This window comes from Mytilus californianus, unplaced genomic scaffold (assembly GCF_021869535.1).
Source record: "Mytilus californianus isolate M0D057914Y unplaced genomic scaffold, xbMytCali1.0.p SCAF_10, whole genome shotgun sequence".
Taxonomy (NCBI): Eukaryota; Metazoa; Mollusca; class Bivalvia; order Mytilida; family Mytilidae; genus Mytilus; species Mytilus californianus.
Genome location: NW_026262582.1, coordinates 22410363 through 22482451, shown reverse-complemented (window position 1 = coordinate 22482451; position 72089 = coordinate 22410363). Strand labels below are relative to the sequence as shown.

Below are 72089 nucleotides of genomic sequence, written 5' to 3'. Positions count from 1 at the left end.
AAGTTACGAAAGGCCCCGAAATGACAAATGTAAAACAATTTAAACAAGAAAACTAACTACCTGGTTTATGTAAAAAAAAATTAATGAAGTATCATGAATAAGAAGTTTACAAAACTTTGAACATTTCGAAATACTACTGATTTTCTACCCTAGGAATATAGATTACCCTAGCTGTATTTGGCCAAACCTTTAGGGATATTCGGTCTTCGATGCTATTCATACATCGTACTCTATTTGATTTTTTGATATTTTTTTGTTAATTCCGGTGTCACTGATGAGTCTTTTGAATATGAGAACAGCATCTGGCATTCAAAATTTAAATCGTTGCTTTTTCGTTTGTCATAATTATTTTTGTTTTATTGTTTAAGAATAGATATGGCTGTCGAATTTCTGTTCTAAATTAGTTCACATGTTGTCATCTAAGTGTCTTGTGTAGCGTGTTACAATTCAGGGGCGGATCCACAATTTTTGAAAGGGGGCGTACTTGCCGAAAATGCCACATTTACCGGCGACTGTAGCGAGGCAAGAAAAAAGATGATTTATCTCAAAAACCTGAATCCGCCATGACAATCCTCTATATTGAAGACCAATACGGTAATAAGGTGATCTGTAGTTGTTTAAACTATTGTCATTTGGTCTTTGGTAAATTGTTTCTCCTTGGTTGATCACACATCATTTCCTTATACTTACTCTTAACACAAAACACAAGTACTATATATACCATGCTTCTTACGAGTTAACATATTTAAACAAACGAATCCGAAGGACAGCTTGAACTAATATTAGATACTGATCACCTTACCGAATTATTAAATGAGATGGCGGCTCGCGCAAGTCAGTATTGCATTTGACTTATAACAGTGGTCTGGCACATATGCAGATTTGTAACAAGCAGATGCGGATACAAGATTTTGATAAAAAGGGGGTGGGCAAACAAGGCAACACTAGGAGTTGAACATGTAAAAATTAAATGCATTAACCTTATATGTATCTCCATAAAGGAGGAGCCCCCCATCCGCCGCTGACAAGGATATTAAACATATCTAATTTATTCAAATGGCGGTATTAGAGTTTTGTTTCATTGTTGATTTTCAAGGTATTGTACAAATATTTGTATTCTACAGGTTGTTCATTTCATTTGAAAATTTACCTTTTAGCTTTTCGTACAAACGTCTCCATTATTTAATTTTCCCTCAACACACTTTTTAATCAAATTATTTCATTAAAACATCAACGGAAAAAATGCAATTTATATTACAAATAAGAAAAAAATTACATCAACATACTATCATGTGAACTTCGGCGGATCTACATGACGATGTAGATGGGGGTTTACAGAATAGAGAATTATGGAAAAAAATAAAAAGAATAGAGAAAAATTGACCAAAAAATAAATTATAGGGAATAATGAGGTGCTAAAATATAAAGAATAGAGATTAACGGGCAAAAAGTATAAAGAATAGAGAAAAATGGCCTAAAAAATTAAAGAATACAGAAATGAAGGACCCCCTCTCCCCCATCCAGACACTCCTACATTTTATGTAAAAATCTTCAAATCACCAATTTAAATACGAGTTGAAGAATCTACCGAAGGACACATAATTAGACCAAAGTACACATTGAGATGGTAGCAAACCAACAGTCGAGTCGAATAAACAACTTATTCCTATCACATTAGTTTCTTTAAAAAAAAACCAGGTACACATGCATGCACGCTGTCTTGAACGAAATCATATTTTGATATGAAGTATTTTTGAAGTAATAGCGAAGACTAAGTTAACAATATTATTGGAATAACATTGCTTTTTTATCAAGAGTAATTGAACTACTATTAAAACATTATACAATACCTATAGAATATTGAATCACGTATATTCTATTAATAAAACCATGTGTGAACTGTACTTCTTTTAGGACAATAAGTCAGGCATTTGTAAATCGTCGTGTGAATCTTATAATGATGTATTTCCCATTTGGTCATTTGGTATTCCTATTTGGTAATTTGGCAAAAAAAGAAAATCTGTACCGCAATATTATAAATATTGGACTGAGACACAAAACGTTGGAATCGAATTTACGTACACGAAGAGCTACTCTTTGTTTAATTGATTTTTTAATAGACAAGTAACTTAGATAAATAAAGCATCCCCTTTTCTGGAGATAGAACAATAAGATATTTAATTTATCATGCTTCGTAATTTGATTGAAAACTGAACCAAGCGTGAATATCAATAACTTTGATGATTTTTATCTTGCACTTAACTTAAGATTTATTTGTAATTGGGATAGATTCGACGAAACATAAGAGGAAGTTCAACTGAACTAGATATTGGTCGTGACACAGATTATGAACAAAGAAACAACAGCCTCAGAACAGGGCGGGCACACAAATTTTAAATAAGTAATAAAAAATTATAAAAAGAACGTTTTATATAAAAAAAAAATTGTTATTTTTTTTGTCTTTTTTTAATTCTAATTATTTTCGCGTTTTCTTTGTTATATAGTAACATATATATAGAGTCTACCACTGCATCGAGTGTAATACGAAATTTATCCACTCGAGACAGTTAAATTTTCAAATTTAAAACGCGAGGCTCGCCGAGAGTTTTAAATATTTCAAATTTAACTGTCGAGAGTGCATAAATATAGTATTGCACGAGATTTGGGATGGAATCTGTTTCTCTAATGATTATTAGACGACATGCAGACAATCTTAATCCTTCTTTTTAAACGACCTGTGCAAAAACGATGTGTTCTTTGTATGTGACGTCACCAGGCATGGTCGCCTTTTTTCATGACGTCACAATAGGAATTTTAGAGGAAAACAAGAAAACTTGACGTCATAATCGAATTTTGACCAATGAAGAATTGAGATCAAACGAACCACACGTTGATTAAATAAAAATAATCAACAGGTTAGGAAAAGTATAAATCGAGTAAGAATTACATAAATATAAATATACAAGAAATACCATGCCTTAAATATTTACTATCAGTTCATAAATAACTATTCACAGCGGTGTCTGATAATATATGTGGACTGTTCTGTTCCCAAGAACCCTATGAGTTCTTAATATAATAAACATGATTTGAATAGGAAAAAACTTAAACCATATGAAAATATTATAAACAGAGAGAGAGAGAGAGAGAGAGAGAGAGAGAGAGAGAGAGAGAGAGAGAGAGAGAGAGAGAGAGAGAGAGAGAACCTTTGTTTCTAGATAAGTCTTGTGCTCATATCTGTATCCTATCTCCGGCGCAGAGCTCACACCCACTTCGTACTTACTTCGTATCACTACACTGATATGACCTCTGCCACACGTTGCGTGGAATTTCAACCTCCGGCGCAGAGCTCACATTCGCACCCTACTTACTTTGTATCACTACACTGAATTGCAGTGTAGTGTGCTGAGTATATTATTGTGGTGCTGAACACCAATATATAGTACTGAACCAGTCCATGTTTTATATGTAACTCAGTCATCATGAACCGATGACGTAATATACATTATTACACAGATTATCTATCACCACTTAACAACCACATGTATTGATTGTATATTAATAACATTTGATTGTTTATTTATTACTGTACTTTGTGTATTATTGCTGTATCACATGAATTAACCCTGGTGAGTGACCATATATACTGTTCATATATTGTTATTTCATGCTCGGATTCCACGACATTACTTCTGTTTGCAATATAAAATCATCTAAAAGATGACCAAAATCTGTATTGATTATTTTTCTTACTAATAACATTAAATTACCAACCATGTTATGATTTTGGATTTTGCAGCATAATACAATGCATTATCATTCATCAGTATACAGCGTTAAAATCCGAGGTATTATGGGGAAGGGCGGGGGGTAGGTGTATGTGGTGTGGTTGAAATCAAAGAGAACAGTCGGCGAGCTTCAAACAGGCCGTGTCGCAAAAACCCCAATGGATTCGAGTGGATGTTTGCTTAAGGTAATATCGAGTTTCGGCCATCAATCCTTTCAGACAAACTTCTTTGCCATGGTTTAACGTCTAACAAAGAATTAATCTGTAATTTATGCTGCATTTCGTTTTATTTTTAAAAGTTTGAATTCAGATACAGCTTAAACAAGGAAAATAGCGCGCGGTCATTCTTCCTTAGGGTGACCATTTGATATGGGGTAGGGATTAACCATTCAGTTTCATTTGTTGCTAGGTATGCTTATTTTGTTTCGCGGCATCGCCACATGAATACTTAATTTCTCTTTCGTACACCATTGTTTTCCTGCATTTTGTGTTGCAGAATATTCATTTTTATCCTGCCTGGTGCAGAGTATTTTTATTCACCTCTTATCTGGCCAGGATATCCATGTTCAAATCCTCCTGATCCCCGCCCCATCCCCAAAATTCAAATATTCGTCCCCTTATTGTTTGAATAATACTTATGATTAACAAGTTATCGTGATGTGATATATGAACCATGTGTATATGAATTGTAATGTGTTTTATCCTTTTATTTGTTTTATTATCTACATGTAGATCATTGCACATAACTTATGTTGTTAATATATGTGGTAGCGTAAATTGCATAGATCTTCAAATCTTAAAGTTAGATGACCCTTCTTTATCCGAACCACGGAATAGAAGGAGATTCATGCTCTTATATAAATCCGTCTCCCTAAATTCAAAAACAAAATTACGTAACTATGTTTACATGCTGAATAGCAAACGAATATGTACGTAACAAAATACAGTCAATGAATACAATACTATAAAGAAAGTTCATTATTAATTGTTATCTATACTATTAAATCTATACTATTAAATGAGAAGACCTAATTTTCTTTGTCGCTTCTCTTCCTTCCACAATAAATTAATCATCATGCCTTTGTGTCCTATAGGTACCATGCATAGTCGCATTTGTCATCCTCGCTTATGATTATTCCGTTTGGGTTATTTTGGGACGAAAACGAAAATAAAGGCGTCCGGATATTGTTTCCGTCATCGGACGGACTTTTAAGTCATAGTGCACAAGACTTCGTTTAGGACTGTTTGAAATTACACATAATTTTCATAGGTACTTGGGGACAGGACAATTATTTTCGCTTTTTCTGTATACTATGAACAAACATATACTATAAATAAAGTGTATTTGCTGTTTACTATCAACGGCGGTCATATAGTATATAGAGATTATAGTATATGTCTGTTCTTAGTATACAGAAAAATGCGAAAATTATTGAAATTAATAGAAAACAAAAAAATAACGGATTTTGAAAAAAAGGAAGAGGGCTAAAAAAGTTGTCCTGTCCCCAGTTACCTATGACTTTTGATATATTTCCTGAAATTCTCCAGTCATAAAATCTTTTACAAAAATTCATAGTTTGAGTATAATGTTGTTCTTGTTGCAATAGGTTGAAAAGCAATTATATTTATGTATATTACAGAACCGCTCAGGTAAAATATTATTAAGATAAGTTGGAGTTATATTGTTAGTCATTTTGTACAAATATGTAAGTCTGTGGGACTCTCGTCTATCCTTTAGTTTTTCCCATCCTGTTTCGTTATATAGTAAATTAATAGATGTTAACCGTGTTCCTCCAGTCACAATCCTTGCTGCCTCTATTTGGACGCTTTCTATTTCATGAATTAAAATTAATGTAGATGTATCCCACACTGCATCGGCATATTCGAGAACTGGACTTATATAAGAAAAATAAAGTTGTTCTAAAGTTTTTCTGTTTAAAATGAATTTAAATTTTCTAAGTATATCTAAACGGGAATAAGCTTTCTTAACTATCACATCGATATGCTTGTGCCAATTACCGTCGTTTGACAGTATCACTCCAAGATGTTTGTGTTCATTTACAGAGTATAAAGGGAAATTATTCATGAAAAGCTGTGGATGAATTGTTTTTTCAAGTTTCCGGGATATGGTCATGCTCTCAGTTTTATTAGAATTAACATTAACCAACCACTTCTCAGACCAATAGTGAATTTTCTTTAAATCTTCATTAAGTTTTAATGCATCATTTACTGGATTGTCCACTATAAGATACAGACTTGTGTCATCTGCAAAAAGTTTTATTTCTGACTGAATTTCAGTTACAATATAATTTATAAATATTAAAAAGAAGAGAGGACCAATGATTGATCCTTGTGGAACACCGGCATTAATGTCTGGCCATCCTGACGTTTTATTGTTAATAAACACTTGTTGTTTCCTGCCACTTAGAAAGTCTTTGACCCAGCGAAGTAACTGACCTGTTATACCAATAGCTTCTAATTTACGAACTAACCCTTTATGCCAAACTCTATCAAAAGCGTTACTTATATCACAAAATATAACCCGAATTTCCTTACCCTCGTCCAAAGCCCTCCCAAATTCGTTTGACAAATATAGTAATTGATTGATAGCCGAGTCACCAGGTGTAAATCCTGACTGGTTGTCTGTCAAAATCTTATTTTCAAGTAAGTAGTTGTAAATATGCTTTATACACATCTTTCCATAACTTTACCGAGAACACTTATTAAGGAAATCGGTCTATAATTTGATACGTCCGTAGGAGAATTTTTTTTTGAAAACAGGAATAACATTGGCAAGTTCAAGTTCCAGTCACTGGGAAACCTGCCAACATAAATAGACATGTTAAACAATTTACAAAAAGGACGTTTAACAATATTACTCGCTTCTTTTAATAACCGAGGACTTACACAATCGGGCCCAATAGCTTTCGACGTATCTAAATCTAACAATATGTCCTCAACATCTTTTTCTGTAAATTCTATTGTGGATAATTCTGAAGTAATTTTTTTCATATCTGGCAGATGGGCGTTAGAATCATCGATATTCGACCGATCACTAAAATATATGTTAAAAATATTAGCCATTTTTTCACGATCGTCTATTATTTCGTCATTTACTTTTAGTAAAGGAATTTCTTTGTGTTGCCTTCCAAATAAAGATTTAACCATTTTAGACCAGTTTTTACCTATTAACGGGTTCGTTCATAATTTTATCAGATAATTTTTTATAGTAATCAGCTTTGGCGTTTTCAACAGCTGTATTACTTTTATTTCTTACTTTTCTAAACTTTTCCCACTGATAGGGAGTGTTCATTCGTTTGACTTTCTTATGGGACCTATTTTTTCTTTATAATTATTTTCAACCTTGTAGTTACCCAAGGGGGGTCGCCTTTTTTTACATTTATAAATCGGTTAGGGATCACTTGCTCTGCGATTTCGAGAATAACTTTTGTAATGTTAATGGTAGTTTTTTCCACATCATCTGTGACGAACAAAGAGTCCCAATTTATATCTGAAAGGCGTTGTCTGTATGATTCATAGTCACCACGGTCGTACAGGTAAATTTTTCACCTACTGGGATGATCATTCTTTTTTATATAATTAATCATACCTATAACTGGCAAATGATAACGCGTTTTTTCAAGTAGTGGTGGACCGACATCAGAGTAAATAATACTATTTGGATTGCTTACAATGATTAAATCTAAAATTGACGATCTATTTTCAGTGAAATAGGTGTTTTCTTCAATTATCTGATAAAGATTATATTGAGTAAATAAGTTGTAATTTTGTCATTGGGATTTTTATTATTATGGTTAATATTAAAATCGCCTGTAAGAATTATGTCTTTATTTGCAGAAATCGCAAGGTCAACGGATTAATGATAAAAATTATCCCAAGTTTGTTGTGAACTATTTGGTGGTATGTAAAATGTTCCATATAAATAGGATTTGTTTGTTTATTTTATTTCTAACTAGACGCATTCTAAGCTACCTATTTGTAAGTCGGTTCTATGGACGCAGTTAATATTTTCTTTTATATACACTACCACGCCGCCGCCGACGCGATTCGTTCTAGCGTTACGAAACATGTTATATGATGGTATTGAAATGTCGGTATCATTTACAGATGGATTAAGCCAGCTCTCAGTAAATGACATCAAATCATATTCAGTATATTCTATTGATAATCTATTTAGCTTAGGGACTATGCTTTGAACGTTTAAGTGAATAAAGGTTATGTTATTTTCAATCAGTGTAGTGAGATCAAACGAGTTTCCACTAAAGGTACTATTAGTATCTTCGACTAAACGGTTGGGTCCGGGATTTAATTCAACACCTCCGATAATCAATAATATGTTAATAAGTAGAAACGTTAAAATTAATATATATACTGACCTATAGTCGTCGATTTTTCGGATCCACAAAAGCATGCAAAGGGTGATACAAACATGAAATTTTGTCAGAACATGCCTTAAGGTGTATTTAATTATATTAAGGGGGTAGCCACGAAAAAAATCTATCCGATCACGGCGGCCATCTTTGATTTTCAAAAATGGCGTCCATCCAGGTAAAACACATCAAATGTATGTTCCTTTTTGCATACATATTGCTTGTATTTCACACAAAATGTTACTAGGTTGAGTGAATGAAGGTTTATTTGTCTTATTGTAGTGATAAAACATCACTTCCGGTCAAATATCGGTCGATAACTCACTTCCAGTTTTATAAATATCTTACATTTGACCCAAACTACCACACGCCAATGTTTAAATCATAGTACTTTGTATATCTTTGAATCATCGTTTGGGATTCGTCTTCGGACCTTATTTATAATTAATTCTAAATGTTTAGTTTTTACTTGACATCCTTAACCATTGCTGGGCATCCGTCCATTGTGATGTTGCTTGACTTTGTCAAATGTCATTCATTACCAGTCATTACGTAATGTTCATCACTTATCACTAGAAGTCTGTCAGAGAGTGATTTATTTGCACTACCAGGGCACACTGGTATAAATCACTGTCGGTAATCTCGGCATGGGGTCAGTATCAGCTTTATAAGATTAAAGTGCTCCCAAATACTCCATGATTGCCCCAATTATTAAGTCATGGAGTCGTACCTGAATCGACAGGATGTGCTAACGCGGGAAATCCGAGCCAAGGAGGAGGGGCTTATTCCTCTGGATTGTGTACAGATTGCACGAGGGTTAAATGGTACTGGATAAACGATCGGGCTGAATGAAGGCAAACTTTTAAATGGGTTATCCGAATTCAGTTCTATCCCATACAACAAAATACTTAACAGGTGGTAAAAGGATAACCCCTCGGCATGAATATCAGAAGTGTTAAGATGTTTTACGCAGACAATATTTGCGTTATTGTTCCATCGTTACATTTTTGATCACTTTAGTTTATTTATATTATAGTTGATTTTTGAAATGGCGAAACGAATTCGCTTGTCAGCTTCCTCAACAGATAGTTGGGAAACAGATTGGACAAAATGTTGTGTGTGTCAGGAAGACAGAACGTACCCTATGAAATTGTCAGATGAAGGATATAAAATGTTGGGCAAAAATATCCCTCTTTTTCATGAAGTTAATGCATTACCTATCCCTCTAGATATTCGGCGATTAGAAAGGGTATAGAAAGCACAATGAAAAAGAAAAATGCTAAGTACCATAATTTATGCAGAATAAAGTTTAACCATACAAATCTTGAGAGGGCCCAGAAACGCCATATGTCACCAATACCATCTGGAAGTTTGAGTGAATGTAAATCCCCTAAACTTCTTAGAAGTACTCCTCGTTCGAAAGACCAACAACCAGATCCCGTTGAAAATGTGTACGATTGCCTATAATTGCTTACATCCACTTCATTTGAACTTTGGTGGATAGGTGTCTCATTGGCATTCTTACCACATCTCCTTATTTTCATATAAATGTTTCATTTATGATAAAGAGTCGCCTTTATACGCTTAAAGAGAGACAATGACAATGAAACTGAACAAACAATTAGTGGAATGTACAACAGTGCTACAGGATCGATAAACAGTTGTTGGCAAAACTAAGTAGTGGTTATGTCATAGCACAAGAAGTGAAGTATCACCCGTCTTGTCTCGCAGCTGTATACCCCAGAGAAAGAGCAAAGAAGAGTCAAACAGAGGCCGAAAGCAATTGTACTCAGGATTAAAATATGATGAAAGAAACTGCATTAGCTGAACTGGTAACATACATCTTTAAAACTCAAAGAAATTCTGAAGAGTCAGTGGTGTTTCGATAAGCAGACCTGCCAAACCTATACGAAGAAAGATTGACAGAACTTGGTTCTTCTTCTGCACAGGTACATTCTACGCGCCTGAAGGATAAGCTTTTGCAGAAGATGCCAGAACTAGAAGCACACACAAAAGGCAGAGATGTCCTTTTGATGTTAGAAAAAGATATAGGACCAGCTATTGCGTTTCTTGTGATTACATTGACAATATGCATATGGAAAAGATGGCCGAAATGATTCGCTGCCAGTTAGCTACTAAGAAGACAACATTTTCTGGATCCTTGGTCTCTGAAGATATCGATGACAGCTTACCATCTCCTTTGATATAGTTGGTGAAAATGATAGAGCATGGACCTGATATTAAATCGCAGTTCAACAACGTTTCTACAAAGTCCGACTCTGGCCCAACTATTAATGTTTAATAACCTTTCAAACACCCAGAAGGTTCCTGTCCAACACAGACATTCAGCTTATCGTGAGACACCATTTTGTGCATTACTTGGACTATTACTCTTTGCAAAAACCAGGAAGAGACAGCTTATAGATACATTATTTCAACATGGGTAATGCATCTCGTATGATCGGGTACTGGAAATATCAACTCAACTAGGTGAAGCTGTAGTTGAACGTTATTTGAATGAGGGTGTGGTTTGTCCGCTTTTATTAAAGGGCGAAGTGTTTACTACAGCTGCGGTCGACAACATAGACCACAACCCAAGCTCATCAACATCGAAATCACCTTTTCAACATCTAATAAAAGAAAATGTTGAATTTAGAAGGGATCAGATAATATTACCTACAAGTAAACCAAAATCTAAAAAAGGCACCTGAACTCCCTGATGCTTACATGAATATAAAACCTGCATATCTTAAAACAACACCAGAACCCATTATTCTACCCGAGAATGTAACTGGCATTCTAAACCATGACTATCTATTCATGAGTTTACAGAATGAGTATGAGTAATTAAATACGGTTAGGTTGTCGGATGAAGATATTACATCAGAAAATATTTCATGGTCATTATTTTATTCTTCAGAGAAGCCAGGACCGACTGTTGAAGTGAGTCTTACCTTCTTAATGCTATTATTTCAGGAACAGGCTCACTCAGTTGCTACCATAAAACATTCGATGGATAAGTTCAGACATGTTGTGTCAACAGTAGGACTCCAAAAGCTTGGTCGAGATTCCTTAGAGTGGACGAACACAAGGCGGGATTGTTTTATTTCCTTGCCGATAAAATTTGCTCGATTCCATCTGACAAAATGATTTTTGTGACAAAAGGCAAAAATGTTATGACAAATTCTTATGATGACCATGATGGTCTCAGTCCTTGTAATCACGAGGAAGCAGACACAAGGATATTTGTTCAAAAGTACAGCTGAAATGGGATGTCTCTTTTAAAGACACTACAAGTAGAAAAACTTAGGGTTGCATTTGGAAATTGATCATGTTCTTGGTCCTAAATCACAGGCTTTGCCATTTTTTCATGCTTTCACTGGATGTGACACTGTCTGCGCTTTTCATGGAAAGGGAAAGAAGTCGACATAGCAGACGTGGAAAATATTTGATGACGTAACCGAGGTGTTTTGGGCGATTGAGTAAGAAACCTGCATTGGTCAGTGAAGCTGATATGGAGTTGATAGAGGCATTTGTTGTAGTTATGTATGAAAGAACTACAACAACATTTGACATCAATGAATCCAGGCTTGAATTGTTTGCACGCAAACAAAGACAGTATGACACAATTCAGCTCACCAGAGTTGCACTACTTCAGCATACCAAACGAGCTGCATATCAAGGTGGTCATGTATGGGGACAGGCAGTCACACATGAACAGCATCTACCTAGTCCGGGCGATTAGGGATGGATTAAGGAGACCGCAGATGGATTGTGGATTCCCAATTGGACACAATTAGCAGCCATTGCAGTATCTTGCCAGGAGTTACACAAATGTGGATGCAAGAAAACTTGTTCTGGTAGATGCAAGTGTAATAAAGCTGGTTTGACCTGTATAACATTGTGTTCCTGTAGCTGTTAGTACGAAAAACATCGGCAAATATTGTATAATAATACATTAATCGACCTTCCTGCATATCTTAAATAATTACCTAAATATCAAACGGATATTTTTGTCGAATATCCTAGGCCTTACCCCTATTATGTCACTCGATTGTATGAACTTTTACCACCTTAACCTGAAGTGGTGATTTTTTCTTACAAGTCTTGTCTGTTTGACTTATTTTCAGGTAATTTTGTTGTATTTCAAATAGTTTTCATCACCTATATCACGTTAAAAAAGGTGTGGATTTGTTTTCAATCTCCACTATTGAGTAAAATGATTACAATTTTTAATTCAAGATGGACGCCTCGAAAAAAATCAAAAATATGTTGGCTTCCCCTCTAATATGCTAAAGTACACCCTAAAGAACGAATGTGCCAAATCCTATGTTTGTATCACCATTATCACGATTTTGTTTACATTTAGTTAATTTAGCTGATAAGAGGACAATTGTTTATATTAAGTTCTTTGACGGTATTTAACATATCATACTTATGGAAAGAAAAGAAAAATACATGGATTATGTCTCATACTAATTAATTAATTAAATGCAATCAATCTTGATAAATATGATATGTAGGTTCTTCGCCGGTACTTAAGAAACTATAATTATAGAAGAGGGGAAAAGTACATGGTGAGTCTCATGAATAATAAGTCACATTAATTAACTATTTAACTAGCCAAATTTTAATTGACTAAATCTCAAAAACAAGGACACTGACCGGTCATTTCTCTTCCTTTTTAAGTTCCGTTATTTATATACTATCAATTTATATTTTGAAACAGAGGAGCGAACATCCTTAATGAAGTTTGGGTTGATATACAGTTATCTACATATATTTTCATATGCACATAAATAGATATGTAACAACGTGCATACATATGGCTTGCTGTAATAAAAGAAAAACACATGCATGTAAAATGTGTTAACGTTAAGATACTACGTGAATGAAGTAAAATTGAGAATGGAAACGGGGAATGTGTCAAAGAGACAACAACCCGACCAAACAGCAGAAAATAGCGAAGGCCACCAATGGGTCTTCAACACAGCGAGAAAATCCCACAACCGGAGGCGGGCTTCAGTTGGCCCTTTAAAAAAAATGTATACTAGTTCAGCGAAAATGATGAACCTCACACTTAACTCCGAAACATATAAATGAACCAAAATTAAAAAAACAAATCATAGGTCTACGGAACTACTTGGTTCTTTCTCATGTTAACAAAAAAAAAAAGTAATTTCAGAGTTTTAGATTGCAACATATATTTCTGGAGTACAGGACTATGGTGTAGTTGTGAAGCTCGATGGTGATGTTTATCGTTGTAATTCAGTGATCTTGTTTGCGCTCATTCTAGTTCTTGTGGCAGTGTTCTGGCAATGAAAGCTCGAACACAATAAAAACAAACGAACGAACAAACAAACGAACAAACAAACCAAACTAACGAAGAATAAATTCAAAAAAGTAAATTAATTACAACGATTGAAATTGGAACAAAATAACAATAGTTTATTGTGGCCTACAGATTTGTAAAAATTTGAAATTTAATAGAAATTACCAATGCATGAATTTCAAATTTACAAAAAATTATTAATACTTAATTTAGTGAATTAGAAATTTATTAAAATAATTACATTCGTAAACTTATAATTTAATTCACAGTAAAATGTTATAATCAGAAAATCAAAAAAAAAAATATGCTTAAACTTAATCTTTTTCAATTTTCCGTATATCAAAATTTTACATTTGAACAAATTTAAAGATTAATTCAAATCGGGTTTAAATTGGTTAGATTAAATCTAGAATGTAGTGTAAATTAGATAATTATAAATTGTTCAATTCAAATCAAAATGTGTATTGCCATATAAACTTTAAACAATAAGTTTGTGACACGTGTAAAATATATATAGTAAATCGTCATTTCTGTTTACAATATAAAATCATTTAAAAGTTGACCAAAATCTATACTGATTATTTATCTTAATATCAAATCACAACCCGTTTAATGAGTTTGTAGCAAAAAGCTTAATATCGGCGTGACCTCGAAGATTCATATATATATAAATATATACCAGTACTAGAGAATAAATTACATTCACATCTTGTGCAACACAAACCAAACTGTATTGAACACTTTTTAGGACTACATGGCAACGTAAGTTTACTAAATATATTTAATTAAATAGTACAAGGGAAAAAAATTTATAAATTTTTAAAATAACACAATCATATAGATCTGGAAGAAATGATTGTGAGTTGATATATTAATCAATATGAGGTTTATTTTGAATAAATAAAAAGAAAATAAAAATGTTAGCACTTCGGTCAGTTTTGAAATTGAAAAAAATAATATTTATCAAAAAAATGTTAAAGAACACCCTCAACCGAAATTCTATCGGATATAATATATGTATTGCCTGTCAGATGCACATGATTTCACTCAATGCAAAACTTTACAAAAGCATATAAAAATGGCAAAATGTCTTTCTTTGTTATGTTATTGTAATTGTGTAAATATAATAAATCAGGCTGTTAGCTTTCTCTTTTGAATAGTATTACATTAATATTGTCATTTTGTGGCCTTTATATAGCTGACTATACGGTATGGGTTTTACTCATTGTTGAAGAGCGTACAGTGCCATATAGTTGATAATTTCTGTGTCTCTTGGTCTCATTTAGAGAGTTCTCCTATTGACAATCACACTACATCTTCTTATTTTTATAAGTACAAATGTATATTGAATACTGTAAAAGTAGACTCATTAAAATTAAATTTTCTAAAGATTTTATCAAATTTGTGAGTTTTGAATCTGTGGGTTTAACAAATACAGAGAAAATTGGACTTATCTGAATTCTAATAGGTATAATCGAACAATAATTATTGATTGAATATTGGACTTAAATTAATTGATTGCTGTTTGCTTTACGTCCAGTGACAAATATTTCATGAACGCTCGAAACGATCAAACTTTAATCACTTTCTTATCGATTTTGTGGGTTTTTTTTCCATTTCATTTCTTCCCACAATTTGTATTTACAAATAATTCTTTGAAAAACGAAACAAAATAATGTTTCCACTGACTATTAATTCAGAGTTTATTTATATCAAATGGTCTAAGTGAACAGATCATATAACTATGTGTTTAACACATGTAAACAAATTCGTAAACTAATTCGTTCATTGTGTGTTAATTTACGTTTTTTGATTGAGTTAAGCCTTGCAATTGATAGTTTATAGTGTGTCTTTCTATGTTGTGATGTTATACTATTGTTTCAGAAAAGGGAAAAGGTTTTGCACCAATTAAAACGTTTAATCTCGCTGCAAATGTTTGCACCCGTCCTAAGTCAGGAATCTGATGTACAGTAGTTGTCGTCTGTTTATGTAGTTCATACGTGTTTCTCCTTTCTCGTTTTTATATAGATTAGACCGTTGGTTTTCCCGTTTGAATGGTTTTACACTAGTAATTTTTTGGGGCCCTTTATAGCTTGCTGTTCGGTGTGAGTCAATGCTCCGTGTTGAAGGCCGTACCTTGACCTATAATGGTTTACTTTTATAAATTGTTACTTGAATGGAGAGTTGTCTCATTTGGCACTCATACCACATTCTGACAATCAGGAAAGGTTAAAAGCGAACGAATATTCAAATGCTACTTCGGGTACATTTTTGATATACGCCTTAACCAAGAACACATAACTACCTCAGTCTATCTCAAGTAACGGGTACATACCTTTGTGTCTTTCATTTGAATTGTCCGGTTTTGCAAAATGAGTTCGTGATTTCCAGACATAAATACATAATGTTTTTATTAGTTGCTATGAGCTTTAATCAACTGCGGCAACTTTCAGATCTGTACTTTGTGTACTCTGTGTTTTTAGGTTTTTTATCGATCTGATGGGTTTAACCTGTTTCAATTGATTTTTATATATAAAAATAAGAAAATCTGGTATGATTGTCAATAAGACAACTCTCCACAAGAGACCAAATGACACAGAAATTAACAACTATAGGTCACCACACGGCCTTCAACAATGAGCAAAACACATACCACATAGTCTGCTATAATAGGCCCCGAAATGACAAATGTAAAACAATTGAAATGAGAAAACTAACGGCCTAATTTATGTACAAAATAATGAACGAAAAACAAATATGATACACAAAAACAAACGACAACCAATGAATTACAGTCTCCTGACTTGGAACAGGCACATACAGAATGTGGCGGGGTTAAACATGTTTGAAGGCGCCAACCCTCCCCTAACCTGGGACAGTGGTGTAACAGTACAACATAAGAATAAAATTAAAAAATCAGTTGAAAAAGGCTTAACTCATCAGATGGATACAAATAGAAATACATCTAACAAAAACACAGAATGGACGTGGCAGGGTACTTGTACATCCCCACAACAAAAAGACACTAAGTACAGATCTGAGAGTACCCGCAGTTACTGACAGCTAGTTGAAAGCCAATGACAATAAATACAATAAATTATGCATCTAAGACTAAAATATCAATCAGTACACATCTATCATTTAATGTATTCAGTGAAAAGACGTCATTAAAAGCCATGGAAAAACATATCCTTGTGCAATGACAAGATACAGGTATCGACATATTGATGGCAATTAATGTGCATATAAAATAATATTTAGTTTGATTTCAATTAACTGATAACAAAATCAATATTAATACCAATAAAAACAATACTAAAAGTTCTTAATACAGAGTTGAATTGGTAACCTTGTAGTAGAATAGAATTAGTTAAAGGATCGATATGTTCATCAGGATCGTATCTAAATTTCCGGGCTCGGTAAACAACATCTCCGTAAAAATTAAGATGTGCTATCCTGTTTGAAATAAGTTTTCTACAGGTACAACCAAACTTCAAAACCAAATCTTTATATTTAAGGAAGAATTTAGTAAAGTTTTAAGTAATTTGTGGTAACGAAATCCCTGACTTAATAATTTACCAGTAATACATAGCTTACGTTTATTGAAATCCAAAACGTCACATTATAGGTTGGTTTTTATGTTGTACTGTTACACCACTGTTCCAGGTTAGAGGAGGGTTGCAGATGACTAAAGTTGTCGTTTATTTCCTAGGGAAACCACATAAGAAATATTTCCCTGGGAAACTATAAGATTTCTGGTGGAAAATTATGGAAATGCTTATGCGTAAAATAGAACCATCTTACTTTTTATTTCCATCGGAACCCTTAATATGTAAATTTTCCCAGGGAAATATTTTTGATGACGCGTTTCCATCATATTCTTTTTGGCTATTCTTTTTCATAAAAAATAATCTTATATGAGATATTTCTTTTTGTATCACTGATTGCTCGTCTAATCCTTTGAAATTTAACTGGTAAAGTTAAGAAGATTCCAATAAGTAATATCGACTCATGTTTAGAAATCTATCAATCCAATAAGTAATATCGACTCATGTTTAGAAATCTATCCATTTTTCTTACATTGTATATGAAGAAAAGTCGAATTTCTATTGTTTCCCACACAGAACACGTTTCCTTTGGAAATTATTTGCTGTGTCTTTGCTTTTGATGTTTCATATTCGCGTAAATATTTTATGTCATGAATTGGTACACCATAGACTTTCTTTTTTATTGTATGAAATACAAACACATGTAAGTGGCATTAATACATGCTTATAAATAGGAAAACATAAATCTGATCTGAACAAAAGGACAATTAAGCCCTCCTGTTGGACAATTAAGCCCTCCTGTTTTAAATTACATATATATATATATATATATATTTATTATTCAAAAAAACTTTTAACAAGGGTTTCCCTAAGCTTTCATTTCATACCAAAATTACCTAAATATTTTACTTATTGACAAAGTTACAGCTATGTATAAGTACTATTTTGTTAAGAGTTTGCTCTTCCTTCTTGTAAGGTCCAAATTAGTGGTTCTATACCTTATAAACAATTTAAAGTATAATACAATGTCTCATGCAATTGCAAACTGGAACTTCCATGCTTCTTTTTTAAGGAATAATGCTTTTTCTATAAAATAGATTTTTTTAATCAAAGATCATTATTTATAACAACGAAACAAAAGTATGCATAACAATATAGAGATTACAGATTAGATTATTAGTACTATTATATATACCACGGCATTGTATTTAAAGACAAAATACTTCGTGGTCAGAATTAATAATCATTGTTAATCTAGAAGGAAGTGTACTAAGGTCATGATTTTATATTAACGATATATAACATATTATAAGTTACACAGTGTGCTTGTGACCTCAAAAGATATATACGGGATCAGTAATTTGCTGACCCCATGTATATCGTATAAGGTGACTAGTATACTGTGTAAAATCTTTCTTACCGACTATCTAAAATGGGAAATTCAAAGGTAGTTGTAAAAAAAAACAATAATCCATATGATTCATTTGTTGTTAAAGTTATAGTAATCAATGAGTGAAAGTCGGCATCTCTAAAACATGTTTTTGTCTAAAAGCTTAAACAATTTTAATTATGTATACTTACAATGCATGTTAATTTAAGAACAACACAGTGTTGTTTTTTTAAAGGAAGTAACTCTACTATTAACTACTATTAACCGTGTATTTAGAATAAACCACTGACCTGATCTGATATTAAATATACACTTTTCTCACTTGTTCGCTTTTAACCAATGATATTCCTAGAAGTTAACAGGCCATAAGATAAACATAAATAATAACCTCTAGAATATCCACTTAGGTTGTAAAATTGTCAAAATTGAAAACAACAGTGAAAATAAATTCCACTAAAAAGCAATAAACAGTTATCAATAAACATTAAGAGAGAGGCGAAGGATACCAAAGGGACATTCAAACTCATAAGTCGAAAATTAACGGACAATACCATGGCTAAAAGAGAAAAAGACAAACAGACAAACAATAGTACACAAAACACAACATAGAAAAATAAAGACTGAACAACACGAACCCAACCAAAAACTTGGGGTGATCTCATGTGCTCCGGAAGGGTAAGCAGATCTTGCTCCACATTTGGCACCTGTCGTGTTGCTCATGTTAGTACAAACCCGGTGATAAGTCTAATTCGGTAGGTAATATTCGGTGAAAGGGGGAGGATTGTAGTTACGACAATTGGAACATATTCGTTGTCATTTGTGAAACAGATATTCCATAACGGTCAACCAACTCGTGATTGCGTCCGTAAAATTTACGAAGGGTTAATTCCAACTTCACCACTTGGAAATCTTAGTTTAATAGCCTCCTTGTGAGCAGCAACCCTCTATACCAAGGAAATTATGATAGGAAATACAAGCCGTAGAATATCGTATTAACTGGGAGATGTATACTCCGTATGCAGGCGCTGCTGGATAAGATTCAAAAAGATGTAAAATGAAAAATTGTTATTTTTTCCGTGTTAGGGACAAAGAACAGTAAATAGGCTATGTCACCGATTTTGGTAAAATTTGGCATACAACTTTGGCTCGTTGAACTATAACTGAAAACCGAAAAAAGTAATGCATTTATCTTTTTTATTTTCTAAATATTACCGATTGAATGCTGTAAGTTCGAACCTCGCACGTGGCAGGTCCATTAGACTTTTTTCTTAATTGATAAGGATTGTCAGCTTTCCTACCGAAGGTCGGTGGTTCTCTCCGAGCACTCCGGCATTCACAACCAATTTAGAAAACTGGCCCCAAGATAAAGCCAAGAGTGCTGAAAGTGATGTGAAGTACTAACAGTTCATCAAATGCTGACCAATCTGTAACCTATTTCGTAGTGAAAAATGTAAAAAATCCACGTTTTACAGCTTATAACGCCAAGATGTTACGCTTATTTCGACGTTTTGTAGTAATTTGTTCACATCTATATAGAATACCACTTTGACTGTTATTCGAAGTCGGTGACCCTTTTATCATTCTACATCAGTAAAACGGAAATTTATGTATCAACAACATATGATTTTCCAAGAAAATTCTATGTATAACATATTCGGCATTTGATGATTAAAAGACACATTTAAGAACAATATTCGTCGATTTTATTAGCTTACTATACATATGTTCACCTATTTTGAGAGAATTCAATCGATAATATCAAGAACATTAAAGAGATAAATGCATTACTTATTCGATTTTCAGATTCTCTTTCCCCCCTTCCAATTCATTTAAAGTCGAAGTCTATTAAAAAATCTCAAACCATAAGTATATTTATAGGAAAATCATCCCCCATTTATATATTTCCCAGCTATTAGACATACAATATTGTCATCTTAAGGATGTACTTAGGTGAACTTAAAAAAATCTAGAATTTAAAATTAATATTATAAGCCAGATGAGTATTAGTTATGGAATAAAATAAGCTAAAAAGATTGATAGGTTATGGAGCTCCTTCTCTTGATATTTAAGTTTTAAATTATGGCGGGAAAAGGCGGACTCGGACTTTTACCTTATATTTGCATTGGTATTATTTGGGTCTCAAATCGAAAGAAAAAAAACCTAGAATCTGCTTAAATTTTGGTAAATGACCTTTAATGAACTATTGAAGTCTTATATGAAAAGAAATTGGGTGTTATGGGGCAAAATATTTTACCCTGCATCGTAGGAAAAAAAAAACAAGGAGTCCGAACATCTGACAAAAATTCCTAAACCTAAAAGTACATCCTTGATTAGATGATAACAACACAAACGAATCATTCATAATAATTAAATAAAAAGATATGTACAAAGTTTTTACAGACAACCTAACAGAAGATGAATATTTATGACCCATATATATTGCTACTCAATTTTAAATTATCTCCGTGAAATTGCAAAACATTGATATATTTGACATAATACTAAAAAGTGTCAGATACCAGCGACCTTTATATAGGAAAAGACCCCCTTTCCAGAATACTTATTAAGTATCAATTAACCAAAATTGACTGCCCGAGACTATTCATCAATATGAATTTGACGCGACTTTATATAGCAAGGTAAACTAGTAAATGCAACATTATTCATTGAGTACCTTTGTCGTATTTAATAAATTCTCCGGGTTTTTAGGCTGGTTCTCTCCCTTGAAACATACGGGTATCTAAGTCAGAGCCAAACAGATAAAGGACAGGGAAACAGTTAAGGCGGTTTTATTAAAGGTTAAGACTTTTGAAAATACATATGATAATTATGTTCTTAATGTTAAAAAGAAAAGTTTTCTCATTGAAAATCGGACGCCTTCGATGAATGTTTAATATCTCGTAGCCATTGTACAATCTCTATGGAATTAATCAAGTCAGAAATGACCAATTCTTATTTTTTTCAGTAATTTGCTGTGCATAGACTTTGTACATTTACAGAAATGTTTTATTTCTTTCTTTCTTTCTTTTTTTTAAACTGGCAAAAATGCGTGCACTGATAATGAAAATGGACATCTGATGAGATGTTTTTTCAATCATCTATCAAAAAGCAATGTAATACATAGAGGGGATTACAGAATAGTGAACAATTAGTGAAAACTATTTAGAATAGAGAAAAAATGCAACAAAATATGAAGAACAGAAAAGAATGGGGAAATGTAGAAATATTATAGAAAATGTCATCACAAATAAAAATATATAGAAATGAAGGACCCCCTTCCGAACACTCACTACTTGCTGGTTGAAGTGCAAGGTTTCCATACCCAAAAATTGTTTCTTTGTTTCTCAGATTAGGGTATGGTAATGCAAAAGTAACCGCGTTAATAATATAAATACCACTGCCGCTAATCGAAATTCGCTTTCAAAATTTAGTGTGATACAGTATCGTTTTTTATTCCAAAATATGAGTGTACACGTATAATTACAGCCTTTTGTCGCCATAGACTGTTCCCTTAAATTGAAAAACCTGAAGATCATAAAAAGTATTTCATAAGAATTAAATACATTAATAGAGGTATTGATTTTATTAATTTGTCTAGTATTTTTCATGACTCTACGGTTCAAAACCTTATACCTCCATATTTTGATAACATAGCCACCTATAATTTCTTATTCGTATAAACAAATTCAAGTACTCGCATAGCGTTTGGTGTTCGTACCGGCCGAAAAAGCAGCCTCCAATGTGGTGTTGGTATGACGTAAATATGTCAACTACATTCAAGGCTTATGATATAGTTCGTCTGCATTGAATCCAGTGGCAAGTCCTATGAATAGCGTACTTTTTAACTTGTCCACTTTGCAACGTCTTTTTTTAAAAGAAATATTGACCCCAAATCATAAAAAACGTGGAGTTTGTGAAATCAAATGTATTATCTAAGACTACCTAACAACAAAATTATTTTCATTTACCTGTGTTTAAAGTTATTGCAAATGACTGATATTTTTGTTCGAGCATATTGTTTTTCTTAAATTGTTTAACATTTCATACCGATATAACATGTTATTTTTATTATTCTTCCCTTAGTTTATTTATTTTGTATTTATATTGTATCTTAGGGTCAAATTTATTTGTTCAGTGTATGTTCACTGGTGTTAATATGTCCTTTGATTGAGTAAAGCTTTTTCAGTTGATATTTTATAGTGTGTCTTTCTATGTTGTGATGTTACACTATTGTTTCAGGAAAAAGGGTGAAGGTTTGGTACTATTAAAACGTTTAAACCCGCTGCATTTGTTTGCACCTGTCCTAAGTCAGGAATCTAATGTTCAGTAGTTGTCGTTTGTTGATGTGGTTCATAAGTGTTTCTCGTTTCTCGGTTTTTATATAGACTAGACCGTTGGTTTTCCCGTTTGAATGGTTTTACACTAGTACTTTTTGGGGCGCTTTATAGCTTACTGTTCGGTGTGAGCCAAGGCTCCGTGTTGAAGACCGTACTTTGACCTATAATGGTTTACTTTTATAATTTTTGACTTGGATGGAGAGTTGTCTCATTGGCACTCATACCACATCTTCTTATATCTATATATCTGAGAAACTGCGTGTAACAACAACGGCTGCTAACATGTAAATACGTACACTGCACAACGGTCCACTACGCAACACTTCATTGCGAAGTGGACACAACCCGTTGCGCAGTGGACACAAATCGTTTCATAGGGGACACTAGAAAACACCCGCGACATCCCAGATCCGTGACTAAATTAAAGTACCTACGCCTTATTTTAAGCCTGGAGTTTTAGTATTCGTATTGTCATCTGATAAAGTTGTGCTGATTATAAGGTGTATAGTTTTCTCTGCTATCAAAATCTTTCTGTTTGAACCCGTCCTGGTTTTCTTACTGCAACCGGAAAATTCATGTGACAAAGATTAAATTTAGTAGTATTAATCCCTGTACGAAGTTCATGACCTGGTTATTTTAGTATCATAGATTTTGCGGACAGTTCGTCGACTCAGCATGCGCGAAAGCGTATAAGACACGGATCGATAACGGTCTCCGAATTTGGATATTTTCTCAAAATTGGCGTTTTCTGAGGAAATAAGTTTGTTTCATAGACAAATTTAGGAAGTACAAAACACTACATTTATACATCATATCACAAATATTTCCGACTTTGTATGGTTTCAGAGGAGTTGCGGCTCAATGAAATCGGTCTCTTCCTTTAGTAGTATAGATATATATATATATATATAAAGTTACGCAGTAGACATTCGTGAATATTTTAAATACGGCTAGTAATATTTTCTAGTAGTTAAAATTGCAAATGAAATAGTTAAAATCATTTATTCTGTCAGATTCCTGAAGAAAAAATACCTTTAAATTCTAATTTTTTTAGCATGGTAGAGCCTTAAGAAATCGTTGCGAAGGGGCCATCTTGGTACACCATGTTCACTTTTACAGAGTTGTTGTTAAACTTACCGTTCAAGTTAAGGTTGCATATTTTGTATTTATTTCAAACTGATGTAAAGGTATTGACATGTACAATTAAATCACTTATTTCTCAACATTTCTTTTTTTCATTTTCCAATGGTGAAAAATGGACATTTAAAATAAAAAAAGACCCATATATGGCCCGCTAAACAGATGACTGAAATGTATTTTTTATTGAAATTTTGCGAAAGTATAAATTATAATAGTTATTGCAAAAGATCTAGTCTTCTCGCAGTGTTAACGACGTTTCTGAATAAAATCTATTAGTTTTTTTTTCTGTATAAGGAAATGGATATTAAACTGCATATTGCTAGTAAACATACAACGATGATAGTTTGATAAAAATAGACAAGACACACGACAAACAAATAAAATAATTCGACTTACAAATATATATATAACCGAGAGGTTAATTTAAAAAAAAGGACCAAAATATCGTCCTCCATCTAAAATAGATTGGCAACGGTGTCGTCAGGTCACAAAAGACGCCCTTTCATCGTATTGTAAATATTGGTGTGAACGGGAAAAATCCGATAAAAAATCTCTTTATTCATATTTAAATAAATGTTTGAATGTTGTGGATATTCGAATATCACATTTTGAAAATAATTCAGAAATAAATTAAAGAGTACATAATACGCATATTTTTAGAATAAGAAACAAACTTCAAGTACTTTTAAAGCGGTTTGTGTTTGTACCGGCCGACAAAGCAACCAAAATGGGGTGGTGGTATGCCGTAAATACTACACAGACGTTCTTAAAAATGGAATTTTAATTTCTTCTACATTCAAGTCCGTGTGGTCCACAGAGAGTCATATAGTAAACAATCATATCATAACCACAAGACAGCTTAAGACCTCTTCTGAATATTTGAAGGTCCCTTCTATGTATTGGTTACCCAAACTACTAAATAAACTAGTTAAATATCGTTTCATCTCGGCCTCTAGTAAGTGTTCTACAACTAATCTTTCATTGCTTTTAACTAGTTCCTTAACTACTATTAAAGAACTGATCATTAACTTTTGTAATAAAATATATGAAAATAGTGGAATTAACTATTTTTGGAGTGTAAAAAAGTCTTTGGATGTTTTAGATAAACTACGTGCTTTTGGTAGTCATTTTGATTCTGTTGACAGTTTTGACTTTTCAACTCTTTACACTACACTTCCACACAATCTTATCAAATAAAAGTTTTTCAATTGATTACTAGTAAATGGTCGTTTGGTAAATCCGAATGCAAATATATTTGCTGCAACTCATTTAAAGCCTTCTTATCTAACAAGAAAGGTAAATCTGCTAGAAATACTTACTGGAGGTGTGATGAGATGATTGAAACCGTTAACTTTCTCCTAGATAATATTTATGTACGTTTCGGCAATAAAGTTTATCGACATGTTGTAAGTATTCCTATGGGCACCTATTGCGCCCTTTAATAGCAGACTTGTTCTTGTACTGTTATGAATTACATTTTATGACCAAACGTAGGAAAGACCCGTCAAAATTGCATTTAATTGATAAATTCAACAACACTTACCGTTATCTTGATGATATTTTTTCGTTAAATAATCAAGAATTTTCTAAATATACTGCCGAAATTTACCCACAGGAACTTACTTTAAATTAATCAAATATAAACGGTAATAACTGTTCTTTCCTAGATTTAGATATTCCAGTTTTACACGGGAAACTCTACACTAAATTTACGACAAAAGGGACGATATTTCGTTCCCTATTGTTAATTATCCTTTTTTGGACGATGGTGTTCCTTTGGCACCATCTTACGGTTTTTATATATCACAACTCGTTCGCTATGCCCGTGTCTTTTGTGACGTTTTGGATTTGTAAATTATTAAGTCAGGGATTTTGTTACCACAAATTACTTAAAACCTTTACTATATCCTTCCATAGATATAAAGATTTGGTTTTGAAGTTTGGTCGTACCTGTAGAAAACTTATTTCAAACGGGATAGCACATCCTAATTTTTACGGAGATGTTATTTACGGAGCCCGGAAATTTAGAAACGATCCGGGTAAAGTTATCGATCCTTTAAATAAACTTATTCTAAAATGTTACCAATTCAACACTGTAGTTAGATCTTTGAATATTGCTTTAATTGGTATTAACATTGATTTGGTTATTAATAAATTGAAATCAAACTAAATATTAATTTTATATACATATGCACATTCATGGCTCTACAATTTGTCGATACCTGTATCTTGGCATTGCACAAGGTCATGTTTTTTCTGTGACTGTTAATGACGTCTTTACACTAAATCCATTGGATGTTGGATGTGTACTGATAGATATTTTAGTCTTAGATGCATGATTTTTTTTATAAGTTGTTATTAGCTGTCAGTAACTGCGAGTACTCTCAGATCTGTACTTTTTGTTGTAGGGATGTATAAGTACCCTGCCACGTCCACTATGTGTTTTGTTAGATGTGTTTATCTTTGTATCCATCTGATGAGTTAAGCCTTTTTCAACTAATTTTTGTAGTTTGTTCTTATGTTGGTCTGAAAAACCACTGTCTCATGTGTTGTACTGTTACACCACTATCCCAGGTTAGGGGGAGGGTTGGTGCCTTCAAAAATGTTTAAACGCGCCACATTCTGTATGTGCCTGTCCCAAGTCAGGAGCCTGTAATTCAGTGGTTGTCGTTTGTTGCTGTGTAACATATTTGTTTTTCGTTCATTGGTTTGAACATAAATTAGGCGGTTAGTTTTCTCGTTTGAATTGTTTTACATTTGTCATTTCGGGGCCTTTCATAGCTGACTATGCGGTATGAGTTTCGCCAATTGTTGAAGGCCGTACGATGAACTATAGTTGGTAATTTCTGGGGTAATTGGTCTCTTGTGGAGAGTTGTCTCATTGACAATCATACCACATCTCATTATCTTTAAATATATCCGTTAATTGAGTCCCTGTTGGATGTAAAGTAACGTTTCGGATGCAAACTAATCCACTCTAGTCCGGGATGTCCTTCAAAACATCTTAAAAAAACCTATGGTCTATATCATATTGCCTCCGGTGCAGACCATATTGTTTTGGAAAATTCACTACCACAGTTCTGATTTAATACAGACACTTTGGATATAGTTGGTGGCAAAAATCAGGATTTTGGAGGTGCGTCTAATCTCTAAGTATAAGCCATCATTTATCACAGTTAAATCATATTTATATGATTTATGCTTACAGACTACTTTTTACTAGAATAGCCCTAGCAAGAAAAGGTCGACATCAAAAGTTTGCCAAACAGATGAAAGGGTTGAGAACACACAACGAAGAGATTCTAATCCGTCTTAGACTAAGTCTAAGTAACTACCCTTTTGGAGTAATGCCCTGGTTTTTGGTGGGGTTCAATCTTACGTTTGCCTTACACGTTGTTTATGTTGGTTGCCTTTTCGCAATTTTAATTTGGCCATGATGTTGTCAGTTTTTATTTGACTTATGATTCTTGATTTCTACCTTCGTATTTTCACTCTCTCTTTCACCTCTGTCCGAAAAGTCGATCTCTTCAGAGTACATGATGTTATTTGCTAGAAATTGGGATAATGACAATGCAGAAAAACACGTGTTACGGGGGTAGAATGCACCTTGTGTCTGATAGCTTTGACAGTCAATTCAGTTTCGATAATGATTTGTCCTTGATGTCAAATATCAATGAAGTCAATGTCATTGATGGAAGTGGCTGTTTATTTGAAATTGTTTGCTTTGATAAGATAAGGTTAGATAAGAAAACTTTATTTCAATTCGGTATAAATCAAATATCCAACACAAGTTCTATGGAGCTTTTGACCGAATATATTAAAACATATAAATAACATAAAAACAGTCCAAGATATAAAGTACCTGCAATATAAAATTAGAATCTCACACATAGTATGCAAGAAAATTAAGCAGCAAAATTAAAATGAAGTAAAGCATTTATCAATATGATTTACCTCTTTAAAAGTTTTAAAAATTTAGATTAAAATATGGTAACAATTTAGATAAATAGATTTTTATAAAAATCAAATAAAATGTTTTGAACTATAATATATTCTTCGAGATCTAGAAATTTCAAAGAACAAAATATTTTCAACCTGCATTGCATTGATTACCTAATTTCTGGAAAGATGTGTCAAAAACTAAAATTTAAAATATATATAAAAATTAATGAAGAAATATATTTATACAGCTCTAAAAAAAGAAGACAATACAACCGTTAAAGACAACTTGTTTTCTTTTGTGTTATTTGTTTTAAATATGACTTAAAAAGGAGAGGCGGAAGATACCATAGGTCCATTCAAACTCATAAGTCGAAAATAAACTGACAACGCCATGGCTAAAAAAAAAAGACCAACAGACTAACAATAGTACACAAAACACAACATAGAAAACTTAAGACTGAGCAATGCGAATCCCACCTAAAACTGGGGATGATAAAGATACTGCGAGTACTCTCAGATCTGTACTGTGTGTCTTTTATGTTTTTGTTATTTTTTGTGTGTGCTTTGTATCGATCTGATGAGTTCAGCCCTTTTCAACTGATTTCATAGTCTGTTGTATATTTCGTATGTACTTCTTATGCTGTACTATAACACTACTGTCCCAGGTTAGGCGGAGGGTTTGGCGCCGTTTAACCCGGCCTGATTCTTTAAATCGTATAACCAATATTTGCTCTGGATTTTTATGACCATCTTTTAACTATCAATGTTCTTCTTTTTTATTATTTTCTTAACAAACCCATCATGAAGTGTGGTTATTATAATGACTGTACTTAAATGTGACAGTTTTTTCATCTAACTGTCATCTCTTTTTCAAAAGTGATGTATTTTTTATTTTGACTCAATACTCAATATATTTTTAGCCATGGTAACACAGATCAAAATGCTTCTTCTACGTGGTCTAAAGACAAGTGTTTGACCATAACGTTTGCCGTTGTCCTGTTTATAATGGCACTTGGAACTGGCTACATTTCCAGAGTTGCCCTGCACATAATGATATGGCATATTGGTCCGCCGATGGATTTGAATAACAACATATCACGTCTTAGTACTCTAAATGGATGGTTGAAACCTAATTGTTCCACCTGCAACGATACAACGTTTCAAACTGATATGACCATTAAAGGAACTTGGACCTGGGCAATATTTTTAGTCATTATAACACCTTATGTTTTTACGATTTTGAAATGTCTTTTTCAAATCTGCTTTAAGAGTAACAAACAGCAGGCAAACAAAGAGAAGGCAAACAAAGAAAAGACAAACAAAGAGGAGAAGACAAACGAAGAAGAGAAGACAAATGAAGAGGAGAAGACAAATGTAGAAGAGAAGACAAACAAAGAGGAGAAAACAAACGAAGAAGAGAAGACAATCAAAAAGGAGAAGACAAACGAAGAAGAGAAGGCAAATGAAGAGGAGAAGAAAAACGAAGAAGAGAAGACAAACAAAAAGGCGAAGTCAAATGAAGAAGAGAAGACAATCAAAGAGGAGAAGACAAACAAAAAGGAGAAGACAAACAAAAAGGCGAAGTCAAATGAAGAGGAGAAGACAATCAAAAAGGAGAAGATAAACAAAGAAGAGAAGACAAATGAAAAGGAAAAGACAAACGAAAAGGCGAAAACAAATGAAGAGGAGACAAACGAAGAAGAGAAGACAAACGAAGAGAAGAAGATAAATGAAGAGGGGAAGACAAATGAAGAAGAGATGGCAAACGAACAGAAGACAAGCAAAGAAAAGAAAAAAGGAAAGAAGAAAATAAACGAAGAGGAGAAACCAAACGGAGAAGAGAAGACAAACGAGGAGGAGAAGACAAACGAAAAGGAGAAGACAAACAAAGAGAAGACAAACGAAAAGAAGACCAACGAAGAGCAGGCGTTTAATAAAAAAACGTTTTTGTTGGTAAGTAAAAATTAAGAGATACAATTTTCAATCATCAGCAGACCGTAAAGTACATAAGAAATCAAACAAAATCAATATATAACAGGATTTCGCGTGCATGTCACGTGGCAACCAGAATCCATGTTACAACTTTTAGTTTTAGATACATGATTTTTTCATTAGTTGTTATTGGCTTTGAACAAGTTTTCAGTAATTGAGTGTACTCTTAGATCTGTTTATCATATATTTTTTCATTTATTGTTTTTTTTTTTACATTTATAATCAGGCCGCTAGTTTTCTCGTTGAATTATTTTACATTTGTCATTGCGGGTTAAAAATCAATAATTTTGAATACTATATATATTATAAAGCAGATGACTTAAAAATTCCGCGAACCTGCATTTTATCATGACATTATAGATAATTTGAAATCAGCATTGTATGATTACTTTTGCCGGTAGACCCTTTAAGCTCTTATGAATCTTTTGTTTTACGTACGTGCATGAAATATGCAAAGGCAAAAATTGTGTGCCGTGCTTAATTTTACTTTTTCGTTTTTACTAATTAACGTTTATAAATATAGATCTTTCTTTTGACCTCTTTGTCTGATGAAAAAACAGTTTCCGTTGATTGGACACATTCTTTAATGGGCTGTTTATAAAATGAAAGTTGATAGAGCATAATATGTTAATGTATTTTACTACGAGCAACAAGTGCAGACAAGTAGAAGATCACGTGTTAATCTATGATTAAAGTCATATGAAACGAGTTTCTTGTAATATAACTATTATCAAACTTACTGAACCAATGCATGCATATATGCTAAACTAGTCCAGTATGCACTTTTTTTTTAACATTTATTACAAATCTATAACGTATTATCGATAAATAATATATCGCAAGTTTATTAACTTTCAAGATTGTTTCCGAAGTTTATCGGATCTTCACATTGGTAAGCAATCAATACAGAGCATGTGGAGCATGTAAAAAAATAATTGAACTGAGTCATGATATTTTTTTTTTATATTTCCCAAGCACTCCTATTTGTCAGTTAAAATTTTCCTTAACAGTTGTTAAGTGATTTGATGTGTTTAATATATTCTTAAAAATCAGTTATTACTATTTACCTTTCAGTGCACGTTTGTTTACAAACTTTCATCACGCCCATCTCCCCTTTCATCACGCCCATCATATTCAACTTGAAAAAAAAATGTGACTTTACCCAATAAACTTAATTGAATTTTGATACTACAAAATAGGAAATACAACACTACCAAAATAAGACTCACACAATATTTTATTTATATATCTTTCAGATGACGTTGACAGAGGTTATTCATACAGTTGGACTTTATATTTTAGTTTTCTTTGTCCTACCGTTGTTTGATCCGATTTTAGCGTCTGTTGTTTACATGGCAACCTCTTTTTTAACACCATTCATTAATTTTGGAAGCATCATATATCGTGTATGTATAAGAACAGATAGAGACTTGGAGATTCTACGTGACATAAGCGGCATTTTCGGGATGATACTTCAAATAGCCGGAATAACAATGCTAGCAATTTACTTAAATGACGGTTTAATGATCGGCCTCGTTTTGATTGGAGTCATTTTGGTGTCTTTTAAACACTGGGAAAATTTTGAAGTTGATGACGAAGCTTCCTCCTGTATCTTGAAACTCCAGAATCCACGACCAAAGGAGACGTGCTTAGTATATGTTTTCAAGGTCATTTGTACATTCGTAACAGTTATTTTCATCTTTGCAATAAAGAATAATGATTCAACAGCAGGTGTTAAGTCGTTATTCGACATAGGACAGTCTACCGAGATAGCTATTTTTGAAGGACATACACTAGACCGTACCTGCCAGTTTCATATTCCGTTTATTCTATCTGCAATTATAATGATATGCGACTTTTTATGTTACACATCAACAAAACTTGCTTGCACAATAAACTGCCAAAAAGTATGTTTTGTAATTCCGTTGCTTTTATTGCCGCTGTTAACAACAGGTACACTTCCCGTAGCTATGATTTATCCAGATATGTTAAAAATTGGATCCTGTGTTTTACTTTTCCATGACTGGTGTTTGAACTCTGGGTCCATGTACGACTTGTGGATGTTACTTGCTGCTTTTCTTGTATTGTATTCCTCAATTATTTGCATCACGGTACCCATATGGAAAGATAGTGGTAAAACAGGAAGAACAGGCGGGTGAGGAAACCAACTGTCTTATTTTTTTAATAGGTGGAAACAAATACAGTAGATAGATTTATTTGACAAATTTGGTAATATTTTGATTTCCTCATCAGCATTTCAAATTTTTAATGCAATAATTTTCAATTTCTGTTACGTTTTAAAGCTGACAAAATATCCATAACTTAAGCTTAAACCTCTTGCTGCCGGAGTGACACATGTGTTCATATCTTAGCTGTTCATTACCGTATATCTTTCAGATAAAACATTGTTGATTATTCATTGTAATATTTTACCTCAAAATGTCTCCAATGTAACGCTACAAGGACGTAACGTTATATATCGAAGTAAATGGGAAGATTTGATATGATAAAACAAAAAGCTAGTTTTGCAATTGGGCCTATATCCCAGTGAGCAGAACAAAAACTTAAAAACCTTAACTTTGTATATTGATATGCCAAAAAACAGAATATTTTTTTGTAGTTTATATTTTTGATTGCTTGATTGATTGTTAGTATCGCCACTTTCATCACTATTGGCCATTCGTGGCGATCAGTGTTAATTGGTGGAAGAAGGTAGAGTGCCCGAAGAAAACCGCCGACCTGCGAAAGGGAAAACTGACCATCCTACACTTATTTAATTAAGGTTAGAATCGAACGCACCTGCCATGTGAGAGGCTAGTGATACAGTGATTGGACTACTTAGACCACTTGGCCACCGTGGCCCCCGTTTATTTTTTTGAGATTGATTATATGTTTTTTACATTTTATTTACAAAACAGTTCTGACATCAGAAGTAAATTAACGCATGAATTTGTTTTTGTAGTGTCTTTATTGCTCCTTTCTACTTATTTTTTGGAATTGTCACTTCTAAAAAATCGGAGACGAAGTTACAAATACGTGGATAAATATGGTAAAATCATCAAAAAAATCAACACGTATGATTCCCAGGTATGTAAGGTATATATTATGTTAGAAATAATCAATGCAAGCCATAGATTTGTTTTAAATTTTCACATGACCTAGCTAAGGCGTTATATTCGAAATTATCAAGAGCGATAGCTTGGACGTTATTTACCGTCACATCGATAGTTGACTTGCTGAAATCCATCAATGTCTGAAAAATGCAATAGAATAGAATAGAAAATAAAAAAAAACCTACATTAAAGCTACATTTTAATGAGATGTTTTTCGAATTTGGAGTGTACAAGTAACGGCATAATCTTCAAGTTCAGCTTGAGAGTTTACATTCCTATGACGTCTTGTCAGATCGTTCATGAAATTTCGCGGAATTCTATTCTTTTTAATTGTATACATTTCTCCAGGCTCTAATGCATCAATTCTTTTGTGTTATGCATTCGAATAGGTATAACAGTTCCGCAGTCCGCAGTTTTTTTTTTTTCAATTTCAATTTCAACATAGCGAAATCGACGAAGTGTTTGCATACAGATTAATATATATGTGGATTACGTTTGGGGTAAACTGTAACAGTCGTAAATATGTACATCATCTATGAGTCTGCGCTAAGTATAGCTATATCGAGAATTTTATCATGCTGTTGTTTACAACGCGTAAAAGCACATCATATTAGAATTGAGAGCTATTTGAATCATGAAAAAAATAAGCACAAGTTTAAATATCATAAGTCTAACAATTATTTTGACGAATATCTGGAGAATTTGTGTATTGCTCAATGGAATTTTCCTCGTTGGCTTAATCACCTCTAGATCTGCAACGTTTTTATAAGATATTGGATTTTCTTATCATTTCATACATGTATAATGTTTATCTCTATGAAAAAAATCCCAAACAAAACAAAACAAAACAAAACCAAAACATAGAAGACGAGTTTACAATGTTACATGCACTTCGTAAATACTCTTATATACCATTTTATTTGAAGAACTCTGAGAGCAAATCAATTTTGTGCGTATGCTGTGCCACAATGTGGCATGAAGAAGATTATGAGATGTTACAACTTATAAAATCCATCATGAGGTAAAATTAATGTATGATGATTACATCTTTGAAATCATTTGTGAGGTAAATGTATGATGATAAAATCTGCGGAATCAACATTTTACATTATATATCCATCTTTTCAAATCAATTGTCATGCAGAAATGGAAAGAATATCTGTGAGAGAATTGAGATTATCGTACATCGGACAAACGTTTAAGAAATTTATTTATGAAGTATTTTGCATAACAAGAAAGAAAACAAATAGAAATCCAAAAATACCCCCGCCCCCCACCCCCGTAAAAATACACCAAAACCAAAAGCAAACCAAAATAAAATTTATTTTGTAAAAGATAACATTTCCTTTTAGAGTTGTATAACGTTATGTTTGAACTACTGTGGATTCATTTATTTTCGTGGTTATCAATTTTCGTGGATTGAGGAAAACTTACATTTTCGTTGATACTTGAAATCGTGGTTTGCCGATTTCTGTGAACAAAGCCTATAGACAGTGTGTAATTCGTTGAACATATGAATTCGTGGTTCAACTGTACCCACGAAACCCACGAAAATTGGTACCCAACGAATAATAATGAATCCACAGTATACAACGTTATTTTTGAACTACTAGAAAAATTGAGCAACAACATCGACCCTGTTGAAATGTGATGTTTGGTGTGTTTGAGCTTTTGATTTTGCCATTTGTTAAGGGACTTACCGTTTTGAATTTTCTTTGCAGTTCGGTATTTTTGTTATTTTCCTTTTTTCCATAGTTCAATGCTGCCTGTGAGAGAGCTTTCACATGTTTATTATAGAAGGCCGTACTTTGATCTATAATTGTTAACTTTTTATACATTGTGACTAGGATGGAGAGTTGTCTCATTGGCACTAATACCACATCTTCTTATTTATAATCAATGCACGTGCTTCGGGAAAAATCTATAATTGTTATGTATTGTATTGTTATGATCAAAGTGTATGGCTAAACACGTTAAAGATCCGTCTCAATTGTATTATATTGATAAATTTTAAAATACTAACCGTTACCTTGATCATATTTGTGCTTTAATCAAGAATTTTTTAATTTCTAATTTTACTGCGATAATTTTAACCAAGGTATCTTACTTTAAATAAATGAAATACAAACAGCGTTGTTGAAGGCCCTACTGTGCCTTATAATTGCTAACATCCACGTCGTTTGAACACTGGTGGTTAGTAGCCTCATTGTTAATCATGCCACATCTTCTTATCATTATATTTTTAGGCACAATCTGATCTAAAATATCTTACGAGAATTGATACTTGTAAGTCACGAACATATCAGTATATAAAGTCATTATTTGTCGTAGGATTTTATTTTACTGAAAAAAGCAACAGTATCTATAGGTCATGAGTTCTTATGTATGAAATGAACATATAGGCATTATTAAAAATGCATTTGTTATGAAGAAATTGAGAGTATCATACAGAAATTTAAAATAATTTTTTTAATCGTGCTCAACTTTAATTTAGACACTAGTGACTAGATATTGGTCAGGACTATTTTCTGAATTTTTCTAGTAATGTTTTATGCTTTTTTTCTTAAAGGATACACTTTATTTTTTAAGTTTAGGCAAAAGGCACAGCGAAAACAAAGACAATACTGACGAAACAAAAAATGCCGACATATTTACTCTTCAAGGTAATCTGTAACAATTTTATGTTTTAATTTTGCAGTTTGTTTCTAACTTATGCACATATTAAAAGATTTGGTCCAGCTTTGTTTGATTAAAGCGTTAATATAGCTTTCATATCTTGGTTTATAAAGGTCAATTGACATTCCGATAGAAACTAATTATGATCCTCTTCTTGCCAACTGGCTTCCTTTTTCGTATTGGAGATTCTCAATAGGGACTGACAATACACTTCTATTTGCTCAATTTATGCTTTAACTGGTCGACCAAAAGTTGTTTTGTAACTATTTGATTGGCTTGACAGACATAGCAAATACGATTACGTCTGCTTTAAATATTTGCTTACATCTCGAAATTGACAACAAAAGGTTGTTTAAGAAATAAATCTTTGGAAATTTCATTTTATAAATTTCCATTTTCTATAGCAACATTCTGAAGAAACGTATTGAAAGAACTAGTCTATACTAATAATTTTGTTAATTCATTCAGTGATAAATTTTCTGTACAAGCTAAATATACAGTACAAACTCTGGTAAAATACTGGTTGTTGTATCTACGTACACTCAACATCTCTTTTCATTGATACCACGGAGATGTTTTTGACATAGTGTCATTTGTTTAAACAATATTTATGTTTTAGCTAACATTTTCTTTGATGAAGCTTTCATTGAGAAGGATGATGCCGAAGAGCATCCTAACATAAATCACTATGTGGAAACATTCATCAAAATGGTCAAAAAAGCTGCAGAGTAGGTATACAAATACAAACGTATTAATCCTCCAATCGCGAAATAGTATATTAGTTTACTTCCATGTCACAGATTCCTATATAAAATATTTTTCCATTTGGTTTAATTTAGATATATAATTTGAACTATTTAGTCAAGCTATAATCATAGTAAATTTTGTTTATAATCGCTATAGTTAAGAGAATTATATTTTTTCATATATTATTATGTATTATTATGTATTATTCAGAGAAACCTTCATATTTTATAGTATAAACGGTATGCATGGTATCAATACTATATAGATCTTATTATAATCAGTTGTCGTAAAATATTAATTATTCTAATATGACGTTCTTCTTTCGCTTTTGGAAACAAAGCCATGTTCTAATTCCAATAAAACGGGCTGCACGTGATTGACGTCACAATTGAAATTGCAACGTCAGCTGTGTTTTGAACAACGGCTGAAATCAAAATGGAATTTATTTTGGTGTTGCTCGCTTGGAAATTAAATAAAATCATTCTAAAAGTAAGTTTACATGTATCTGTCCATTTGTTTATCGTGAAACGGTTGATTTTCTATAAAGTTTTGGCTTCATCAAAACAAAATGGATGCCTTTTAAACGTTAATTATAGGTCCGCTTCGAAGTGCAAAAGTTCTAAATTTTCCTATTAGAATCGAAATAATTCTATCATGCCATGCTCTATGCTAAAGCTCGGTATAAAGATATTGACAAATATAATGCCTATCCATGTTAAAATGAGCATAGAGCATGGCATGAAAGAATTATTTCTTAATTAGAAACTCAGTATGTTTAAACAAAAAGGATACCCCCAAAGCATCATTAATTTGCCATGTTCAAGCCAAACAATGTTGATTAGAATAGGACATAAATTTCTGTTTTTTCTTAAAAGTAAAATAACAAAAATGCAGAGCTCCATGGAAAATTCATAACGAAAAGTCCATTAACAAATAGCAAAACCAAAAGCTGAAACACATCAAACGAATGGAAATCAACTGTAATATTTCTGACTTGGTACAGGCATTTCATGTAGAAAACAGAGAATTAAACATGGTTTTTTAGCTAGCTAAACCTCTCACTTGCATGATAGTCAATTCCATTATATTGACCACAATGACCGAGCAAAACAAACAGACAACATAGGTAAAAATGGCAAAAAAATGGGGTACAACAGTCATCATTGTGTTATAATCTTAATCGACACATGTATTAAGCAGATGTTTAGATCTGAATGTTATATATATTCCAGAGAATTAATTGGGGAGAACTACAATGAAGATTATGTGAAAAAACTAACGCCTTATGGATCTAGATTAGAGTGGACTCTCCCATGTAAAAACAAATTACATGTCCATCTGAAGGATACAAATAAAATCAGATATAAAAAACGATGGAGTCAGGTAAAGAAGTGTTAGGTTTTGATAAAGGAGAAATTATCAATGTAATTGATAAAAAAAGTGAATAGTTTTTTTTTATTTGAAAATGCTTGAATAATTGAGTAAAAGGAACTGCTGGTCTAAAATATTAACTATTACGATAAGGGACATTTACTTGATTATAAAATCAAGGTGATGACCTGCAGTACTGAACAATATCGTTGGTGATTCTTGAAATCTTTTTTGTGCAACAAAGTTTTCCTATTAAAAATAACTATACTATCACAATCATGCGATACGTTTTTTTGTAAGATTCATACCAAATCTCGGGAAATCCAATAATTTAATACAAAGAGAGGTCGCACAACGTTATGTATATATATAGGTCTCTGAGATACACACACATATGGAATACATTCGCTTTTTTAGTACAATGAAAAAACAGAGAAGGCTAACACCAAGTTATTTGACATCCAAGCGCACAACATCATTTTTTAAAGTAACGTTCATGAGATCAGTTCCAAACTAAGGTCTAAAAACTATAATATAAAAAGTATTGAAGAGCATTAATAAAGAAGCCAAAACTGTCAACATTGCCTGAGCAGTTTTAACATACGCTTTAGCACAATTACATTATTTTATGAGCTTGAAATTTACACAAAATTATAGCATTTGAATCATTCTTGTACCTGATCCCTGGCAAATAGTCCCCTGGAAGAAATAACTCATTGTAAGCGGTACTTACCCAGTCCTCGCAATTAATCATATGTTGCTTGATTAATGTGTGGACATGTGTTCTGGAATCATTTTATACTTTAATCTTTGACCTAAATTTATTAAAAATATAATGTAGTTGCGAAATTTTCATACATGTTTTTCAAACTCTGGAGAGCACCTGAGATCACCCCAAGTTTTTGGTGGGGATCGTGTTACTTAGTCTTTAGTTTTCTATGTTGTGTCATCTGTACTATTAGGTGTCTGTTTGTCTTTTTATTTTTGGCCATGGCGTTGTCAGTTTGTTTTCGATCTATGGGTTTGACTGTCCCTCTGGTATCTTTCGTCCCTCTTTTATATCATTATTGAAATCGGAAACTTTTCATTGCATATATCACAAAGTGAATTTAGACGGTTTACAAAAATGTTGTGCCGTAAACAGACAACCGTTTAAATTCCGTGTCTTCATTGTCATGACGCTTGGTTCTATTGTACGATTTTCATTTGTGCAATTTCCGAACATTGGTTACGTACATATCAGGTTCATGCACTAAACACGAAAGATCGTGATTTCGTCTTCGTAGCAAAGTGGACGTACATAGACCTGAATCAATGCAATGTAACAGTCGGTCTGGTGTATCTTTCTTTGTTTCAAAGATTGTTGCTTCATTTGTTAGTGAAATAGACATTGATAGTGACAGAATCATATGCATCGAAGTAAGCTTACCTAATGTACCAACTTTTATTGTTCTATCGATTTACCTACCTGCAGCAACACACCCTCATCAAATGTTTCAGTATAATGTCGAACTTTATCATGAAATTTCTTCTGAATATAAGAATATTGGAACGGTTATATTAATGGGCGATCTTAATACAAAGATTCAAGGACCACGTTATAAGTTTAAACCCGATGAAAAAAGTAGAATTATGTATTCCTTAACCGAAGACTACAAACTGTTTTCAGTTAATATGCAAATGTTTTGCAAAGGGCTAGTGACTACAATTTAATCACATGACGGTGGTCCGTCCACTTGTATTGATCATATTCTTATGCCACTATCTGAAATCGAACGGTTTTAAATGCAGAAGTTATAGACAACCATGCTTTTTTCTGTATTTGACCATCGCATGATATTCTTTTCTGAATCATTAGAAAACTCAGTTTCTACTTGCACCAAAAGTCATAATATTACATCTTCTGTTTCGTGGTATCGTGCCCGCAAATATGATTCCAAAATGACCATTCGTTTGCAGTATCACAAATCATGTGTACAGTTGAATTTCCTAAAGACATGATTAACCCATCCATCATTGAAGAGTACTGCAACAAAAAAGTGTCTGCAATTAATGACGCGGAGAACGAAACATTACCTTATTCTGTATTTAAGCAATCTTGAAGCCGTATTGGAACAAACGTCTCTCGCACTTGCACGACTTGCTTGTTAAGCGAATTTAGTGGATAAACAGTTGTAACTGTCATGACATCTACTGTGATGTGTTTCATCGTAACAACTAGGCAAACAAGAACTTTCGTGACGCTCTTAGAACTGAAATTGATGAGAATGAACGTTCGATTGCGTGGAAAATTAAACGTAATATTGACGTCGATCAAAAATCCGTATGGACTGTTCTCAATAAGCGATAACTAAAACCTCACACATGCATAGCTCTGAAGAAAGATGGTACTTTACGGATAACAATGACATAATGAATATATCATGCAAATGGTATGACCATTTTTAAACAGTTTTTTTCACATTCGGTGTACAGTGCATCAGACCGTGAATCATACATAAAATCGTGTGTCAACCATTCGTGAATTTAATAAGCCGCGTAGCGCTGATGACGATAAACGAATTTGTTACTGTGATGTCATTGGAATTTTGTTCGCACTTGAATAACAACAAAGCATGTGGACATGGTCGTATTTCATACGAACACATTAAATAAGGTGGAAAATTACTCCTAAAACATTTGTATCACTTGTTCAACATGATGTTACAGTGTGGGTATATACCTAGCTAGTGGAGATTTTTTTTATTATCCTTCCGTTTAAAGGTGGCAATAAACCACTATCTCTTGTGCCAAGTATTGCAGATTTGTTTTGCAAAACTTCTGAAGAAGGGACTTACGAAATTGAGACCTGACTTTCCAAATCACAAGCAAGTTGCTTATCAAAAAACAAATTTAGTAGTCTAAATGCGTCTTATAATTTACAAGAGATCGTATTTCATCACATAGAAAAAAAAGGGGCCCGTCAATATCTTCCTTAGTAGCAATATACCAATTTCACCTGCATATGGGATATACATTTCCAAACTCATTCGATAATGAAAAGCTTGCATCTGCTACTCAGACTTTGTAAAACGTCACCAGTATCTGAGCAAAAAGTTGATGAACCAGGCTCATGTCAAAGAACGTCTCGTCCTTTTTCTAAATAAAATCATCGGAAGATACCAAGACCTTGTTGATAAATATTCCGTATCAACTTCACAAATAATACATGATGGTCTTGATGTATAGATTCTAGGTACTGAAGTTGTTTTTCATCTTAATTACGTGTTATCGTGTTCTTTTATTTGTCTTTGTAAATTATAAACGTTAACTGTTTGGTCCATTTTTCGTAATATGCTTTAGACGTTGCTCGGTACTTGTACATCCCGCCATTGTGTTGTTGTGTTGTGGTCATTTTTTGTATTCTTGTGTTTAATTTTTGCGTATGTACTTTGTCTATATGCCATTTGTTTTTTCTTTGTTGACATATTTGTTTGTTTTTATAGTGATTGAAGTTATAACACAATGTTGACAGCTGTACCCCTATTTTTGACATTTTTACCTATTAAGTCTGTTTGTTTTGTTCACACATTGTTGTCAATATAATGGAATTTTATGCGACTGTCATACAAGTGAGAGGTTTAGCTAGCTTTAAAACCAGGTTTAATCAACCATTTCCTACATGAGGAAATACCTGTACCAAGTCAGGAATATGACAGTTGTATCCATTCGTTTGATGTGTTTGAGCTTTTGATTTGCCAATTGTTAAGGGACTTTCCATTTTGAATTTTCCTTGGAGTGCGGTATTTTTGTTGTTTTACTTTTTCCTATTAGCCAGTATTAAAGCGTTTGATATTGTCCCGCACGATGATTGCGCATTAAACTCTATGAATATGGTAATTCGGCAAAATTGTGGTCTCTACTTGATACATGTAGTATATATTCTGATCTCACAAGTGCAGTATTGTCTGGTGTTACGCTATCACATTGGTTCAAGTTAAACCGTGGTGTTAGGCAAGGAAGTTTTTTTTTCGGCCGAACTGTATCTTATTTTCATCAACGATCTTATTGATAAATTAAAAATTTGTCAACAGGGTGCATTTCTGCATTTCTTAACGCATGTTGGCCTATGCAAGCTGACGATATTTCATTAATTGCAACTAATCGCCAATCTGCACAAGTTGTTGTCAAAATTTGTGAAGATTACAGCACACTTTGGAGTTTTGCGTTCTCAACAGGTAAAAGTAATCTTTTACGGCTTGGTAAACATACAACTGATATTGAGGTACTTCTGTATAATGAACCAATACCGGCAGTTAAGTCAGCAAAATATTGTGGGTACATTCCTCTTTTTTCTCTCCCTAAGTCGATTGTTTGTACAATTGTAGTTTGCAGAACCTTACGTGCAACTGTTATATCTATAATCCGCCTACGTGTTCATTCTGCTATTTTAAACCCTGTTGTGTGTTCAAAACATGTGAAATAAGTGTGTTACCCGAAATGCCTGTCAAGTCAGGAATATGACAGTTGTTTTCCATTCGTTTGATGTGTTTGAGCTTTTGATTTTGGCAATTGTTAAGGGACTTTCTGTTTTGAATTTTCCTTGGAGTTCGGTATTTTTGTTGTTTTTCTTTTTAGTAAATGTTAATATTTCATGTGACTATCTTGACGACATACGTGATATGTTTTGTGTTAAGCTATTAATATAAATCCAATTTCGTTTTGTGCCTTCCTTTCCAACTTGTCTGATGACGAACTTAGCTATCATTTGCTTTCCCTCAACTTAGACGATTTTGTACTTGAAACCGACCATTTAAAGACCTTCCAAACCATATGTTAGATTTATAAACAAATTTTGAACATTATTTAGCGATTCCGACAACCGTATTTTCTGTTACTGATGTTATTTTTTCTAACCATTTGAAATGAACATTATATTCTGACTAATATATATTTGACTTTCTTTTTGAGTTTATTTATTTGATCATTTCATTTATCTCGTTCCATGTTTTGTATTTTCTCACTCTCCTTCTGAAGGCAATAAAGATTATATATGAATCAATTTTGTTTAACGTACGGGTTTTAATTAGACAATCGATTTATATGCGTTACTCTCGCTCTGCTCAATTTAATTCATTTTAGAAAAAAAAAAATGTTTCAGAATTTAAAATATTGCGTGTAAGTCATATGAAGACTAATTGTTGGTTTTATGTTATATTTTACTTTCACAGTCCTTTATTCTTTAACGTAAGAAGGGGTTGCGCTTAGCCTTTAAGGTGACACTTTGTGTAATATAACTGTTCCGGACCATATGAGTTTGTGGACAATACGTGAATGGTCCGGATAATTAATACGATGACCATTGAAAAGTTATTTTTACTGTAAATTTCATAACTATTACCCTTTAAGTTGTCAAAAATTAAGCGTTTTTGAAATGAAATTTTGTTTGACTTATTTAATCATAGGTAAAATTATTGTTACTTGATTAATGAAGGAAACTGAAATTAACTCACGAGTTAAAATTATAGTAAAATCATTTGTACATGATCATTATCGATTTTTTACATACAAAACATAATATGTCAACTTTGAAGTAAAACTTAAAGAAAAATTCAAATGAACCGTTAAACAAGAAGTGAACTGTATGACTTAAAGGCACTTGTGGCATTGAACCATCTTTTTTCATTTTATAAATTGAACTTAAACTTTAATTAGTTTTTAATAAAATCAAATTTCTTAAATATGTCAAATCATATTTAGTTATAGAATTTATTTTTACTCCTATTCAAACGATCTTAAAATAACAGTAAATGACATGTGCTCTATTCTTATGTGGAAAATAAAGTTACAGGGACACCGCGTATTTCTTATTGTATAATAGTACTCATATGTCCCGGAACATAACTTTTAGTTTTATAACTAAAGTGTTTTAATAATTGTTTAGGTAATTGTATCTTTTGAAGTATAAATGCTAAATGAATCATTATTAGCACACTTGGTCTAAAGGAGAAGTGTGAGCAATTACGTCCATATGGCGTCCGTCGTACTTTCTGTGTTCCTGCTCCTTATTGGAAAAAAGAATAATAACAAAAATACCATACACTAAGGAAAATTCAAAACGGAAAGTCCCATATCAAATTGGAGCTGTTGCCCCGAAATTACAATTTGTGCTTTTTAAATTGTTTTTGTGTGGCTATAATTTTGCAATCAGTAAAATAGGGATAGACTCTTTCGATTATAAAAATAATCAGCAAAGAAAGATCTACAAATAATTCAAAAAGACCAAACTAGTCAATTTTACACCTTATTGGAGTTATATGCCGTTAAATGACGATGTCTATCCGTCTGTCGTTTATCGCTTTAACGTTAAAAACTTTAATACATACACGTATTACAAAAATGTTAACAGCAAACATGATCGGCAAAATCATTTACAAACTAGAACTGGGTTAATACCCCTGCTTTAAGTACCCGAGTGTAGTATCAGTTTAGAGAAGTCAGTGCTTCGGTACTGACATGATTTATTACACTTTTCGTTTTGATTTCTTCTTCGATAACATTCACTTGTGGTAAAAACTAATGTTACAACTCCCCATATCAATTTGTCTATTGTTCATGAGTTCCTCATGGTCGTATGGGTACTAACGTATGTAGGTATTGTCTCTTTGACTTTAAGATATGTGGGTTTGAGCTTGGTTTTGCCTTAAGCTGATTTCCTAATGCTAGTAGATTAAGACTTTGCCTTTGGTTGGCTTGCTTGCTTTGTTTGTATTGAAGTTTGCTCATGCATTATAACTAAGATTGATATCTGCGAACAATAGGAATAGGCGGAGTCAAACCTGTATACATTATATTTAGATTTTACAATACTTGTGCAAACGTTTATATAAACAAAACAAGCAACAAAAGTCTTAATCTACAAGCATTAGGAAAGTAGCTCTTAAAGAATTTAGCTATTCTTTATGAATTCCTCTTGGTCATATGGGTACTAACGTATGTAGGTATTATCTCTATGACTTTAAAATATGTGGGTTTGATCTTTGTTTGAGCGTTCTCGATGGTGATAAATCCAGAAAAATGCTTCGGATGCACCAAGCTTATAAAATATTATTTAAAGAAAGGAAACCATAGTCTATATGAAGTATTCTGTTTCAAATCTAAACTCGAAAACATATATCACGAGATTTCAAAGAATTGAAAGCTTTGTGCCTCATATAAAAATGAAACCTATGATCTTCATGCTTATTGATGACTTTCGGGGAAGGCAAAGCCACGAAAGAATTGTTTAGAACATTTTTAAACAATTTTTTGTTATTACAGGTTATGTACATGCGTTATATTTTGAAGTACCAATACAAACAACCGCATTCAAAGTTTGCTGCCGAAAACATATATATATTGGCTCTTGATGGAGATGTTAAATTTGAACCAGAGGCTGTCTTGAGTTTAATGCAGCGTCTGAAAAAATCAAAGACAATAGGAGCAGCATGTGGTAGAATACATCCGAAAAGAGCAGGTATATATTAAAATAGCAGTAGTTTTTAAACGACCGCAAATTGTTTTCGGTGTTATAATGTCATGACGTTGTCAGCATCGTCGTTGTCGTCGGTGTTGACATCGTCCGAAGACATTTGGTTTCCAGACATTAACTTGAGTATAAGTGTATTGATCTCTATGAAATTGTACCACAATTTTCCATACCACAAAAGGAAGGTTGAGATTGATTTTGGGGATAATTGACCTTACTGTTGAAACTAATTGGCCATACTTGGGCATGAAACAAGCATTTGTTTGTTTCAGGACAATAACTTGTGTATAATTGTATGGGTATCTATGAAATTGATCCACATTGAGATCTGCTTACAACTTTAGAATTGTTATAATAATGTATCATAGAAAAAACTCACCAAGTTAATCAGGCTTATAAATAATCACGCCGGAATCATCCGTTGCGCTCGAATAAAAAACAGTTGGAAGGCCTAAGCAAGTTCGAATAAAACGATCGATAAGACTAAAATATCGAAAAGTTGGACTGAATACGACTGAGCAATCTACGCTGAGGGTATATTTAGTGTGTAAGGGTAAAACTGACAAAATATGTCAAATAAAATTCTAAATGACATTTGTAAGGTAAATGCTCTGATCAATCTACAAGCAATAGGAAATTAGCTCTTAAAGAATTTGGCTATTCTTTATGAGTTCCTCTTGGTCATATGGGTACTAACGTATGTAGGTATTATCTCTATGACTTTAAAATATGTGGGTTTGATCTTTGTTTGAGCGTTCTCGATGGTGATAAATCCAGAAAAATGCTTCGGATGCATCAAGCTTATAATTGATCTTACTGTTGAAACTAATGGGCCATACTTGGGCATAAAACAAACATTTGTTTGTTTCAGGACAATAACTTGTGTATAATTGTATGGGTATCTATGCAATTGATCCAAATTGAGATCTGCTTACAACTTTAGAATTGTTATAATAATGTATCATAGAAAAAACTCACCAAATTAATCAGGCTTATAAATAATCACGCCGGAATCATCCAATGCGCTCGAATCAAAAACAACTGGAAGGCCTAAGCAAGTTCAAATAAAAAGATCGATAAGACTAAAATATCGAAAAGTTGGACTGAGCAATCTACGCTGAGGGTATATTTAGTGTGTAAGGGTAAAACTGACAAAATATGTCAAATAAAATTCTAAATGACATTTGTAAGGTAAATGCTCTGATCAAGACGAAGCACAGTTTTTTTTTACCTAAAAAGGCCAGGGGCAGTTAACTTTATTTTAACTTAAACTGGAAGACATATTTTGACGACATAACGAGTTGGTTGACCGTTACGGAAGAAAAGATTAACAAAAATACCAAACTCCAAGTTAAAAACAAAAAGTAGAAGGCTATGAAAACTGACAAAATCAAACGTTATCAATCAACAGAACGAGTAAAACCCAACTGTTATATTCCTGACATTTTTCGGTCTTTAACTTGATTTCATTGCTAGCTGAACCTCCCACTTGTATTACAGTTCTAAATAGTTCCGTTAGATTGACAAAATAAATTGGGTGCACAAAAATACATCACAACTGACTAAAAAAATTCACAACAACGAAGTTGTAAAAAAATATGTTGTTGTTTATGGTAAATTTGTCAGACATTATCAAAAAAAGTGTTGTTGATAGTATATTGACAATGACGCACAACACTGTTAAAAAGCCCTCTGGCATCCGAACCGCTCTTCAGGATTAACTTGCACTAGGAGCACCCAAAGTAAAACCCGATAGCTGAATGCATACATACCGTGTCATGTCAAAAGGGATAAGACCAAAAGACAAACAAAAGCACGAAAATACATAAAGTAAGGAAAAACTTCAAAACCAAATAAAACGACACACAACTTCAGCACCCAGAATTTATAACTGAAGACCATCTTGTATATATTTGTGTATTGTGACACTGAATATTTATCTATTACGTCTAGGTCTTTTTTGAGAGAAAAAAAAAACGAAAGGTTCTTTGATAAAATCCTTGCTCATCAAAATTTTCCTTAGAAACCGGTAACAGAGAGAAAAAAATTAGATAATACGAAATGATTGCGTATGACTGTTTGAAGGGAATTACGAAGTGTAATGGTGAACTGATAACTGTTTTAATAGGTCCAATGGTTTGGTATCAACAGTTTGAGTATGCCATTAGTCATTGGTTACAGAAGGTAACTGAACATGTGACAGGTTGTGTACTTTGTACTCCTGGTTGTTTCAGTCTTTTCCGTGGATCGTCAATTTTGAAGGTTTTAGATACTTATAGTGAAGTAGCAACAAAACCAAGGCACTATTTACAATATGATCAAGGTACGTTTAATTTGAAAATAATTAGTAAATACTGATTTCATGTTTATGTTGTGTTATATTTACTTGATTATTGATTTTTATTAATTATTTTTTTATCCGTGGTAAATCTAAAGACTTTCCAAATTCAAAACGGAAAGTCCCTTAACAAATGTCAAAAGTTCAATCACATCAAACGAATGGAATATTCCTGACTTGATACAGGCATTTCCTTATGCATGGTGCATGTCAAGATTCCATCATTTGGTGAATTAATATGCTATATATTTATTTTACTTTTGTCAATATTTTACTCTTTGTATGGCCTGGACAATTTCCCTTTAAAAAATTTAAAGATTTGAACATTATTTTTTGCAAGGCGAAGACAGATGGTTATGTACTTTACTTCTTAAAAACGGAATGAAAATCGAATATACTGCAGAATCAGACGCTTACACATTTGTTCCTGAAGGATTTTATAAATTTTACAATCAACGCCGCCGATGGACACCTTCAACCATAGCAAATATTCTAGATCTGCTAATATCTTGGAAGGAAATAACGGAGGAAAATAACAACATATCTGTCCTTTACATCTGTTACCATTTGTGTTTGTTTGTTTCAACTTTATTAACACCAGGCACTATATTCATGTTAATAGTAGGAGCTATCATTGTCAGCTTCCAATGGATTCACTCCTTGATTATATTGATTTTAAATATAATACCAGTGTCAGCGTTTATGCTAATGTGCGTGTATGCATCGACACAGAAACAGGTTTGTTTTTGAGTTATCTGCTTAGCTTTTAATAGTAGAGGGTATGTGATTTCCTGTTCGATGGTCCGTTCGTTACCCTCTTAATCCTCCCTTCCGTTTGGCCAAATTCACTAAGCCCGAATTTCCAAGGGCGCCTTAAATGCTTACAGTTTTTAAAGTGAAAATCAACCGAATTGCTACACCCTTCTTGGATGGCTATTCATCTCAATAATCCAAAAGGAAGAGCAATTTACAATTACTTTTCGAAAGAAAGCTTTTGTTATTAAACAATCTCCAAGTTTACAACAATTTACGTAATTTTGTTTAAGCTTCATGAGGGCATCGGTGGCCAAGATCTAAATAGTCCAACTACTGTATTAAATAGCCTGTCAACACTGAGGTTGCGAGTTCGAATCCTGCACGGGGCAGGTGCACTCGAATCCAATCTTAATTGACTAGTTTGTCAGTTTTCCTACCGAAGGTCGATGGTTCCCTCCGAGTCCTCCTGCTTCCTGACCGCCACGAAATAGCACAATAGTGTTGAAAGTGGCGTAAAACATCAATCAATCAATTTATCGTCTGGATTTGAAAATAGTCTCTGTCAGGTGTTACTCTATTACATAAGCTACAGATAAAAGCTAGAAATCACAAAAAAAACATGAAGTAGACTCCCTTGACAGCCCTCTCGCACTTTAAATAAAATTAAAACATTTACTACTGTAGACCTCATTGATATCAAGTAAAAAACAATAAAGTTCTATGCAATACTTTTTTTTTATGACATTTCTTTACAGATGAAACAATACATATCCTTCAATGAAAAGTGCAACAAAAATTAATGTAAATGGTTGATGGTCAGAAAAATCAAAAGTTGCGAAGGATACCAAAGGGACATTCAAACTCTTAAGTCGAAAAGAACAAGTTCTGTACTCGTACTGTGAACAACAAATTTATTTATTTTGCAAACAAATGTTTCCGTACTCCTAACAACAAAATTATTATATTTAAATTACCTGTGTACGTTACTTTATTTAACGCCATTTTGTCCCAAGTTAAAGTTGTCTTTTTGACATTGTTCTACATCTTTTCTTTTGTTAATATTGTATTTATAATGTGTCAAAGATCAAACTTATTCGTTCAGTGTATGTTTACCTGTTTTTGTTTATATGTCTTTTTGATCGAGATAAGCCAATTAAATTGATATTTTATAGTGTGTCTTTTTATGTTGTAATGTTTAACTACTGTTTCAGGTTAGGTTGAAGGTTGGCGCCTGTTTAAACGTTAAAAGCCGCTGCATTTGTATGCACCTATCCTTAGTCAGGAGCCTGTTGTTCAGTGGTTGTCGTTTGTTGGTGTGGTTCATAAGTGTTTCTCGTTTTTTATATAGATTAGACCGTTGGTTCTCCTGTTTGAATTGTTTTACACTAGTCATTTTGGGACCCTTTACAGCTTGCTGTTCGGTGTGAGACAAGGCTCAATGTTGAAGGCCGTACTTTGACCTATAATTGTTTACTTTTTACACATTGTGACTTGGATGGAGAGTTGTCTCATTGGCACTCATACCACATCTTCTTATTTAAAGTTAAAAATAAAACCCCAGAAAGCTAAAGATTGAGCAAAACTCAAAAAATAAATGCCCCGATTAATAATTCAGTCCTGCTTAATCCATCCTACATGCATAGCGCATTGAACATTTATTGATGAATTAAGTCTTAAATGAGGACAAAGATGTCGGTAAAACGGAACGTCATATCTATGGTAACCTATGTCACCAATGTACTTATATGTACATTTAATATTCACCTTGTCCTAAAAACATTCAAGGAGATGATTTCCAATAAACCATTTAAACGTTTTGTTAAATGATTTCATTGTAAGCACCAACCTTTTTCAATATATTGCCGATAGTAAACACAAGTAATAGTTCACCAAGTAATTACAACCACACCTATACAATTTGAAGTATGAATAACAATAACACATGTAAACAAGTTATGTATCATTTTTAGAGCGAATTTCCTAATGCTTGTAGATTAAGACTTTCGTTGGCTTGCTTGCTTTGTTTGTATAAACGTTTGCTCAGGCATTGTAATTGAGATTGGTATCTGCGTACAATATGAATAGGCGGAGTGAAACCTGTATACATTATATTTAGATTTGATTGGACATTATCACATTATTAATTCTAACTACATACATGTTTTACTCCGACTACTTATATTGTTTGCAGATGTCAATCTTAAGTACAATACTTGAGCAAACGTTTTGACAAACAAAGCAAGCAAGTCAACCAAAGTCTTAATCTACAAGCATTAGGAAATTAGCTCTAATGTTGTTCAATAGAGAAAAAAGAGATAAAAAATGCCTAGGGGACATTCAAAGTTCATCAGTCGAAAAATTGACAACGCCTAGGCTTAATGAAAAACAACAAAAAGTTTGGAAAAGTCCACAAAACACTACATAGAAAACTGAAGACATCTTGGTGATCCCGATATAATAACAGAACGATCACCAAAATGACCATCGAACAAGCTCAAACGAATGCCGACTTTAAAGCTTAGAATTGAATTGATTTGTGCTTTTTCTTTGCTCCAAGACTAGGTTTATTGTTAGATAATAATTGAATAGATGCAAAATTTTATAAAAAAAAAAGTAAAAAGTGCTGATAATATATTGTTTTAGCTACAATTTGCAGCCATCTTATCCTGCATATATGGAATCATTATGCTGATTGGCTTGATTGGTGTTGTTAGAGATGCCGTTGATATTGGATTTTGCTCGATTACTACCATTTTTATCATATATTTGAAACCGGTGTTTTCCTTATTTCAGCTATTCTTCACCCAAAGGTATATAGTTTTTTAAGTGTTAATATATATTGTAAACACAAACATCCGAATTCTGATCGCAAAAGACCTCCGTTCTCGAAATTTAACTTGTCTTTCTACCTGCATTCAAAGTTTTAAATCTAAAGATTTTGAATTACTAGACAGAAACAAAAAAAAATTGAAAAAAAACTAGACAGTATGCTTTGCTTTTAATTCATTGCTTCAAGGTATAGAACCACTAATTCGGGCCCGTTCAGAAAGACCATACAAGAAAGTAGTACTTATTTTAAACAAAATGGTTACTACGTATATAGCTGTAACTTGGTCAAAAAGTAAAATATTTAGGTAATTATGTTCTCAAATGAAATTTTAAGAACTTGGGATCACTGTAGACCCCTTGTTCAAAGTTGCTTTGGAAAACATATACAAGATATACTAGTATTAAATTTGAATTGAAGGGCATATTTTTCCTGTTGCAAAGATAAGAAGTACCCGTTTTTGTTCTTTTAAACTTCTGGGAACCAGTGCGCTCTAATATGAAATTAAAGCTATGTTGAATTTTTTTCAGCACAATACAAAAACAGGAGATGTGGTACAGTGTATGATTGTCAATGAGACAACTATCTAATAGTATTCAAATAAAGTGGATGTAAGCACTTATAGGCAACCGCATGGCCTTCAACAATGAGTAAAACCATTCCGTATAACCGGCTATAAACGGCCCCAACAGGATAAATGTGAAACAATTCAAACGAGAAAACTAACGGCTTGTTTATAACAAAACAATTTAGGCAAAAACCAACAACAACCATTGAACTACAAGATCCTGACAAGCACATTAGAATGTGGCGGGGTAAAACATGCTTGTGAACACGCAACCCTCACCCTAACATGGGGCAGTTGTGTAACTGCACAAAAAAGCAATCAAAACTGATTTAACTCAAAGGATCGGTACGACGAACAAAACAACCAACATAAAAACAATAAACACAAAGACACAAAGCACCAAAATCATTGTGCTCGCAGTTACCTAAAGCTAGTTCAAAGCCAATTACAATATGAATAAATCATGTTCTTTCAGACTAAAGTATCAACGAGTACATATCCAACGGATTTAGTAAAAAGGTATAGTTTGGACATGACATGACTGTCACTTTATTTGAATTTAAGACAAAAAAAAAAAAGAGATGGCTGCAATGGTACTTTGAATTAGTGGTTTTATTCCTCAGCGCAAATATAGTAATATACAAATCCTTTATGCTTTGTTTTAATGTTAATAAGTCATATAGTATACAATATAATATACTTTTATCCAAAAGATATACCTCGATTCAGAAAGGACGCTTTATTTTCAAATTGACTAGCTAATATGAGTCTTCACGTTTAAATCATTACTCAGAATTATAGATAATATATTTGTAGGAATTTCTCTGTATAATTCCGGGGCTCATTTACTTCTTTGCAATACCGTCAATGTCCATGCTTATGTTCTTGTATGCGATTGGTAATTTACATGATGTTTCTTGGGGAACGAGAGAGACAAAGTCAGAGTCCTTCATTGGTAAAAGTCAAGAAGAAATGGAAAAGGAAAAAGGATATTTTTGTAGTTTTGGAAAATTTTGCACGTAAGTCAATAAGATTTGTGTTAGATAGAAAAAAAAGCCTTGTTCTTTGGTGTTACTTTTTGTAAACAAAACAAAGTGTTTTATTATTCACAAGATATCGTAAATAATCATTCTAGTCTGTGCATCCGTCAGAGTAATATAAATCTGCACAACTGTTTAATTCAGCTGAATTTTGCCGTTTTTGTCGAGTCTGTGACTTCTGTCGCAGAAAGCAAGACATAGGGATAGTGATCCGGCGGCGGCGGCGATGGCGGCGTTAACTAACTTCTTAAAAGCTTAATATTTCAGGAGGTAGAAGACCTTGATGTTTCATACTTTGTATACAGATGCCTTATGTTATGAAGTTTCCGTCTGTCATATGTCCATTATCATTGACCTCATTTTCCTGGTTCAGTTACTACTTGAAAAAAAGATGAGATTTGTTGTAATGTTAATTTCTCTCTAATTATGAGTAATATGATAACTATATTGATATGTGCGTACCTTGCAAGGTCACCATGTCTGTCATACAGTTTTCACTTGAGCTCGACCTCATTTCATGTATCAGTGAACAAATTTAATTTTTAAGGTCAAGTTCATATCTCAGATACTTTAAGTAATAGGTCTTCTATATTTGGTGTATGGAATTATTGTAAGGTGTACTGATCTTGACCTCAGTTTCATGGTTTAGTAGTTAACATTTAGTTTTTGTCTTTTGGTCTGTTTTTCTAATACTGTATGCAAAAGGTCAACTTTATTTGGCGTAAGGAAATATTTTACGATGTACATGTCAGTCTGGCAGGTGTTATTTGACCTTGACCTCATTTGTACTGTTCATTGCTCAATGTTAAATTTTATGTTTTTGGTCTATTTTTCGTAAACTATATGCAATAATCAACTATATTTGGTGTATGGAATGATTGAAAAGTTTGTATGTCTGTCTGGTAGGTATCATCTGACCTTGAACTGATTTTCATGGTTCATTGGTCATTGTTAAGTTTTCCTGGTTCAGTTTGTGTCTTAGATACTATATGCAATAGGTCAACTATATGTGATGCGCAGGGAATGATTGTAGTGGGTACATGTTTTTCTGGCAAGGTTCATCTGACCTTGACCTCTTTTTCATGTTTCTTTGGTCAATAAAACGTTTTCAGGGTTTGGTTTGTTTCTTGTATACTATAAGCATTAAGTCAAATCTATTCGGTGAACGGAATGATTGTAATGTGTACCGGTATTTTTGGCTTGGTTTATCTGACCTTGACCTTATTGTATTGGATCATATTAAGGTAATGTGATACATGTAGTTAAACTTTATATTTAGGAATGTCAACATAAAATCAATGTTTACTAAAGCAGGCGAGACATTTCAGCGTGTGCACTCTTGTTACGAGTATTCCTCTAATCTGTAATGTACAGATTGTATAAAATTTCCAATCATGCTATTTTTGACTGAATGTGTATTTGTAAAAGAGGTAATGTATGCACAGCATGGAACGCTTACAATGAAGACACACTTTTATACGCTCCGTTTTAAATATTTAAAAATCGGTAAACGACTATGGCATTTTACACTTCCAAGAAGAATAACATAAAATTTAAAAAGAAAGATCCAGTTGTTTATGTAAAGTTGATTAAAACATACATTTATGAGACAGAAATAGACAATTCAAATAATGACTTAAATTACTTTGCTGTACATTTTATTCCCGGCATTGGCATAATAGGATATACTTGTAGACAATAAGATTGGTTGTGGTTTTATAAAAATGTTTATGCAGTAAACCATATAACAGGACAGTTTTAATCCCTCAGTTTAATCGAATGTCAGTGCTTTGTTTCTAAGTGTTTATGTTTGTGAGATGTGCCCCTAAAACATCTTTCGTTAAACGGTTACTTCAAAGGTAACAAGAGGACTCGGTGGACGAGTGGTCTTAGTAGTCCAGCTACTGTATCGCTAGCCTGTCAACACTGAGGTTGTGAGTTCGAACCCTAAATGTGGCAGGTACGCTTTGGGTTTCTGAGTAAAGTTTGATTGGTTGATGGATTGATAAATTGGTGTTTTATGCCACTTTCATCGCTCTTGGCTATTTTGTGGCGGTCAGTTTTTATTAGTGGAGAAACCGGAAATGCCCGGAGAGAACAAACGACCTTCGGCAGGAACTGGCTCAAACCAATCTTAATTGACTAGGATTGCAAGTTTTCCTGCCGAAGGTCGTTTGTTCTCTCCGGGCATTTCCGGTTTCTCCACTAATAAAAACTGACCGCCACAAAATAGCCAAGAGCGATGAAAGTGGCATAAAACACCAATTTATCAATCCATCAACCAATCAAACTTTACCCAGAAACCCAAAGAACTGGTTCCAGGAAATAGAAAATCTGAGAAAATATTGAGTATTGCACAGTTAAAAAAATGACATCTCCGATTTCACCATTTTATTTACTTCTCTAATACATAAGTGTATTTAGGGAACTGTTATTTCAGAAAATGAAAATGATGTGATTGTTTAACAATGAAAAAAAAACACGAAAGTGATTATAGATATTTTTAGAAATGCAGCTACATTGTACAAATAATGCTAACAAATAAACCAAACTGCACTGAATCGCATTTTTTGCAATAAATAGAATATTGCAAGGTCTGGATGAAAATAGTTAAGAATATTTGTGTGTGATAAGACGCCACCATTGTTCTCACAACGACATGTACATAGTACTTATACTGAATTATGTATGTTGATCTATTGATGATGAGTAATATTTGCTTTTTGGCTGCTAACTCATTGATATATGACGAAGGCTATTTGTTAAGCCGAAATATTTGTCAACACGATTTTATAACATCATCTTCGTATATTACCATCTTATATTAGTACCATTGTGCAAATCTTTAGACTTATATAATTTTTTTCCTTATCTGCGCAGTATCGTCTATTCTAGACGATCCGGTACATATTACATTTGCTGGTTGGTGTTTTTTATAGACTTCTATATATATATATATATATATATATATATATGAGACGTCTAGATATTAGTCAACGATCTTTCTTTCTCGTAAGAGACATCTTGCGCATTGAATCCAGGAAATTACTACAAAAACAATTAAAAAATTTTAAACGACACGGCGTACTTTTATACACTATAACAAGAGAGCAGACCACCTTAACTCTTAATCGTACTATCATAGCCGGATAAATATCCCGGAATCGCAGATTTAGGAGATAAAAACAAAGTTGTAAGAACTCTACAAACTGTTGTAGTCAATTTGTCTTCAGTTGCCTTGTCAGAGACCGAGACTAAAGTATTGTCAAAAGGTCTTAATTTTTGTTCCATGTCAGGCAAAATTGATACTTTACTATTGGGAGATGACCTAGACAAATTAGCAAGATCTCTCAGAATCAAGGAACACTTCTCTAAGGACACCACAAAAAGTAACATTGATGGGGACATAAGTGATCTCGACTCAAACGAAGAACAAGAAGATGTCGATATTCCCAGATTCAGGAAAAAAAGTTCATGGATTCCTAAACCCAGTAAATGTGCTACTTTAGAACATATTATTGACAAAATTAAATCCGACGTAACACATCTGTCCACTGCCACTTCCCCAAAATTCAACAATTTATCGTCTGAAGAAAATGAAGCTGTTCGGCTGCTTTAAAGCAGAGACGACATTATAATAAAACCAGCAGACAAAGGCAGCGCTGTTGTCGTCATGGACAAAGGTGATTACATTCGAGAGGCAGAACGTCAACTCTCTGATTAGAGATTTTATAAAAAAATAGACTCTGACCCCACCCCTCAATTCAACAAAGAGGTCACAACAAATTTGAAAATCATGTGTGAACAGGATCATATTGATGGAGACACATTCAAATATATAAAACCTGAAAATCAAAGCCGGGGCGTTTCTATCTTCTGCACAAAGTCAATAATCCAGGTAAAAACCAATTGTTTCTGCCAATGACCACCCTACAGAGAAAATATCAGAATTTATTGACTTTCATTTAATAAAATTGAGAATGGAAATGGGGAATGTGTCAAAGAGACAACAACCCGACCACAGAACAGACAACAGCAGAAGGCCACCAACAGGTCTTCAATGCAGCGAGAAATTCCCGCACCCGGAGGCGTCCTTCAGCTGGCCCCTAAACAAATATATATACTAGTTCAGTGATAATGAACGCCATACTAAACTCCAAATTGTACACAAGAAACTAAAATTAAAAATAATACAAGACTAACAAAGGCTAGAGGCTCCTGACTTGGGACAGGCGCAAAAATGCGGCGGGGTTAAACATGTTTATGAGATCTCAACCCTCCCCCTATACCTCTAGCCAATGTAGAAAAGTAAACGCATAACAATACGCACATTAAAATTCAGTTCAAGAGAAGTCCGAGTCTGATGTCAGAAGATGTAACCAAAGAAAATAAACAAAATGACAATAATACATAAATAACAACAGACTACTAGCAGTTAACTGACATGCCAGCTCCAGACTTCAATTAAACTGATTGAAAGATTATGTCTTCATCATATGAATATCAGGCACAATCCTTCCCGTTAGGGGTTTAGTATCATACCATCATAACATATATGAGAAGAACATAACCCGTGTCATGCCAACAACTGGTTTTTAAATAAATGTGTTTAGTGCCGATGCAAAGACCCTATAAGTGAATCAATATTAACGCCAAAATATGCAATCTTTAATGACCTGACAACAGTATCGTATCTATATCCCTTCTTAATAAGTCTATTTAAAGGTTTTGTTAGTTTCAGAGGTGAATACTGACATTTTTGTGCTTTATAAAGAATATTTCCATAAAAAATTGGATGTGAAATACCTGAACGTATAAGAAGTCTGTATGTTGAGCTATATTTACGAATGATGTCCTTATACCGATGATAAAATTTAGTAAATGTTTTGACTAGTTTGTGATATCGAAAACCCTGGTGTAATAATTTTTCAGTAATACATAAATTTCTCTCGTTAAAATCTAAAACATTGTTACATACACGAGCGAATCGTACAAGTTGAGATATATAAACACCGTAAGATGGTGACAAGGGAACGTCACCATCTAAAAATGGATAATTAACGATAGGAAATGAAAAATCATCTCTTTTATCATATATTTTAGTATTTAGCTTTCCGTTAATGATATAGATATCAAGATCGAGGAAAGGGCAGTGGTCATTGTTAGTATTAGCTTTATTTAAAGTAAGTTCAACAGGATAAATTTCTTTAGTATACATACTGAAGTCGTCATTATTGAGAGCCAAAATATCATCCAAATATCTAAAAGTATTATTAAATTTGTGTATCAGATGTTGTTTCGATGGGTCTTTACTGATTTTTGTCATAAATTGTAACTCATAGCAATACAAAAAAAGGTCCGCAATAAGTGGTGCACAGTTAGTCCCCATTGGAATTCCGATAACCTGACGATATACGGAATCTCCAAAGCGAACAAAAATGTTATCTAGTAAAAATTCAAGGGCATATATAGTATCAAAGCATGTCCAATTGACATAGTTTTTTTGTTTATTGCTACTAAAAAATGACCTAAAAGAGTTTGAACATATATATTCACATTCTGACTTTTTAAATGCCCATTTGATTAGGTGTGTGAATTTTTTCTTAATGAGAATGTGAGGCAATGTGGTATATAGGGTAGAAAAATCAAAACTTTGAACAGATTCAAAATCACCAATATATGCATGCAATTTATCAAGTACTTCCAACGAGTTCTTGACACTCCAAAAGTAATTAATTCCACTATTTTCGATGGCCTTATTTGAACAATTTATTATCAGGTTTTTGATTGTACCAAGTGTACTGGTAAGAAGAATAGACAATTTAGTAGTGGAACAATGGCTTGAAGACGAAATGAATCTATATTTGTAAGGTGTTTTGTGTAGCTTCGGAAGCCAATACATAGTTGGGACTTTCATTGTATTTGGTTCTGCTTGTAAAGCGGTAGCTAAAAGTTTATGTTTGTTACAGATGTCGTTTTCTGAAAATGGAGTCAGTTGGAATGTTGGTGAATTGGTGATTTCTTTTTTCAGAACCTCAATGTAAAATTTACGTCAAACAATAATAATATTATTAGCAGCTTTATCGGCCGGGACAAAAACAAATTCCTTGGCTAGTTCTTTTAGTTTGTGTTTGATACGAGAAATAGGTTTATTGTGGTTATTGTTAAGAGTAAAATGTTCTTTAAAATGTTGAATACGTATATCAACTATGTTCATTACTGATTTAAAAAAAGAGTCCAAAGATTTTTTGTCAGCTTTTTCCCGTTTTATCCATTTCAAACAGTAAGTATGGAGTGAGTCGTGGATGATATTACGACACTCATTCCAATTAATAATTGACGGGGGACGATATTTAGGTCCTTTACTGAGGAATGATTTTAACTCTCGGTCTTGAACGATGTTAAGATCTCCTGTTATAACATGGGAAATGGGTCCATAAATGTATTCGGAATTACTGCAATTACATGAAGTAGGTGTATTTTCACTGATATTAACATCTTTACACAATTGGCTATAATTAAACACAAATTTCCGGGTAGATTTCTTGTAAATATAACAAATAAGAGGGAGCTCAGTATTATCAAAATATCCCGGAATTTGTTCTTTAACAGAATGGTCGTTAAAAATACCGGCAATATTTACAAAATCAAAACCTTTATTGACATACTTTATTTTAATAAACTGTTTTTTAAGACCATATGTGGAAAATTTACCATCCTTTATACAAGACACAACACACTATCTTAAGAAAAATGGAATCCTTGAACCCTCTTCCCCCTAAAACGATCCTTGTCTCGCTTGATGTTGCCTCTCTCTATACTAACATCCCCCATGACGATGGTATTGAAGCCTGTAGGGAAGTCTGGAGCTCCCGCAACACCTTGCATCCACCTACTGAATGTCTAGTCCAGCTTCTAACTTTGGTATTGAAATGCAATAACTTCACATTCAATGGTGAACACTCTTTCCAAGTTAATGGAACAGCAATGGGAACAAAGATGGCCCCGTCTTATGCCAATATTTTTATGGGGAAATTAGAACAGCGAATTCTCAATTCTTCTCTTTATCAACCTCTCTCTTGGTTCCGATTCATCGACGATATTGACATGAAATGGGATAATACTGAACAACAACTTAATTTGTTCATTCAACATGCCAACGATGCTCATCCCTCAATAAAATTCACTTGACTCTAAGATCACATTTCTTGACACTGCCACGCAAGTGAAGGATGGATCCATATTTACAGATCTGTATTGCAAGCCCACAGACAAACATCAACATCTTTCTCCTTTGAGTTGCCATCCTAAACATTGCACCAGGAGCATTCCCTACAGCCAGGCCATACGAATAAAACGGATTTGCTCCACCAACGATACTGCAAAGAGGCGACTACAAGAACTTCGCGGTCACCTATAAAAATCGGGGCTACAAAAGAAAAGACATTGATCAAGGTTTCTCTCGTGCTAACAACTTCAGCTGAGATGAACTTTTACAATATAAAGACAAAAAGGTCAAAAAGAGAGTGCCGTTTGTGCTGACTTACCATCCCAAATTTGACAAGTTATCACACCTTACCCGCTAAAATTGGAAAGAAATCGAAAAACATCCTAAACTATCCAAAATCTTTCCCGAGCCACCTGTACTGGCTTTCCGTAGGCCCAAAAGCCTTAAAGACTTGCTGTTGAGAGCTAATTTAATCTCTAAAACAGGCTCTTCGTCTGTGGGCTCTTGCAAGGGATGCGGAAATAAACGATTTCTGACTTGCAAACAAATACTGAATATCCAGACTTTTAACAGTCACTCCAATGGTACGGAATACACCATATTTTACAATGTTAATTGAAAGACTACAAATGCTGTGTATCTTCTGCAGTGTAAATGTGGTAAACAGTATGTTGGCGAGTCAGAACACCCATTTCACAAACGAAAGAACGGCCATCGTAGCGACTATGAATGCGAGCCAGACCTTCCTCTCAGTCGACATTTGAGATTTCCTGGCCACACTAAGGCAGATCGCAATCGACTGACTATTACAATCATAGACCACAACACTGCTTGGTCTAGGGAGGATAGATATGCTCGGGAAAGATTTTGGATAAGAAAATTAAAAACTTTTGCACCAAATGGGATAAATGAAAAGGTGTAGTTCTAATTCGCGCAGTGCTTTTCATTTTGGTTATATTACATATTAGTACACAGCCTTTGTTGCTATTTTTTTACCTTTGTCAACTCTAATACCAGTTTGAATCGCAGGGTTCTATTCATTTGGGACGTGCAAGTACGCAGTCACGTTCAATTACTCAACCTTTGTCAAAATGTATTATTATCTTGTTTGAATCATTATCAAACTTCTATTTATTTGGGATGTTTAAATACGCAGCCTCTGTTGTAATTACTTTACCATTGTCAAATTTGAAATATTGTACCAGCTAAGTTCGGTCAGTGCTGTTTATTGGGAATGTATTTCCACGCAGTCGTTGTTGTAAGATCTTAACTTTCGTCACCTTTGAAATTTTAGAATTGTACCAGTTCATATCGCACATTACTATTTTTATTTGAAGCATATCTATGCAGTCTCTGTTGTAAATAGCTTTATAACCTACGTTATTTTACAAGCGTTTTTGTGTTCGGTTTTAATTGTATAAATTTCAAGATTGTTATAGTTAAATCAGAATAGATTGATATGATTCATTTTACATCATAATCTTACTGATGAAGGATATCTGTTATTCGAAATATTTATAGATATTTACATTTAATGTTTTCATCTTTTAATATTGGGTGTTGTTTTGTACACTTTGTGGCGTTTTTATATATATATATATCCCACACCGCTTTTTATTTATATATAAATGAATAAGTCTTGATTTTAATCAAAATAATATATTTAACATTTGATTACAGTTGTATGTTCTGCCCTACAAATAATTACACAAAGAGTGACTTTATATTGAGTATTCTTAATAAATGGAAGTATCTCAAAGATGATCTGGATGTGAACCGAGGAAACGCAGAAACAGGTATGTCAATATATAAAAAAGCTACAAAGGTTTCATTGTTCAAAAACCCCAAAATTATTTAAGAACAAATATTGTTTATTGTACAACAACTGGTGCTACTAACGAATCACTTTCGAAAACTAATGGAATTGTAGTTTTTCAATGAAAGACGTGATATAGATGCAATTTCTTTAACATGTTTAATGATACAAGGTTTGTACACTTGATGACAAAATCTCCTGACTATGATAGAATTAAGTAAAGGTTTAAAGTGATTTGTGGTAACGAAATCCCTGACTAAATAATTTACCAGCAATACATAGATACATAGATAACTTTTATTGAAATCCAAAAAGTTACTGTTTGAAGAAAGTATTTTTTTTCAATGGAAAATATTACCCTGATGAATATACAAGTTGTAGATGTTAAATATATATTCATCTATGTAGGCATGATATTATTTATTACTAAAAAACAACTGTCATGGTATCTACAAATCTTAAGATTTTAAACTGCGAAAACATGTAGTTAGTAGTGAATTGAGACAAAGACATATCGTAATAAAGAACTTATTAAAAACATATGTAGTGTCGATTTTAGTCGTTCGTCCCTATAACCGTAAAACAGTTGATGTCCCAGAATTGTCGACAATATCAATAAATTGTCTAACTTAAAACTGCATCATTATTCGGGCAAATGATCTTATAAAATTATTTACAAAAGATATCTTCTGCTGACCAAAAGTGGTCCTTTTTTAACGGAAAGTATGTAGAAACTGCGTATTTCTTTTATATGAAACGAGTCTATTATGGGAAGTAACATTGTTTAAACCGGTTGTCTTATTTCACCTTGAGAATCATAACTGTCTTTAAGGAGGGTCGCTTTTTTTTATAAATTTGTTGAATGTATTTGTATGTCGTTTTTATCAATGGAGGGGTAAAATAGTTTAAATTTTTAACATGAAACCTTCTAATTCCAAATAAGTATAACAAAAATACTGAATTCCAAGGCAAATTTTAATTCTTTCTTTATGGTTCATAAAGCCTATGAACTGGTATATAAGGAAAGAGTTATAATATTATTGCCGATGATAAGCATATTTATTAAACATGCTATAATAAAAGAACATATACTGTAATAGTTTGAGGTCATCGTCAGGCCTTCAACAAAAACCCCTGAAGCAAGTTATAAGGACAAGGTATTACAAAATGTTGTTTCATGTTCAAAAGTGAAAACGAACAGCCGACGAAAATAAGCAAAAATAAAAAATGCTGACAGCAACCAACGACAACAACTGGCTTACATGTTCCTGGCTTAAGATATGTTCCAAAAATGATGTGGTTGGATTCAGCATCTTTTTGTTAATGCTCACCCCCTTTTTCCTAGAATTTTTGTAGAAATAAAACAATACAAGGTGTATTAAAATTAAGTTGGATTAGGTTTCAGACCAGTTATAAGTTCAAACGATAACACAAAATACAAAACAGACAAAGTTACGATCTAAGATGCGTAAACGTTATAAAAGGTAGTACAAATTGGATCTAATGAATAAACGATTGTTTCTCAGACTATAAATCAGTTCACCTTTTATCAATTTACTCTGAAGACGTCACATGCAGTCTGAGAAAAACACGACGTTGGAAGATAGCAAGATACAGGTATTGTCCGGATGTAGGACCATAAGTTGTAAAAACTAGAGAACAACACATTATAAGTTGTATATTAAATTAATAAAAAAAATATTTCTCTTTAATTTGGAAGAGTAAAACATCAGCTTTAAAGAAGAAGAAAAAAAAAAATTCATTTCCTAATTTTATACGTATGGATATTTAGTTATATCTTTATATATTTTCTAAGGGTATCGAGTTGATATTGAAGATTTGGAATTCTCAGGTAAGTAAATAGATCAAATGTTTTGCTCTATGAACTGATATGTGCGAAATCCAAATGCTTGATACCTTTTTAGTTCACCCAAACAGCTAAGATTATTAAAAATTAAAGGAGAAGCGGAAGATACTAAATGGATAGTGTAACTTTATAGTAAAAATAACCAACAACGCCATGACGAAAAAAAAAAACAAACAAAAAAACACGAAAATCAACCAAAAGACAAACATTCTACAAAACACAAATAGAAAATATAAAGTGTTAAAATTAGCTTCTTATGCTTCTACACAAAGAAGTTGTTATCCCCAAAGGAAGACAAATGGTACCAAGGAAATTATAAATGTATGTGATGTATATTGCAAAATATTAAAGCCTTATTTTAGGGTAATGTGTGTAAATCATGTCATAACATCCTAATTTAGTAAGTTCCGAACCAGTGTTCATGATCATATATATATAAATTGTTTTATTTTTCCTTGTAAACCTAACTTGACCAGTACATTATATTACACAAATGTGACAGTAAAATCTATGATTTACTTAGATCAAGCTTAAACACAACCAAAAAGATCACTGACATGAAATTAGATTTTGAAGTTTTGAAAGATATTATCTTTTTTTCTATGCCTAAGCCCAATTACAGATTTACAAGTAAGGAAAAAAAACGCCACCAAAAACTATGATAAAATGCAGTATTTAGATCAAGGCAAGTGGCAATCCTGTCATCAGTGTCATTAAGTGATGCCACAATCAAACAATATAAATACTGGCTCTACCTACGGCGATTAGATACTAATTATGGTCATATATGCAACAGATTTTTCTATACCAAATCAAAAATACGTCAGCAACTATAGAACAAGTTTCCTTATTCACAGTAAGTCAGGACTAGTCACAAGATACGTTAGCCATTGATATCGTACATGTATCATCTAGTAAATTCTCTATATGCATATGTTGCTGAAACATAGAAATTTTAAATTAACAAATTTAAAAGTGCCTATAGGGAAGCAGGATCTGGTTACTCTTCCAGAGCACCTTCTCCATTGGATTGAAGTCGTATTTCGCAGTCTGTTAAGTCGACTTTGTAGCGGTAGATGGATTTTTTCGTATTTTCCTCGTCTTCGTTTTTACTATGGCTTTGCCAGTTTCCAACCTAATGGGTATTTAATGTACCCTGTGTACCCTCTGTTTGTTTTGTTCACACATTATTGTCAATTTAATTGAATTTTATGCGACTGACATACATATGAGAGGTTTATCTGCCTTCCAAACCAGGTTTAATCCACAATTTTCAACATAAGAAAATGCCTGTACCAAGTCAGGAATATGACAGTTGTTTTCCATTCTTTTGATGTGTTTGAGCTTTTGGTTTTGCCAATTGTTAAGGGACTTTCCGTTTTGAATTTTCCATGGAGTTCGGTATTTTTGTTAATTTACTTTTCGCATCTATAAGTAGAGAAAAAATGTATCATACTGTAGCAGATTGGTACATGGATCTTGTCTTTCCCTATGATTTTACCGTACATAGAAATCATCGGTATACGTAAGTTCTTAAAGAAGTTATTGAATTTATAGTATCCATATATAGCATGAAAGGAGGACATTACCATGAAAAAAAAAAGACATCGAAAAAATGAAGTACTTTACCATCTTTATAGAAAAGTAAAGAAAAAACCTATACGAACAACCTTAACATCGTTTAGCTAAGATGATCCTGTTAAACCTTATTAGGTGTTGCTACATGTATAAATGTCACATCGAAACGGAACACGAACTTAATACAGATAAATTGTTTGATAAGATAATATTTTCTTCACAGAAACGCACAGAGAACAGGACCCAGAGGAAAGTTCTTACGTAGAAGTAAATGATTATGCAGACAGGGGAAGTGTTCAAATCGACGAACAGGAAAATAAGTGGTGGATACAAACCATCAAAAGCCATCTCAAACCCTTTCACAAAGATCCTGTGAACAAGAGGAAATACTTACAAGAAAAAGAAATAATTGAAAAAAAATTAATTGATATGCGTAATCAAGTGTGCTTGTTTGTTTACATGCTGAATGCTTTTTTGATAACACTCATATACTCCTTGACACAGGTAGATGTATTCGCAGGTTCTTTATCCATATTTGTGGACTGCAGGGGGAATCAAATTGAGATTGTTCCTATAGCAGTACTCTTCATAGTTGTGTTTGGTTTTCTTCTTTTGATTCAATTTATCTGTATGATTGTTCATAGATTTACTACGCTTGTAAATATTGCTGCCAAAACACAGTTCTTTGTCAGCAAAGTCACTCCAAAGACTGATGATTGACAGCGGATAATAATAATATTTTAGGTATGTTTGGCTTTCTTTTTTTATTCATATTATCTGTATGATTGTTTATAGATGTACTACGCTTGTAAATATTGCAGCCAAGAAACAAATTTTTGTCAACAAAGTAAATCCAACGACTAAAAATGACGGCGGAAAATAATAATATTTTACTTGTTTTTAGTTTTCTTCTTTTGATTCAATTCATCTGTATGATTGTTCATAGATTTACTACCGTAGTAAACATTGCAGCCAAGACACAAATCTTTGACAACAAGTCACTCCAAAGTTGGGGGAGGGGGGCGGGTGGGTGAGGGGTAATTTCATTTCCAAAGAGCATGTGCAAACAACATATTAGGTAACATGTGTTTAAGAAAGATAATATATTCCAATTCTATCTTTACATAAGAAAAGATGTTTTTGCCATGAGTGTTCTTTATATAAACAGAACAACAGCAATACAAAAATAAAAAAGAAAAACCAAAAATAAACGCAAATTTATCTTTAGATCTGAAGGTCGAGTCAACTCAGTTCATGTAAAGACTGCTTGATTCATGCACGTTTACACTAACTAAATACTCTCATATATTATCTTTAAAAAATTTATTGCTCTTACCAAAATGAGAATCAATATTGTGAAAAGTTACTCTTTTTGCGTAATTATATTTGTTTTACAAATATATATCAATATCATTTTATTTATTTGGAGGCGATATGAATAATATTTGGACATAATGAAAAATGCATTTACCTCAATTTGTTGTTTGACTGTATCGTGTAATTGTATGTCTTTTGTCGAATAGATAACAAAAATCTTTACTTCTCAACTCTGAAAGTATATTGTACTGAACACTGTTGAATTGAGATATGGAACATATATCAATGAATAGCAAATATACAAGATTATACGCATGGATTACAACACACAGGAATCGTACTGCAGATGAAGAATGATTTAATATACATATACCATATGTCATATTTTCATAAAGCAGCGTTATATAACATCACAATCCTCACTGGTTGTAGTCATTATGTTGTGTTCTAATGGTGGGTCTAAAATGACCACAAAGACAACGTATCATCGAAACAACATCTGATACAAAGATTTAATCATGCGTTTCAATATGTGGATGATATATTGGCTCTCAATAGTGACGACTTCAGTTTGTACGCTTAAGAGATTTATCCTGCTGAAATGATTTTAAATAAAGCTAATACTAACAATGAACACTGTCCTTTCCTGGATCTTGATATCTTTATCTCATTATCAAAATTTACGATAAAAATGATTTTTCATGTCCTATTGTTAATTATCCATTTTTAGATGGTAACGTTCCATTGGCACCATCTGTTGGTGTTTATATATCCCAACTTGTTCGATTCTCTCGTGTATGTATCAATGTATTTGATTTTAACGAAAGAAATCTCTGTATTACCGGAAAATTATATTACACCAGGGTTTTCGATATCACAAACTTGTCAAAACATTTACTAAATTTTTATCATCGGTACAAAGACATTATTCGTAAATATAAATCATCGTGCAGACATCTTATACGTTCAGGTATTTCACATCCCATCTTTTATGGTAATATTCCATACAAAGCACAAAAATGTCGTAATTCAGTTCAAAGCTAAACATACCTTTAAACCGAGTTATTCCGAAGGGATATAGTTACGATACTGTTGTCAAGTCATTAAAAATGGCATTTATTGGAATTAATATTGATTCACTCATAGGGTCTTTGCGGTTGAATTAAAAACATTTCTTCTAAAACAAGTTGTTGGCATGATGCAGGTTAAGTTCTTGTCGTATATTTTATGATGGTATGATACTTAACCCCTTACGGGAGGAATTGTGCTTGATTTTAATATGATGAAGACATAATCTTTCAATCAGTTTAATTGAGGTCTGCAGCTGGCATGTCAGTAAGTGTTAGTAGTCCTTTGTTTAAGTATGTTCATCATTGTCATTTTGCTTAGTTTCTTCTGTGACCTTATCTGACATCGGACCCGGACTTCTTTTAAACTGAGTTTACAGCGTATTGCTGTGGTTTTTCCCACATTGTCTAGAGTAGAGGGGGAGAGTTGAAATCTCAAAAAACTTTTTAAACCCCGCCGATTAATTTTTGCCCGTCCGAAGTCAGGAACCTCTGGCCTTTGTTAGTCTTGTATGATTTTTTAATATTGGTTCATTTATATGTTTCAGAGTTTAGTGTGGCGTCCTTTTTCGCTGAACTAGTATGTTAACATTTTTAAATTTGCTATTATCTCTCCTTTGATAATCAACAGTTACACACGTAGGTTGTTGCATAAAACATAGATTTTGATATCTATGTTTCCTGTATAACTGCCATCAAGTGCGATCGAGACGAGAGTTTGGAAAGCAAGAGATATAAAATGATATAGGAACAAACCAAAAAGGACCTATAACTTTGGAGCAGCTTACATCGTTTGACGCCAAGTCCAAAGAGAGGTAAAGTATAAGCTGTAGCATAATAAATTGAAAGGAAATAGTTAACGAAGGGCTTAAAAGAGAGGAAAAAGATATCAAAGGGGTATTCAAACTCATAAGTCGAAAACCACTAGACAACGCAAAAAAAAAAAAAAAAAAAAAAAAATGAAAAACGACGAAAAGACAAACAACAGTACACAAAACAAAACAGAGAAAACTAAATATTGAGCAGTACGCTCCTCATTAAACATTGGGAATGATCAGAGGTGCTCCGGAAGGGTAAGCAGAACTGGATACACATATGGAACACGTCGTGTTGATTATATCAGCACAAACCCGGTGATTATTCTAATTCGGTATATCACATTCAAGTACAAAAACGAGGGGATCGTGCTTTTGACAAATTATCAGTCGTAATCTGTGAAACAAATATTCCATGACAGTCGAACAACTCGTGATTGTGTCCATAAAATTTTCTAATTGAAAATTTCAATTTCACCACTAGGGACTTTGGGTTTAATAGTGTCCTTGTAAGCAGCAACCCTCTTTCATGCTAATCAATATCGGACATGGAAATTCTGGAATATTGCATCAGCTGGTAGATATATAATCCATATGCAGGTGCTGCTGGAATATTGCTTCATAGAAATGGAAAGTTCACAAATTGGATGCTAAATACATTCTCATTTGTCAAAAAGTTTTGTTCTTAACCGACCCTCGTTAATAATTTTTAGATGCAAGTCAAAATATGAAGCAGCCTTAACTGTATCTGTTGTTTCCGTTATTTTAAGTTCGATAAGATACTTGCGCTCAACACAGTCACCAACCTTTCAATTAAAAAAATGGGATTTCATGGATTGTTTTTTAAAAACAGGCCTAGGCCAAATTATAACATATTTCAAAACAAAGACGTAATTCAGTACATGTAATAATATTTATACACAATACCGTCTCTTGGGCACACCATGTGCACATCGTAAGTTATGAGTAACGACTCTTTAATTGTGCATGTTTTGTGTTGTAACGTCGGGTTCATCCACCGATTTAAACTGGCCGTCAAGATATAGCAAAAGCTGCTTCAAGTGGCGTTTAAGACAAAAACACAAACAAACAAAACTAAGGCCTGTCTCGTATGTTATATCGTCAATTATTGGAATGGGATATTTATTAATGCATTCTGAATAAAATACATATTCTTTGTCCATACAAGGATCTGACAACACTCTGTTCTTCTTTCTGTTTTGTTTCTGGTGTGTGTCATTACGACAAAATCAGAGTATCCCGAAATGTCGAAAGAAGAAAACAAAAAGGAGCGTTATCAGATCCTTGTAAGCAAAGCATGGACACAGGTTCTGTATATCAATCAGATTGATATTTATGTAATTTGGTATTGACAAATAATCTTTCATATTATCTGGAAAATATATTAACTCATTAATTAGTTCATCTAGAGTGATTTTAAGCTTGATATAAAGAACATACAATTTAGTAAATTGTTGATCCACATTCTGACCTTTTTGTTTAGTGTCGTTGGAATGCTTTCTCATTGACGTATACATGTATACACTACATATCTTTTCATTTTGGATGAAACAGAAACACACATCATGTCATGAGATGCATCTGTTTGTATCGATGATTTCTTAAAACCAACTTGCATGGTGTTAAGAACGTATCTTTAATATTGTATGTTACACTGCTTCAAATCTTACACAAAGACTGTTCAAACAGAGTTATGAGGAAGATCAACTGAAATCGACACTATATAAGACTAACAGTCACGGTAAATTGCTCGACCAATAAGATGAGTCGTTCACTCAACCCACTACAAGCCTTTGTTTGCAGTCTTAGATATTTAGATACAAATACATTTGACTGATCTGTTATTTATCGATTGTGGACTATTCGCGATTATGACATTATGACTAATTGTGAATTCGCATGGCGGAAGAGGCATGCATTTAAGGAGATGCCTACTCAGTTGACGCATCCTTTTTTCTCTTTTTGGAGTTTATGCCATTCCCTCAAGTTTTGTTTGTTACTTTGATTTGTCTCCTCACTATCGATTTTTGAGAACACAAAACTACTGCTGCCTTAAGTGTTCACTACTTGATTATCAAATGAGATATTTTCAACTTCAAATTGAATTATTGATTGCTGCTGGTAAAAGTCTAGTGCATGCATAAACAAGACCATATCAAATTAAATTATCATTCAATATAGAAGGATGGCTCTGCAAGGTAGGTTATCCTTGATGAAGTGGTGGAATTGACCACTACTGGGAAATGTATGTATGCAAGACAGGAAGAATTATTTTGCAACCCGTGCAACGGGCGACATGCAGAGAAAGATTTTTTGCAAAAGATCCTTGACCTGCACAGAAAACAAATGTCAACCTACACGAGGCATTGGATTATGCTTTGGAAAGGACGTTGCTGCGTACTTAAAGGGCGATTATGCACAACTGTAGCAGATTTATGTCTCTTACAGCCGGTAAAGAAGTCGACTCGAGATGTAAGGATTAAATCAATTACATCTATAAGATATTTCTGTAATTGTGTATTTTCAGATACTCTAGCTATACTGATAATGCAATTGATAAATAGGTAATCATATAGTTATTTTTTTATGAGCGAGGCGTTAACGTTTAACTATGATTAAAACTGGATGTGAGATATACGTCAATTAAACAGTGAATCAACGACAAAAGTAAAAAAAAAAAAAAAAAAAAAAAGTACTTGAGGGAAAGTTTAGACTTTAACAAGACATGTGTTTATATATTATGCCATTCTGTAAATCATCTAAACACGATGTGCATAAATTAATGATAAACTATAAAAAAAAAAACCAACAATGTTAATCAAATTTTTAAGGGAATAGAATTCATGAGACTTCGACATAACACAACAACTGACAAAGTTCCTCACAAGGGACAGGTACGTGCATATGAAGACAGTGAAATAGCAAAAATACCGATTTCAAAGAAAAACTTAAACTTTTTGACATGATATGGTTGCTCATATTATCGTTTGTAGTTTTGAAGTATTGTAACGATATGTTGTGACTTTTTGTCTCAAGAAAATTATTTATTCTGTGTTTGATGTCAGGCCGTTAAGTACAGGTTTGTGTCAATGGATCCGACGGTAGTTTTGTCCAACGAAACATAAACATTTAACTTCAATGTTTATGGTTCGTTATATATATTTATCAATTAACAATTCCAATATTGCCGGATCATGTATATACATTATTTAATATTTATATAGTAAATATTGAATAATATATGCATGATTAGACAATTTTGAAATTTTTAATAGATAATGAAATATATTTTTCTATACCCAGACTTTTAAAAGTTCGATTTATATATAATGTAATAAGAACCAGTAAACATCTGTCAATGTTTTGAGTGAACGAATATAATCTTTACTGTTTACGTAGCAGTTTGTGTAAGAGTGCTGTAAAGTAATGACGATTTATATTAAAGATCACAGACAATAATTTAAATTGAACACAACTCTAAAATATAAGTATCGTTACATGGCTGACATTCAGAGTAATCAGCGTAGCGTACCAGAAATTGCGTTACCACTGTTTCGAAGTTTGGTTTAGGACTTTTA

At 33.1% G+C, this 72089-nt stretch overlaps 2 protein-coding genes across 2 annotated transcripts; both read left to right on the top strand.

Moving 5' to 3' along the window:
* Positions 1–14115: 14115 nt before the first annotated feature.
* On the top strand, positions 14116–30137 carry LOC127717775 (uncharacterized). Its single transcript, XM_052223608.1, has 2 exons — positions 14116–14272; positions 28788–30137. Exons 1-2 carry the CDS (start codon positions 14265–14267, stop codon positions 29833–29835), a joined length of 1056 nt encoding a protein of 351 aa, XP_052079568.1. The 5' UTR covers positions 14116–14264; the 3' UTR covers positions 29836–30137.
* Positions 30138–32853: 2716 nt separating this feature from the next.
* LOC127717774 (chitin synthase chs-2-like) lies at positions 32854–66189 on the top strand. Its single transcript, XM_052223607.1, has 13 exons — positions 32854–32946; positions 33899–33993; positions 35562–35635; positions 36268–36376; positions 37628–37778; positions 45066–45261; positions 47402–47596; positions 47952–48349; positions 51011–51177; positions 52579–52781; positions 61711–61826; positions 63663–63698; positions 65515–66189. Exons 2-10 carry the CDS (start codon positions 33941–33943, stop codon positions 52592–52594), a joined length of 1359 nt encoding a protein of 452 aa, XP_052079567.1. The 5' UTR covers positions 32854–32946; positions 33899–33940; the 3' UTR covers positions 52595–52781; positions 61711–61826; positions 63663–63698; positions 65515–66189.
* The last annotated feature ends 5900 nt before the right edge of the window (positions 66190–72089 follow it).

Bases quoted from the DNA above. Each gene is read 5' to 3' on its own strand.
- LOC127717774 (XM_052223607.1), top strand. From the start codon at position 33,941: ATGTGGCATGAAGAAGATTATGAGATGTTACAACTTATAAAATCCATC. The intron at 45,262-47,401 runs GTATATATTAAA...CTGTTTTAATAG, and splicing joins AATACATCCGAAAAGAGCAG to GTCCAATGGTTTGGTATCAA. The intron at 47,597-47,951 runs GTACGTTTAATT...ATTTTTTGCAAG, and splicing joins CTATTTACAATATGATCAAG to GCGAAGACAGATGGTTATGT.